Source organism: Musa acuminata, chromosome BXJ3-9 (assembly GCF_036884655.1).
Source record: "Musa acuminata AAA Group cultivar baxijiao chromosome BXJ3-9, Cavendish_Baxijiao_AAA, whole genome shotgun sequence".
Lineage (NCBI taxonomy): Eukaryota > Viridiplantae > Streptophyta > Magnoliopsida > Zingiberales > Musaceae > Musa > Musa acuminata.
Genome location: NC_088357.1, coordinates 43,502,733 through 43,574,521, shown reverse-complemented (window position 1 = coordinate 43,574,521; position 71,789 = coordinate 43,502,733). Strand labels below are relative to the sequence as shown.

The following is a 71,789-nucleotide window of genomic DNA, read 5'->3' as shown; positions in this document are numbered from 1 at the left end:
TTATCTCATGTAATTATTAAATAAATAACTAAATATAATTATCATATTTTTAATTTTCGTTAGTAGATTCAACATAACACTTAGACATTTCATATTCCAAAGTCATTGTGACATAATAGAGATGAAATATATCGTAAATTTTGATGAACCGAACCGAGCTTACGATCTTTAATTTTCGTTCGATTTATAAGAGATTATCTCTGTAAGCCAAAATCAATTTTTTCGACCCAAGCAACATCTAATCGAACCAAATCAAATAAAATCTTCGTCACGAAATCTCGATTCATATAATATATATATATATATATATATATATATATATATATATATATATATATATATATATATATATCCTCGAAAATCAGTAATTTACATACACATTCCTCTAAATATTAGTTTAGAATATAGGAATATATATATAGGTATTTTATAATTTTATATATTTTAAGAGGGACAAAAATAGTTATTTTTGAAATACAAGGATAGATTTGTAAAAACACTACACTATAAATTGGCGCCCCGCTCGAAGCCTCGAACTCCGCGGCCTCTGCCTCTCCTCGTCCCCATGTTTCTCCCTGCCTTGCATCGACAAATTGGTCTCCCCCAGTCGCGAGTCTCCTCTTCGGGTCGATCTCTCACCAACAGGTCGACATTTGTAGGAATTATTTCCTCAGATTTCGATCCCTCGGTCCCTAATTTTGCCTTTTGCTAGGTATCTCATCGTTGCTCTGTTTGTTGGATTGATCGGTTGGTTCGGTCTGCAGTCGAATTTGTTTGGGATACCATATTATCATCTTCTTGGTAGTATTGAATTTTTAGGGGTTTAATCTTTACTTTTATGTTCTAATTTTTCATCTATCGAAGATGGTGCTGGTTCGGATTATTAGGTCTTTATTTCCTGGCTTATCGAATTCGCTTTATGCCTCAGTTTATTGTTTGATGCCAGTTTTAGGAGACTTTTCTTTTTGATCTCCATGCTTTTTTGTAGATAACTACACCTGCAATGATAAGCTGGGATGATTACTTCTTTTGGGCAAATCTCGATCTTTAGATCGGAAACTTGCATCACTCTGCTTCTTCATGTTTTGTTTATGATTTCTTCTCTGGTCTGCGTTGGAGTTTTTTAAGTCTGTAATAGTATGTTTTATTTGTAGGTTATGTGCTCAACCATAATAAGAGTCCTTTTAGTTAAATGAGGTACCAAGTTGCAGATCACTTGTCGGTTATAATTACGTTTCCTTAATCCTCGCATTCTATGCCTGTATTGATGTGTTGGTACATAGTTGATCAAGTACAAGGATTCACACATTTGTCAACCTTTGACTATTTCATTATGATAAAAGATTATTCTTTTGTTTATTTATTTGCACCAACAGTGTAACAACTGATGAGCCATGAGTTGGTATTTATCAGTTAAATGAGATATCCTTTGGATTGGGAATCATTGTGAGCATGAAAATTTTGTGCTTATGTGTTACAACCATACTTACCAGGACCACACCACCTTTCTTGGAAATTTGATTGTGGTTTGCTTTCCAGTCCACAATATCATCGATATCGGGATCCAAACTCATGTATCGTAATCTTCAGTTGTATATATCTTCCAAGAGGTTGTTAGCAGTTACCTACTTGGAGATGCGTAGTTTTATCTAATACATTTCAAGGGTGCTTATGTACTTGCTATTTTTTCACTTCAGCTGTATCTTGCTGATGGATGATCTCCCCCAATGTTATTTAGGTGTGATCCTTGTCATCTGGCTTTTCATCTGGGTTTAGTTAAGTTCTAGATTTAGCCTTCCCGATTCAACTATTTTGGACTGTCTCACTAAAACTCCTGAATTTTAATGCTCCAAGACCAACATGAAAGAGTCATACTCCCTGTGGGGCAGTAGAATGTAGTACTTAATTTGCAGGATTTACTCAAATTTCTCAAGATGAGAATGATCATGGCTCAGGTTTGAGTATGTGATAGAGACAGAGTAGGAAAGAGAGGCGAAGAGAAAGAAAAAGAAATGTGAGATAAGAGATTAAAGACGAAAGAAAGAGAGGAATCATATTAGAGAGAAAGAGAGGAGTCAGATTTGAGATTAAAGAAAGAGACTAGAAAAGAGAAGATGCAATTCTTTTTCATTCAAATATGAAGTATTTGATCCATTGACAATGATTCCCAAAGTAATCTCCTAGGGAATTAGTATGCTTTTTAGAAATCCAAAATGTGATTTCTAGAATACCTAAATAGTAAATAAGTGCACTTAATACAAAAGGAGTTCCTAGAAAGACCAAAAGATTTTTTTATTTTCACACAGCTCTTAGAATTTCTAGGTCAATTAATTGATGACTTTTTGTTGATTTTTTTACTTAGAATAAACTTTTCCTAAATTCTTTATAAAACTAGGTGGTTCTCTATCAATATGTCTTTATTACACACACACACACACACACACACACATATATGTATATATATATATGTGTGTGTATATATATATATGTATATGTATACATATATGTATATATATGTATATATATATATATATATGTATTTATGTATATGTGTGTATATATATACATATGTATATATACATATATGTAGTTGTCAGCTACACGCATGCCAGCTACCCCTTGCAAGATCTGAATAGGATTGAAAGTCCATGAATGTCGAATGGTCCCATAAGCACTTTCGCCCACCCCTGAATAAGCAGTAAGGCGTGGGTGTGTTGGAACCACTTTGTCGAGAGAATCCATTTCGCTTGTTGTTTCAGTGCATAAACAAGCCCAATCACCTTTTAGAGTTGAGTTTTAGTTTCCTACCAGCCAATCTTTGCTTGAGCTTGGCTTTCAATTATAGCACTCCCATAGATCACAGTTCAGATTCAATTTGACTGATCTATTTGTCAGCTGTCTTTTTTAAATATCATTTCATCCCGATATTTACCTTCCGAGCATGTCTTAGGCCAGTCCTCTCTTCTATGTTCTAGATGCTTTCTTCGTACTTTTCAGACCCAAAGGTGCTATCGTGCTTTTTTTTGTTCATTAACAAAATATTTGACACATTGATAATGGTTGTCCTTTACCCCTCTTTCTTACCATTTCTTTGAATCCAAGATGGCGGTTCATATAGTTTTGGAGGCTTAATCATCTGATTGAGATCCATGCTGGTGTAGAACAAGATTATAATTGTATTACAATACTTGAACTCTTAATTTTGATGTCCAGCAACAAATTTTTTTACTATTATAATTGATGGACTCGATCTAGTGAGACAGATATTGTTGCTAAATCAATTATTATATTTGATCTATCAGATTTTTTCAATCTAGCCAAGAACACGATTGACAATTTAAAATTTGATCAGATCATTCATAGAGGAATGACTAGTTTTTTTTTTTTTTTTTTCCAAATTTGATCCTTGAACGGAAAGCATTTCAAGATTTTAATGCATTATAAAAGCTAATTGAGAAAGCATTGAGCTACTGTGTAGGTTCATATGCAGAACAGGAACTTAAAATAATATTTCTTTAATTTATTTGAACTCTTGTGAAACATTTTAGTTTTTTATTAAAGGAGTCATTTTTTTCTTTTTTTAAAGTGCTTCTTTTATTGCAAATATATGCCATATCAACGTTTACTGATGTTGCATCATATTCATTGGCTATGGGATAATTTCGAAGGGATACCTTGCAGCATACAAGTAGGTTCTTTTCAAAGGGATACCTTGCAACATACAAGTGTCCTTTACATGTTATTTGATCTGTTTCACCAAAGGGGAAAAAAAAAATCTACCTTCTGCAGATGAATTAATTGCATTTATCATTTTAGTAATAGCTTACCAAGAAACATGGTCATCGGTTTTTCCCATATTTATTATAGTAATCTTTTCTTTTATATCTGAAACTATAGTGAATCATGTCCTGCGTGATAACATGATCATGTGAGCTTTTTGACGAATTCCCAAACCTGTTTATTGACACTGTAGTAATAATATCACCACCAACAATTCCACTCACCGAAAACAATGTGTCTAGCAGTCGCAGACCACATTAGTGAAGTTCCTTCCCAGATGTTCAAAAGGAGTGAACTAACCATTTATTGTATGTATCTCAATAAATTATTGTCACCAATCTCCACTATAATTAAAATTCTGCAAAAAGGCTGCATCCTACATAATCCTATACTTTTGGTTCCATCCGTAGATACCGTAGGCTGCTGTTGTTTGGCGGGCTGGAATTTCTGAAGTTGAATTCTGATTTTCCTTTATATCATTGTTTTTTTCATGTTGTTGACATGGCTCTAGTATTTTGTATTTTCATGGTCCATCATAGGCTGTTTCTGTGGAATCACAGTGCACAATCGTTCAAACTTAGCTGGCTGCTCCCCAAGGGAAGTTAGCTGTACTGGAGAAGCAAAAGGAAGACACCCTGCCTGACATATTTGCCATCAGCTCTCTTGGAGAGTTGCACAGTGAACTCATTTTCCTTGTAGTCATAAGAAAGCATGAAATCCAACAATTTGTAGCCATTATTTTCCATCATATAGATATTTGTACAACTCGACCATGTTGGAGAAGCGATAGGTAGCTGCATGATACATATTCATCCTGTTGCATGTGCATTACAAGGTTGCAGATACACATGATAGCATTGTGCGCCTCCTTGTACATCATTAGAATATGTCTACAGTCTGCCCATTTAATACACATGAATGCCATTCATATATGCAGTGATATGCCTATATTTAAATACAAGTATTTGCATAAATCTGTATTGCTGAAACCTCATTTATGCATTTGTTTATTGGGTAATGCTCATTTTAAGTCCGGGTTATTCTTTTCCAGAGGCTATAATTAAGTGGCAGAGGAGTCTGAGGTGCCATGCAGGGAAGAGTTTAACCTTGCTACGTTTGTCCAGAAGTACAAGAAGCTCCGGAATAATGAGTTTAATCTTCCCACTTTTCTCTAGAAGTACAAGAAGCTCCACTGGCACTTGTTTGTCTTGCTGCGAAGATATCTGATTTCCAAATTCAACTTGTTAAAAATAAAAATGTTGTCATTCACAATTCACATACAATACCACCTTATATGGTTTTGCCTACTTTTTCCTATTCTTTCTCTACGAAGGTGTTGAAGTCCATCATCAGTGTCTGCACAGTTCATTACCTCACTGTGTCAAATTATGATTCATCCTACAATCAAGTAGGAAGTAGGGTGTACTAAGCAACTTTGGTGGCAACATATGTGTATATGTTTTGTTTGATTCATATTGTTGGTCCGAAAAGTGGGGGACATTTGTATTCAGTGGACCTGATGATGCATCATGTAGTCTTCATCACTTCACATGCCCCTACATTCGATTGATTTCCATATGATCTGACTACAAGCATTGAACCCATGAATGGTGTTTACAGCTGAAGGGCAGAAGAATGAGCTACCATAGAGGCATGAAGTGCTTGAAAATATTACTTTCATGAAGTTCCTGGAACGGTTTGTCTGAAAACTTTGAATTCCTTTAAAGCAGTACCGTAGAAATCATTTGATATCAACTCTTCTTTTTCCTACTGATTTCAGGGACTCTGGAATGTGTTTCAGAGATGGAATTTTCTCCTCCGCGTCCCCTTCTACAGGTGTCATTCTTGAACTCTGGTTTCTTACATCCAGCATCTCATATGCATTTCGTTGCCTCAACTACAAATGGGACGGTTAAAGCTGTGATTCAACAGTCGGTGTAAGCAGGCCCGCACAAGACGAGACAAAATAATGGAAGAGGAAAAAGAGTGATTGCCGACGCGTCTCTGACACGCTTATGCTGGAAAATGCATGTACTGCAACGCGTTTGACAGGTTGGAGGTACTTCCTGCCACCCGAGACATCAAACCACACCGTTCTGCATCTTTAATATTGCAACACATTTAATTATTTCATTATGCAGATGAAAATGGCAAATGAATAGTACATTTCCACCACCATTGCAATCTCCACCATCATATGTCCCCTTTGGGCTACTCAAACAAAGGAAGAATACCAGACTCTTCCACCTTAACCGGGAAGAGAAACATTTATCTTCTACCAACACAACTACAGGTAACAACGACAACAACACAGCTCATTTTGAGTCCACCAGTTTTGCAGTCTGCAGCTAATTCAGCCCCAGCACTCTGGAGTCAGGGCATGATCTCTCTTAGGATCCATGCAGTAATTGTACACCATGTAGTTGCTCTGCGCCCATTGCATGGCTGCATACTGCTGGGGGCTGAGCCCGGAGCCGGACTGTGACGACGGTGCCTGGCGGCAGCTTGACGGAGCATACGCCGAGCACCCTCGAATGATGAACCTGGTGAACCTTGCGACGAACGGCTGGTACCGGTAGTCGACCCTGTACTTGCCTCTGTCCGTGGCCCAAGATGATGCATCCCAGATGGTTCCATACATCCACATTGGCCGCATCGGAAATGTGTTTTCGCTCTTCCTCGGATACCGCCGTATAGGTATGTCGTCCACAAAGAATCTGCAGGCACAAATGGCTATCATCTTCTACAGTCCACGCTCCAAAGAGAGCATCGTTCACAAGGCCACACACTCTACCAAGTTTAGCTGTTTCAGACCCTGCCACTACTTTTGCTCTTGCCTAGTTACATGGGATGTTGTACATGTAGATACCTTTTGGTGTCTGGTTGACAAAACAGCCATCAAATCAGTCATTGTTCTTGATAGGTAGCATTTTATATTTCATATTTCCTTCTTGGCAGATTAGGTTTGGTAACATACTCCTACCCTTTTATAATAACACCGTGGTGAGGCCCAGTCTTAGCATTCAATGGCAAATACTATTTACTACTGTACAAGAAGATAAGAAGTGAACTTCTCTTTCGTTTATCATTGGGTTCTTAAATTTAGGTGAACTAATCTTTATATTCCCAGACTTGCAGTTGGGAAAGACAAGTTTTCACATGTCCAACAAGATCAGGAGGAGGGCAAGAGTTCAAGCCAAAATGAATCAAAAGGAGTCCCAGTTGACACAGGTGATTTACTTACATGATCTCGTCTGGGTTCCACAGGATGGCATAGTTGTGGAAATCGGCAGTCGGGTCAAACCAAAGGTGGAACTTCATCTCCCTCCCAACATATCTACTATCGCCGCTGCCCCTGATGTACACATTGGTCTGCAATCTGTATGGCTTTCCTGGAGTATTCCCCATGAACTCAATGTCCACCTCATCATGGAACCCAGGATGTACCTGGTTATTAGAAAGCTGCAGTCCAACGATTTCAGCAACAGCATTGTCAAACAAACGACGCAAGGTAACATTTTAATGTTGTAATATAATTTTGTCCAGGCTCAATCCTCCTCACATAGAAAGCAGTGATCACTCCTGCAGTGTATCCAGCTTGGAGCTTGATGGATGCCGCAAAATACCCACTTCGATAAGGGCGATTCGACTTGAATCCGCTTCCTGTCACCAGTACAATATGAGCAGGATTAGCATGACGAGATAGAGATGGAGTTCCTGGAGGTAGAGTGAGGAAACCTGAGTTCCTATCGAGCCAAATGGTCGCTGAGGACTGGTCTCCGGAGACTGTTTGATGCTGAGGCCCCCAGAGGTTGCTGTACCCATGGTAGAAGCCAGGCAAAGGCTTGAACCTGTGGCTCGGGTAGTATCCAGGAGAAGGCTGACCACTGCTCCAATGCAGCATGGAGATCAGGATGGAGGAGAGGAGGAGAAGGAGGAGAGCCATGGAGAGAGCCTATGCCCTCAGTGACACACTGCAGTCAAATGCTTGGATCTTGGAAATATATGGCAATGCAGTTGGTATGAAGTGGAAGAAGATTTAATGGCTCCTATCACCACAAGGCTCCTAAGAGATGGATATACTGATAGGGAACTCTAGAAGGAGACAAGGACTTGAAGGATTGGGTGGAAATGATGTGGAAGGAAGGAATGGTGAGATCCAGAAGCCCCAAGGGAAGGTTGGTGAAGAGGAAGTTCTGTGGTTCTCCTACCTCCTCACCATCACTATTTTTCACTTGCCTTGAAGCAAGGGAAAGGGGGTGGAGGAGTGGGGAGGGCTGGGCATGGGTGGATGGCTGCCTGTGTGTAGGGCAAAGGGAAGCTCAGAGCAAGTGTATTCTGTGGATTATAAGATAACTCGACATGGATACAGACCAATAACTAATGTAAGACTTGCTTGACCTATCAGATGGCTGCTCATCACCCACATCTTTGCTTTTGACCCCTCCTACATTGGGCCATGAGAAAGTAGATCCAGGCATCTAACTCATTATATCTAGCTGTAAGTATGTTGTTAGAACTTGACAGCAGGCCACCAAAAGGTCCAAAGCATTCAATAATAATGGCATGGGAACTGGATTGCTGCATTTAGGGCAGCAATCTTACAGGCAAGCCTGCAAGGAACAGATTGGCCAACTTTTTGATGAGTGAAATGATTATTGTGCCTTGTGTTACTGTTTCATATAAGGAACTATGCAGAATTCACCTGTGATGAATTCTAAAATTGACACTTTTATGGGGTTCAACTCTAATGAATTCCTGTGTGGGGTTCTCAACTGTAGCTTACATCAACAGATATTTGTTTCCTGACCCCCCAAAAAAATCCTAATATTGTGACTATTGATAAGTTCCAATTATAACCAAAGATTTAATCATCCAAATAACTTTAAAATGCCAAATTATTCTATAATTGATCATTGGATTTAAAGTAATTTCCTAATTATTCTTTCATATTCACATTTATGCTCACCTAAATTTGATTTTTTTTTTCTGTCTTTTGGTGAAGGGTATGATGTGGTGGGCTTAGGATTCGATTTCAAAACCTTGCTATCTACTTACTAACATTAAATGCTGGACCCTCTTATCTCATTAAATGATATCATCTAATTTTTGCCTATGGATGAAAAGAAATGTAATTCTTAATATACAACCAATAGGACTGAATTCCACATACCTAAATAGTGGGGAAGGACAATGAGAATGTGCCAGTCACTTGCCAAGTTCCAATAATAAACCCTTATCCAAAGGAAACTAATACTTCCAACCCTCCTCATGCTAAATTTTTTTTTTATCCCCAATCCAATATATATATTTTTACAGAGGAAATGAAATTAAGTGCACCATATTATTAGCCAAAATTTCCTATATCAATAAAACTTTTTACATTTTTATTTTGTAATTACTTTTTCAAAAATAAGTTGCTCTTGTAAAACATCAACATACAACAAAACCGGAGCAAAGATAAAACCAGAATTTTAAATATTAGTTCGACGTAAATTTTAGTGTTCTATCATATCGATATGGTACTAGCTCCGATTTTATTCAATAGTAATAAATAAATCGATACTTGATTGGACCATAATGGATCGATGTCATTTACGTCCAAAGAATTTGAAGAGAAATAACTTATATTTTTACTTCTAAGAAAATTGTACATTTGTCTCACCTTACAAACTATCAAGTAACCTCTAGTAAAGAAATTGGAAACCAAAAAACTACAATAAAAAATGTATTAATATTCTTTTCTTATATTTATTTACCAACAAGGAGATGACACTATATGTATCATGACCATATAAAGTTAATCTAATCACCTAAAGGCCAAAGAAGTCATGACACTTGGATGGCCTCTTTTGCCGACAACGTGTTGTGTTGCTTGTTAGTGTGTGCAAAGGTTACCCGTGAACAGAGTTATTCCCACAGATCTGAGCACCACCTCAAGGGCATGAGGGTGGACCAAATGCAACTCCCACCCCATCGTCTCATATACATCAGTCTCACATGCAATCATTCTATGTGTATGGTTTGGGTAGGAAAACCAAATTGATATTGTTCATGATTAACCAAGACTAAGTAGTGCACTATGATTGATGTCCTTTGTCGAACCGCTTAATGATTGAAAGGTGTTGATAGAGCTTGATAAATCGATAACCCGATCCGAATTCGATCAAGATTTTAAATAGATATCCTTCATGGGAATCTAATTATAAGTTTATCGGGTGAGACTTTATGTTTGATTGAATATCTAAATATATATTTTTAATAATAAGTTTTAATTAGGATTAAGATCATCTTAGTTTATTGGTTGATCAGGCTCTAGTCTACCCTAAATATGATTGTCCCAATTGAACTCATTCTCATTTCTCACTTCTATTTAACATAAAAGTATCCATCTATCTACATCTAGGGATGATGATGTCTTTGCCTTTATTGATCTCAAATTCCTGAAATTGTTGAATATATAATTTGTATGATGAAAAATATTGAATAAGAAAAGGTTATGATTGAGGTCTTAAATATCCAAAGTTGAAACTCTCAGTTCTTTGTTCCTCTTCTCCTCAAGTGCCTCTTCAAATAATTTAAAAGGACAAGATCATACTAATCATGTGGATAATACAGTGCTCTTCTTCATTCAATAAGGAGGTGGGCTTGCTTTTGATGAGCCCTATGCCAATGTTGTGACTTGGGAGGAGGGAGACAACTCCTCATGTCCCCATTTAATAGTCTTCACTGCCGACACATCTTTTATATCATAAAAAACTATGTACTCAAAAATAAAAATCATATATATATATAAAGAGAGAGAAAAAAAAAAGATCAACATATGTGAAAAGTAATTCTTCTTTTTGTGATTATTTTTCACAACACTGTATGTGCACATCGTGTTAACATTATATTTATTCTTCTGTGCAGTGCAATTTTAGATGGGAAAATAAGAGAGATTTATATCAATTGGATTCTATATTTTCACTTTTAGCTCTATCTTTTTCACTCTATTCCTAATCCATAAAACAAGGAACATTTTCTTGATGGTCTTTTTTAAATAATTGATTATTATCACATGCAAGGAAAGCAATAATATATATATATATATATATATATATATATATATATATATCTTTTTATTAATAAATTATTAATATTTTATTAAAAAATAAACCATCATAAATAGTAGAGAGAGAGAGAGAGAGGACCACATTGATTTAAAGAAGTGAAGAATAACTTATAGTTCACGGTGTATTTGAGTTATCATGGTCCCCCTTCTCATCGGAATGATTAATTATAAATTACCTTTAGTTATATTTAGCATTTTAGTCTCTATATTTTAAAAAAATTATATTAGCATTTATATAGTAATGAAAGTGATTTACATTTAGATCTATTTATCGTAAAGTCATCGATTTTACCAATGAAAATACGAAAATAAAAGACAACAAGATAATTTTAATGTTTCAATTTAGTGATGATGGATGATAGCATCACCAAAGCTTACTTTGTATTTGTGTCCCAAAAACAGAACAACGTCACTCGGTATTTTAATGGTTCTTTCATCGCTTGACAACTACGTCAATATTGATGCAAATACAAAGTGGCCCCCCATCGGTGTCATCATTTGTCACTTCTGACATCGTCCGTCACTATCAATTGAAATGTTAAAATTATTTTTTATCATTTATTTTCATGTTTTGGTTGATAAAACTGACGATGCTATGGTAAATAGATTTAAAAATTTTACTTTCAAAATTATTGAATATTAATATAATTTTTTAAAGTATAGGGATCAAAATACTAAATGTAACTAATTATATGGAATAATATGTAAATAGCCCGATTTGAATCTAACATAGTATATATATATTTATATATGTATATATATATATACATATATACATATATATACATATATATGTATATATGTATATATGTATATATGTATGTATGTATGTGTATATATATATATATATATATATATATATATATATATATATATATATATATATATCATGAATATGACATACAATTGTAAATTATAGAAAAATGAAAACAAAATTCAAGTTGTTACAAGTTTGTTCATGCACAAGCAAGAATGGAGAGATGTTGCAAGTCCACATGCACCTTTATTCAACATGAACTATGTATGCAAAGTCCACCTTCATCCAAAGCCCACTCAATATTGTCTTCCTCTCATGCTTTCATAATGTAAATTTTAGATATCTCAAATATCATGGATCATGAAGGTAGGCACTCTTAATTGCATAAATAATCTATCATGATCCAAACTTTAATACCATGTTAGCCAATCACCCTCTCTCTCTCTCTCTCTCTCTCTCTCTCTCTCTCTCTCTTCTAAGAGTGACAACTTTAGTTTTTGTCACAAAAACTTCTACTGAATCAGTTTGAAGTTGTTGCCTGACATGACAAGAACAGGTTGGTAGCTCAGGATTCCTCGACGCTCTTCCGGAGAGGAAGGCATGCATGAGTTTGTAAGAAGGTTAGTGAGGTTGAGGGTGATCTCAGCCACTCTGTAGACATGCTATAAATCTCCATAGATATATAATCATGAGCTCAGAATCGTAGCTCTCAGTTGAACAAGTGAAGAAAATTGGTGGTGATTAGGTTTGGAGAGAAGACATATAAAATCATGGTTTAGTCCTTATCGAAAGTGGGAGAAGACTTGAATCTCTTCTAAAAGATTAATGGATCTATCATAATTAACTAATGGGATCGTAATGGATTAATTCAAATCAAAGATGTCGTCTTCCACATATGGGATTTCAAAATTTTGTCTATATTTTGGTCCCAAAAATTGAGATATTATAATTTGTTGTTATTATTATATATGCCAACTTTTTTCTTTAAATTACAGTATTATCAGAATGATGCTATTTTGATTTCCATGACCAAATGTTGTTTATACTCTACTATTTAAATTTCCTTTTTGGTCCAAAATAATTGAGACATTACAATTTGTTGTTTTTATTATATATGTTCATTTCTTTCTTTAAATTACAATATTATTCTTATTTGTTTTTTTTGATATATACACATCTCAAAAGTTTATATTAAATATCATATGAGTTATTAAAATTAGCTAAGAATACTGAATAATATTTATAATTCCAAGAATAGTTTAATATATTTTGCAGCAATATCATACCTTATATTGTAGGTTCGAATCCTTTATAATCTTAATATATTTTGTATCAATATCATACCTTATATATTGTTTAGGATCAGTCAAGATCTCTAAGGATATGGGAAAATGTGTTAGAAGAAACGTTATACTCGAAATCCCACAATCAGATATTTTAGTAAATACCTGATAGATAATATAAAATATAAAGATAAATATTTTAATAAATACTCGATAAACATGTAATAAGGGATTCAAAATAATCCATTTTTCATTAGTGCCCACATGATATTACTTTAGAAAAATACAATGAATCTGCTTTAGACTATTCATAAGAGATCATAGAAAAACTGATCCATTGCGGATGTACACACAAGGGTGACGTACGATTTATATAAATTTAATTTAATTATTTATTCTTTATAAAATAAATAAATATATTTTTAAATATTATTATTGGATTCAAAGAAGATCAATATATATTATTATTTTTTTAAGAGATTATTTTCATGATTCAAAATTTTAATGGTGCCATAAATAACGCACCATCAATGCCATTAATTTTGTACTCTAACCCGACCCCCTTATGCGGGTCTCGTGGGCCCCGCTTAATAGGCATGTGAAAGAGTGCAGCAAGTGAGGTAGGATTTTTTGGTACGCGTAATCGGGCTCAACTGTGGATCCACCGTTTCAAACCGGCTTAACGTGCCGATGCTGCTGCCCAAATCTGGGGTTCCCCGTTGACTGCGTCCGGAGAAGACGGCGACGAGGACGACGATGACGAAGACATAATCCTGCGCACACCACAAGAACGAGAGGAGAAGGAAGAAGGGGTTCGTGTCTCCCTTCCCCTTGATCGATCGCTCGAACGAACGAGCGAGGGCGCTCCTCCTCGCGCGCCCAGATCTGCAAAGATCCAAGGTGAAGATCCCCGCCTCCGATCCTTTATTGATCGTTACCTCGATCCTTGTTTCAAATCCTTGATAAGATCGCTGAGTCGTGGACTTGTAAGGAAATGCGATCTTGGTCTCCTCTTCTTTTGATTGCTTCCCTTGACGAGGCTAATTAGATAGGCTTGCTGTTTAGGGTATGATAGCTTAGCTTATTTGAAAGATCTCTACATATATGCTGACTAGCATTATGAATTCTGAGTTTTGCTTATTACTAGCAAAAGGGTTTGTCGTGTCATGGCCTTGCGGAATGCACTTGGGATGCTTGTATCACAATGGCTTTATTGTAGGTTCTAGATATTCTAATCACTGGTTTTAAAGCTCATACCACTCCTGTTATTTTGTGCTCAATCATTCAGCTGATATGGATTATGATCCTAAAAGCTGTTTGAAATTGTCTCGCCGTATGCTGAAGAGAGAAACTCTAACGTCTGTCAGAAATCTTGATAATTGTTGATATCAAGTATGTATCAGGGAAAATTTGGATTTGTTAATTTAGAATGTATATTTCTTTCTTATGGTTTGGTTTTGCTTATCTGTTCATTTTTTTTTTCTTGGACTCCAATTTCATAAATTTTGAAGAAACCTGCTTTGACTTACAAGATGCTGCATAACTTTTTTGCTGCAGTTGGATATGTCAGAACAATACAGATATCTTTCTAGGGACTGTTTAGTTTGTTTTAAGTTTTTTAGTGGGATGGGCAATGCATCATATTGGTTAGCGTCACAATCAAGGGTGGACTTGAGACTGTTCCTCTGCAGATATTATGTGTGGTGGATAAGGGCCACAACTTAACTCTGGACCCTGATCACAAATTTGCATTGTTTTTACACAACTGTCTGGTCAATAAAACTGGTTATTCACTTCATCTTTTTCACAATTGAATGGAGATTTTTCTTTAAAAAATCACAAGAAAATTCAGTGTTACTATGAAGTGACTTGAGAATTCAGTGTTACCTGCTCTTGATGAAGCAAGATTGTTCTAATAATTCAGGGTGTTGCTCAATGCTCATCACAGTTAAGATTTGACAATTCTGTTGGCATGGGAAATTTTAAGTGTTGTACACAAGTTTTACTTAGTATCCATTATGACTTGATATAAACAAGAAAAGGTCAAGATTCTTGCACAATTTGATGCTTCCAGTATTCGTGTAAGTGTGTGTGCAAATGCATTAATTGAAATTAAAAAAAGATGCAACCATGAAGTGCGAAATGATGTGACATAATTTACCTTGTATTTTAGAAACTCATTCCATTTATTATAGGAGTGGGAAAAAAAATGTTGTATCGGTAATATTGGCAGAACAAACTAAGTGACCAGATAGAAACATGCCATGTTATGCTTTTACATGCTTCTTCCCACATTGTCCTTTAATTGTTAAAGTACTTAGGTTGAAGAGTATTATGATCACATAGTACATGCACAAAAGAGAACCAAACATTGAAGCATGAGGCATTTGATTTTTTTTTTTGAGCAGGCTGAGCATGTGGTAGAGACTAGAGACACTAACAAAGCGTTAGCTGATAGATACAATGCCTTTATGGTAGAAAATTCTTGAAATTAGTTAGTTGTTATCAGCAATAAACACAGTATCTACAACTTTGCAGGCAGGATGAAGAAAGAGAGATAGCAGCATATAGAAATATTAGGGCTAAAGTCTCATATGAAGGCCTTGGGTTGGAATCATTTTTGAAGCAATATGGTGCACAAAGATGACCATGCAGATATTATATGCTGTTAGTCCAACCAAAGATTTAAATGCTGGTTAGACCAGCATGTAGTGATTGGCATATATCAGTCCGACCAAGTACCAATATCAAAACATATAGCTTGATAATAGGACACTATAATACATTTTGGGTTTTTTTTATTACTTGTATGTAATGATACCAGGCGTGATAAGTCAATTAACCACCTTGTATACATGCCTCATGCTGGTCCAATAGGTTACCAAAACTGATATTTAAATCTTTGGATCCAACTAGGAATTGTCATGTATACTATGGTGCAGGGATAACAGCGAGGATTTTGTATAAGATAATTTCTTTTCTTTTTGGACTTAGGATTATGTGTAGTTGCATCATCCTTTATTTGCTCAACTGTTAATTGTTTCACTTTTGCATGCCACTAATTTTATAAGAAATTTAAACATAATGATTATTGTACTATAATATCTACTTTCCAAGTCAATAACTTAGATTGTTTTTCAGATTATTCCTAAAAATGAACAACAATTTGCCATTTTCTAATGACTTCCTTTGTTACTGATCATATGTTAAATTTGTACATTTAACGAATTTTTTTTGTTTTTCTAGATTGCTATGGATGCCACCGATGTCAGTGAAAATTCAGATATTACTGCTTTTATATCTTTAGCAAGCTATGACCAGTGGTTTTCACTTTGTCCTTCTGGTTGGTGCCCACCATCCCGTTATAAGGTACATATATGATGGTGACTCGATTATGACCTATGAAGTCATTCCATTGGTACCATGGTGTGACCTGGTTGTAGCCTGCATTCGTTCTCATATCAATGCTTTGAGAATAATTTCTACTATAGTTAATAATTTTTTTGTACCTCAGGAATTTAATTTTACTTTTCATCCACTGCTGACCTTTTTCTTTTTAAATTCTTGTAGCATGCAGCAGAAATTGTTAACGAAAAGCTCTATGTAATTGGTGGAAGTCGTAATGGCCGATATCTATCAGATGTTCAGGTGATAAATTATCATTTGGAGTTATGATGATTATCAAGTAATAAGATTGGAGATAACGATATATGCTAAATTTTACAGGTTTTTGATTTTAGGACATTAAAATGGTCCACTTTAAGCCTCAAGGTAGACAATGATAGTTCTGAATTAGAAAAAATCAATTTGGAGAATGCATTTCCAGCAGTGGCAGATCATAGTTTGGTGAGTTTTTGGCAGTTGCGCAACAGAAAATATTTGTTGTATTTAAAACTTGACTTGTCGCTTATGATGTTGATCTTTTTACAAAAAATTCATATTCAGATGGTGTTGTCCTTATACACAGGTTAAGTGGGAAAAGGGACTTCTAGTTGTTGCGGGCCATACAAAGGAATTGTCAGATAATGTGACAGGTAGATTTTTCATGGCATACTAAGCTAACTATTTTCTTCTAGTTATGTGCTTTGTCTATTGCTTGTGCTTGCATAAGTTACTACAGAAATGCCATAATCGTTTGTCCAACAACAAATTCTTATAACCATGGTCTGCGAATTCACTCTGGTAAGTATCAGCCAGTATTTACTGGACCAAAATGCGGATCACTCCTTTCTGGTGGTCCAGGTTTGATATTGAGTTGTCGCCTGGTAGCCCTTGAACTGGGGTTAGCATTAGGATTTAGCCCATTACGGGGCTTGAACCAGGCTCCCAGCCTGGTTTTGACCCTTTTTTCACTAGAGGTAACCCTAACCCTCCCCCCTGCACCCTTCTCTCTCTCTCTCTCTCGCATGCTCGTGCTTGCCTCCTTTGTGCCACCTGCCATCATTGGCCTTTTGCTCACACTGCTGACCACTGTTGACCTGTCAGCCCATGCTTGGTATGCCTCTTCTTCCTCTTCCTTCTGCTTCTCTCCCCTTTTGATACCATAGTACATATTGGCATAGTTGATATAATATATATGAACTAACTTGTAATAGAAGCTGTTATTGGAGATCACTACAGGCATATTTGGTTCTTACTTCTAAATCTTTGGCTTTCATGATAGTGCCATTGAATGATCAATGAGTTTTTTTACTTGTAAATCTTAATAAGACTTATCTTCTTGATCTTGGTTTTGGGATGTGCTAATCAGCCAGTTAGTTTTATGTTACTTTAGTAAAGTGGGGCAATAACGATGTAGAATGAGACTCTTTTAAATGTTTATCGTGTATAAGAGTGCCTTGTAATATTTGAAAGAGTATGGTCCTGTCATACCTAAACTTTTGATACTTGGGGATTTCTAATAACCATTCATAGACGATTTTAACTATAAATAGTTCACCTCAGGTTCATGGCAGCTGGAGTGTGACCATTGGATAGAAAGTTATCATTCAACACTATGGAATGTCAAGCAACATGCTGCTTACACTTTACACGAGATCAAATCAAATAATATTAATCCAAAAGTTTAGATGTCACATGATAACATAAATTTCAAGCAATTAATCGAGTACTTTTTAATCATTAGGAAACTTGGCATAATATGAAAAGCCAAAATATTATAAATTGGTGGCTTTTCATGACTGTTCACTGTGTCACAGTTACATTACTCCTGACCTCCCCATATACCATTACCGATTATTAGCATATCTATTTAAAGTTTTATAACTTGTATTATATGCAATATCACAGATTGTAACTCATGTGCGACATGTTAGCTGGTAGTCCTATGTTTCTTATATTATAGCTATACTCTTAGGTTTGAATTTTGTTTGCTAAAAAATTGCCACTCTATATCTAATTGTCATTTATTGAATTGCAGTTTGGTCGATTGATCTAGATACAAACAACTGTTCCCTAGTACAGAGCAATGGTAAAATTCCGGTAAAATTTGATCTCTGATTCCTGGTTCTGTTAACATCTCTTATTTTTTTCTCTTAGGATGTCAAATGTATTGTTTGTGTGCAAAGACTAGGAGTAGATATGTCTGTCAATTTTATGTACGAGTGAAAAATTTTTCTGGAAAATTGCTGAGAGCTTTGAGATATATGTCCGCTTCTTAACAGATAGCTCGAGGAGGGCAATCTGCAACTTTGGTTGGCTCCAAACTGTTTCTGTTTGGTGGAGAAGACAGGAAGAGGCATCTCCTAAATGACCTCCATATTCTTGATTTGACTACTATGACATGGGATGAAATTGAAATCAAGTATGCTTTTCAATTTTATATTAATTGGAGAAATCTGTGCAAAGGACTATGTCATTCCATTTTCTTATGCAGGAACACGTCTCCAGCACCGAGGTTTGATCATACAGCTGCAGTTTATGGAGACCAATATCTTCTGATCTTTGGTGGTTCATCTCATTCAACCTGTTTCAATGATCTGCATTTACTTGACTTGTTGACCGTATGTATCCTTTTGTTAGCTTTGGTTCAACTCAGTTATAGGTTCATCACAAAATAGAGTTTGGTTGTGTTGTGTATAATATATGTGAATGGTCTAATCAACATTTGCACTGCCGATAATGTCTGTTTATGGATAATTGATATGGCTTAAGGAACCTGTAAAGTTGAACACGGACATAGGATACCAATACGGATGATTCAAATACACTGTTACATCAAATCTTGAAAAAAGTAAATGTTGCTACAAGGAAATTGACAGTAAAGAATATTGTAACATATAATATTATATTTGACAAAGTTTCATAATATTTATAGAACAAGCTAATTGTTCATCACGGTTCATAAAATATTTACTATATCGCACCTGACCTATGTATCATAAGGAATATTGTTCAAGCAATATAGTATGCCAATAATATAAAGAAGATACTAAGCATTTACGAAGTTGAAGGAAAAGCATTCTATTCATTTAACTAGCCATTAATGCTTAATGCATGCAACATATTCATGTTTATTATAGTCATTTGTGCATATCTATGATTAGAAAACCACTATTAAAGTAAAAGAATCCCAACAGGTATCTGATAAGTATTCCCTAGTCATGCTGAATTTTTTAACTATTCAAAAATTACATATTAAGAGGAAGTCTCAACATGTATCATAGAAGTGTACATGTACATCATAATCCAACATATATCCAGTACGGACCTAGCAAAGAAATTGAAGGATTGATGCTTCATGATAAGTAACTGTAATCTGTAGGCAAAATAGAGTCTGGAATTTTACTTCATTTTCTTCAGGATCTTCTATGCAAAGTTTAATGTAAGAAAGAAAAAAGACATGTGGAACCTCTGAACCAATCCATATTAAAAATGTTGATGTTTTGTTCTTATTTACATTGCTCCATGTCAATTAGTTGGTTTGCATTGCAGATGGAGTGGTCACAGCCACAGACTCAGGGTGCATATGTGACTCCTAGAGGTGGTCATGCTAGCACCATAGTAGATGAGAATTGGTATATAGTTGGTGGTGGAGATAATATGAGTGGTGACTGAACTTCTACTGATTTTCTTTTAATGCTTCTAGATATTGGAAATTAGTCTTCTTGATTGCTTATATAGTTAAAATCTGAAGTCTAGGATTTTGTTTACAGGTGCCACTGAAACCATTGTTTTGAACATATCAAAGTTTGTGTGGTCCATGGCCACAAGTGTTGGCAATCGTGAGCCCCTTGCTAGTGAGGTTATCATCTAGAACCTGATATTTTCTCTAGCTTTTGATCAGTTTTAGTTATTCTTGCAATGTATAATTGAACTAAGTCTGCATATCTAGTGCTTTTTGAAGGATTAACATATTCTTTTATTTATTATCTACATACTTGACTTCTCTAATTTGACACATTTGACCCTGCTTTGCATATGCTTATTATAAATATACATATCTAAATTTCCCTAGTTCTTTTTGCTAATGACATTTTCCTTTCTAGCCCCATGCTTGATCAATATTCCATAAGACCTGTGAATTTTGTAGCTTGCTCAGAGTGAGGCCCATGATGATGCAAGAATCGTGTCACTCAGACTGGCATATGCAGCTTACTCTACACTGTATTGATCACTTCTTCAAAGAGAATCATTTTAATAGTTTGCTTGCCACTTTGGAAGGCAGTACCCTAAACTAATCTCTTATTCTTTTTTTGTGACATATCCCAACATGGATTGATGTCTTGCAGGAAATTGTCTTAAGATCTCTACCAAAAGCACACTCATTCCAGTTTGACTCTCTTAAGAAATATGAGGGTCTTACACGTTACATTTGTTTATGAATCAGCCAAATAAGATAGGAAATTTTTTGGAAGGTATTGGGGGTTCGAAACATTATGCTTTTTAATTTGTTTTAGATTTTAGTTTTAATCATTTGAGATGATTTATTACGAAATTAATTATAAATGAGTTATACAATTCACATTTCGTAAGAATAGTAAAAATTTGCTTCTTATGAAATTAATTAATTTTAATTGTTTAAAATTTGTTTCGAACCTTTGTGAACATACTTCGAACATTTAGACAAGTATTAAAATTAGATGATAAAAAAGTGTGTGAAAATATTTTTACTTGTTTAAAAATATGTTTCAAACATTTGAATTTCAGATAAGTTTTAAACTATAATACATGCCAAAATGGCTGTCTCTTTTATATTTATAATTTTTTTTATTTTTCTGCATGTTTGTTTTTTATTTTTTAAATTGTTTTCTATCTGAGACCGTTCTCTATCATATTGCTACTCGTCAATCAAAAGAGAATAATGTCAAATTTGAAATGCTAATATAGTAGTGTTGTTATGTAGGAAAGCCTAATTAGTGTTTTTGGTTCAGCCACTACCCACGTAGGCTCTAGGCAGCAATCCAACTATTAAATCCTTTGAAAAAAATATATCATCTAAGTTAATTCATAATACAGACAGGTTTACCAATAAAATAAAATATTATAATTTAAGCATGATGAAATTTTAAGATTGAATAAAACATATGCCAATTGAACTGTGTAGCACAGCAGTTTAGTGTCAGAAATATTGTGGAACATAACCAGTAATGATGATTATTGTTTTTCACAATTGCACTTGCTGCAAATGTTCAAGCAATAGTTATGCTTGTTCTCACTATTGCAATCTATCTCTGCTGTGATTTCCAGCAACAATAGTAAAAGTTCCAATGATTGACTGGTACAATAGACTCAGATTGCTTTTATTTGGTGACAAACAGGGGAAAATTACAATAAGCAAATATGGAAAAAAATTAACATTTTCATTTTTAATTAGTTTCAATGAAAAAAATAGCATTCTCATATTCACTTATATATATATATATATATATATATATATATATATATATATATATATATATATATATATAGGGGTGATCTCCCCCATGCCATGTTCATACACCCTTTCTCTTCCAAGACAAAAAATTGGTGCTCAATTTACCTGAGGTGATTGTGAGTCATGATACAATAATAACGTGACATATATGGGTGAGAGCTGTATGTTATTGAATAAGACATGTGTTTTTGTGATTAAATAGAAATCTTGGTTTTGATTACTGAATTTGGCTGTTGATGTCCCAAGCAAGATGCCAAGGGTGATTCCTATATGAGATGTCTATCATACCATTATAAGCAATTGTTTTGTAGACACAGAATATTTAGACAAAGTTATGCAATTATGATTAATTGGATATCAATAAAACTGGATGCCTTCTAACTTTGTTCAACTTTCTTTTAACTTCATCTACATATATTTCAGATCATGTGGTATGGGTAAATTCATCTCATGTAGTTATGAGGGAAAAAAAAAAGAATGGCACTTAATTGCACCACTAGATTCTGATATCATGTTACTGGTTCTTGACAGGGTCTTACTCTTTGCTCAACAATGATAGATGGTGAGAAGCTCTTAATTGCCTTTGGTGGTTATAATGGGAAGTACAACAATGAGGTATGCAAGAAGAGTAAAATCTCATTTCAGGCTAAATTTCTGACAGCTATTTCGAATCCTAATATGTCAGGATAAGATAAATTGCACATCACTAGTGAAGAAAGACCAATATTTTCATTTGAAAATGTTTCCATTTAACAATTGCAGTGCACATCAGTATGGCTTTTATGTCATACATTGGGGCAAATTCTTCTGTTGCAACAAATTTTTTTGAATGTTGTACACATGTTATTTGCATCTCCATGTTCATTGTATGTTCGATTATATAAGGTATTTATGTTTTATTTACCAAATTATGCTCATGAACTGGGGTGAGGCAGCACACCAAATTCTTAGGCTTCTTTGTATTTTTATTGTATAACATGATTTCTTTTTTTTTTCTTGTGAATTCCTGTCATTTGTATATACTTAATGGACACCAAATTCTTAGGCTTCCTTTTATTTTTATTGTATAACATGATTTCTTTTTTTTTTCTTGTGAATTCCTGTCATTTGTATATACTTAATGGAGTTGTTTGTACTGATGTAAATTTTCAATTTTCTTTTAGGTGTTTGTTCTAAAAATTAAGCCTAAAGAGCCAATACGACCACGTCTTCTTCAATCACCTGCTGCAGCAGCTGCTGCAGCTTCTGTAACTGCAGCTTATGCCATAATCGCTGCAACCGATGAAAAAAACAATAGTAGTAAGAACATAGATGATTCAAACAGCAAGAGCAACCATGAGAGTGCCCAAAATGATACTGATAGTCTTAAAGCAGAAACGAAGATTTTAAAATCCAGGATAGTGGAAGTAAGAGATGAGAAGTCAAGGATACAGGCCAGAATTGATGAGTTGAATATTTCCCATACTGAATTATTAAAGGTAAATTTTCCGTCATGACAGTATTTACAATTTTGTAATTCTGAAACTTCTGCTTTTTCTGTTTCTCAAGGAACTTCAATCAGTTCAAAGTCAACTAGCTGCTGAAAGTGCAAGATGTCTAAAGTTAGAGGTATTTGATATTTTTGTTTCATCATCCATTTCATTCTTTGAGGATGGTCATAGCCATTTGGTACTAAGTATTTTGTGTTCTCTTTTTCTTTCTGGGTCATTGTAGACAAATATTGCTCAGATACAGAAAAGCCTGGTCTCATTTAGCTCATTAGAAAATGAGCTTGAGGTCCTACGTCATCAGAAATCTCAAATGGAACAGGAGACAGTTGATGCTCAGAAGCAGAGATCAGGGGGTGTCTGGCAATGGTTGTCTGGCACCACACAAAACTCTGAACAATAAAATGTAAGATTATTTTGCTGTTCCCCAGTGACAAAAAGATACTTGTTCTTCAGCTGTCAAAATTTTTGCTATTAATTAGTTTCTTCTGTCTGCCTGATGGGTGTTGTTTGTCATATAATATTGGTGAGCATTCTTATCAAATTGTTTGTAAGATACTAGTATTCTGAAATCTCTCAATTTGTCAGAGCAAATTGATACCCCAGTATGTTTAATATAGTTGATGAGAAAGCATACATTCTTTGTATTATATATAACTGAGAAGTACGGGGTCCATTATATCATTAGTCTAGGAGTGTTCTTCTGCTATACAAGGGTAGACGCCAATCAATCATCCCTTCAATATTCTTTTGATGATGTCACTCTTACGAAGATGGTATGATTAAATGAGATCCATCCTCTTTGCCACCTAATATAGCATGACCACAGGGCTCACCAAGTTGGGACTGCACACCTATCCTATAACAATCAGGAAAATGAGCAGTCTTCATAATATGATCATTGTGGTGATCCTCATTGTCAATTTTAAGGGTATAATGATTGCTTGTCAGGTTTTGATGCCATAGGCAATGTTCCAAGGTGACCATTAAGGCATTTGTTTGCTAATTTATTGCTGCTTTGGCTTGTGTTATAAAAAAAGGCCTTGCTCTTAGGCGAGTCTGTCGGGACATGTTCTCATTTTATCATGCCATGGTTCAGAAAACTATCACCCCATACCATCATTTCAGACTTTATGATCAACTGAGCCATTGAAATGAGTCATAACTCATGGCATTTCAATCAATGGAGCATGACATCTATTAGTATTTCTTAGACTTGTACAATCTTGTTAACTCCTATATGATTTTTGTAGGTAATAAATCAAAGATTGACAGTAAGCATCTTCTATTGTTTTTTTTTTTTTTCCGTTCTACGGTTGAACTTCAGTTCTAGTTAACACATCTACTTGTTTTGCTTTCATCTCTAAGTGTCTAAGTTTATGTTGACTTCATAGGTGCTACTTAATTGAAGTTCTAGAAATATCGGCACTGATATTGGTTAGAAACACAAGCATTTATGGAAGTTCATATTTCCATGTTAGGTGAACAATTTTGGTAGGCTTTGTATAGGATTACAATTTTTCTTCACCCCTTGGCTATATTTTCGTCTGCTCTATGATCTCATACACTTATTTCCGAAAAATATTTTTAGCTTACATGTATACAGGTATATTCTCTATTGTTCCACATGCATATTATAATCTGGGAAAGCACTGATTCATTCAATACCAGTAACTGCCGTCTTTTTCAGAACATTATTGTTAATGTAATTCTTCATCGCCCCAAATATTTGTAGGTTGTAGATAGAAAAGGGTTATATTATCCCCTGGAAAGATGCTATGACTTCTGCAAGGAGGAACAATTATTTCATGCCAACCGCTTTGTCAAGACTTTTCCAGCAGCTGAATACAGGATGCTGTATACTACATCCAAACTCCTTGTAACGCAGAGCCCTATGAGATCTCGAATTGTCACTTGAATTGTTTATCAGTGACACTAAATGAAAGAATTTTCCAGCTTCAAAATGTTTCGTTCGCTTATTATGACATTGTTCTGAAGGCAAGGTTAACTCTGGCAGTAAAATAATAATGTTTTTCTCAGCATAGATTAGCTTGGATGGAATCTATGACAAGACGATACCAAATGCGAGAATTATGCATTTAGTCATCGAATGGTAATGGAAAAGGGAGCCAATGCTGTCTATTTGTTGTGTAATCTTCGTGTTACATTCATAAATAAAGATTTTTATGAGATAGTGTTATGCTAAGATGAAGTTGATATTTTATTATTGTTGGAAATTTGGAGTCGACTCTCAGTTTTACGATTAAGTCCACTTCTTGTTTCTTTCTTGCATGGGCTTCAACCCAACCCGTTACCCGTTTTGGACATGGATCCAATCCGTTAGCAGGCCTACCCGAGTCCGTATCAAAGGACGAGATCCATCCAAGAGTTCAGATCCGACCCGAACGAAGCAACCCCGCACGATCGATATAAGCAGTAGGAGATAAGACGCGAGCCAGAGCGAAGACAGAGAGGAATAGAAGGTAACGCAATGGCTTCAACCTTATCATGGGGCTCGGCCTGCTGCCCGCGGCCGCATCGAGTCGGCGGAGGCGCGCGAAACGAGGGGCCGAGGAATCCCATCGAGGCCGGGAGGGTGATGCCGATACTCGCTCAGAAGAAAGCCAAGAAGATTCGCAAGGCATGCAACCGAACGGTCCTCTTCTTCCTTCGAGTTCGTTTGTTGTTGATGTTGATCGTGTAATTTCTGCGTAGATCATCCTCAAGGAGGACGTCACGGAGCTGGGGAAGAAGGGGGATCTCCTTGACGTGAAAGCCGGGTACTACCGCAACTTCCTGCTACCCACGGGCAGGGCTCAGCTCGTCACCCCTCTCTTGCTCAAGTGCGTTCCCTTTGGCTTCTTCTCCACCTCTCTCTCTCCGTTTAGTTCATCCATAAATTATGTTATTTTGAGTTTTTTTGTTGAATGAAGTCCTGTGGCTATAAAATGCGTTCTAGTCTTGTGATCATTGTTGTCCGTACTTGAGGAAATGTTGAAATTTAGCGCCTAGGACACCATTGTTGGCCTTTTTTTCGTAAAATTCTATAAAGAAATGATGGCATATAGAAGTTAGATTGTGGAAACAGTAATGTCGCAAAAAGAGAATATTTTCGATTAGCTATTGAAACAGTCGTCAATCTGACTATTGTGATTAAATAAGAGAGATAATTTCGTGTTTGAGGGACAATGTTTGAGTTCTTTGCTTTTCTAATGAAAGCATTAGAGACTACATTATAACTAACTAATGTTAAATTTGGCCTTTTCCCCTTTAGGCTGAAGACCCTTAATTTGTGAAGTTTAGATTTTGCTACGGATGGTAGCATGGTTTTGTCAATAAGATGTCTCCTGTTGTGTAGTCCATTTGGACACGAATTTGTCAGCTGCTCACTGGGATTGTCTCTTTAGTTATTGATTTTTCTCCTTGTGATCCAGTTAGCCCACTGACTCAACATCTAACTCAATCTAAGATTGCCCTTCATGACATGGCTCATAGTGTCGAGGCCCAAGTTATTGGAAGAGGGCCATTTGGCCATATATTATTGATTCTTCAATTCTTATCTCCGAGTGTAGATCATAAAATGCAGTATAAGAATTGTTATAATTAATCACTCAAAAGATACATGGCTCTGTGACTGCTCTGTTGTTCAAAGCAAGTAGCACAAAGTTTTGGGCTGGAAAATCACATCATTCAACAAGCACATATTGCATTCATTTTGTTACATGTTCAAAAAGAAATGTGTTCAAATGTTAAACAAGTTTTGCAAAGCGAAGCCTACACTGAGATGGCAAAATTACTCTAAGCATCATGTTTTCAAGTTCCTAAGTGAAAAAAGAAAGAACTCATCCTCTTTATTATTATTTTTAAACTTCCTTGCATATTGCATAAGGCCAAGTCCATCAGTTTCTTAAAACGATCACCAATCAATTTTTCCAGGAGCCATTTATCTTGTTTTAGCCTCATTAGTCTTGCATCTTTCTTTGTATATTTGATTAATAGAGGGGAACATGAACCGCAACACTCTGTAGCTAAATAGCTATAAAATCATTAGAACCATATGAAAAAATTCGTTCTGTAGTAGCAATTAGTTTTAGTTGTAGAAATTTTGTATAGCATTTTTAATACACCCATGCACTCTGGATTGACAGATACATTAAGCTGAACATGATAAAATTAGAAATTAATGAAATTGTTCAGTTGGTAGCTTCCTCAAAGCTTGTTACAGGTTATCTCTCCATTTAAACAATAGGGATGTTAGGCTTTATTCAAACCTAATCAAAAGATGAAAGAGAACCAAGTTTGACCTTCCAGCATAACGTGGTGGCAAATTTACTCGTAAGTTGAAGCATTTATAGATTTTCTATGTCCTAAGTTACTGCAAACTTTCCATTTGTTTGTAGAATGATTATTCATCTCACAATATGCCTCTAGAAAGAGGTTCTTGGAGTTGAAGATGTTTATTATGCACTCTATCATGTGTTTAAAATCCATAAGATTGTCATTTCTAAAGAGTGCATTTATTTTGGGCTAGTCTCTGACCTATTTTAAACTAGTTTCTGAACTAGGTCTAGTGCAATTCACCAAATTATTTGTGATATGTAAGATGGTTGCCACCAATATGAATTTGCAAGGCAGCAACTTTTTGACAAAACTTGCTTAGGTTTCCTTGTCTTCTGGATGCATTCAGGACATGAACCGTTATTTCATTGCTTTCAGCTAGTTTGGAATTATTTACTAGAATCACTTCTCTAAGAATTTGTTAAGATCTTGTGAGTTGAGATGTTGATTTACAAGCTAATTATTCTTCTCAGTTGATATTTCACCATGCTTGCATTTGGAACTAGATGTATCTACCTTATCTTTTTTTTCTCTATCTAGGGAAATGCGGATCGAGGAGGAGAGAATTGAGGCTGAGAAACAGCGGGTGAGATGTTATTCTGCACTCATTGTGTAGCTCTATTCACATCGAGTGAACTCCAGCCTGTTTGGTGAATTCCTTGCACCAATGTACTTTTTCAAGTGTCGGATTTCATTTTATCGCTTGATCCATTGACGACTTCAAACGACCAGTGATCTTACTGACAGGTGAATGTTGGTTCTGGAAGTATGCAGGTCATGTTAGTTCATAGAGAATCATAGTAAAATCATATTTGTTAGAATCACTCTTAGACTAGAAGCTTCGTACCTATGCTGATTACTTTGTCCACTATTTTGGGCCATCTTCTATTACAGCTATTTAGACTAGGGCTGTGTAATCCTTTGATTTTTCTTTGTGGTATTAGCAAATATAAAAACGAAAGACATATCTATTGCACGAGACTCTCTCTAAAGCAAGGTCCGGGAAGGATCAATGTGTGCAGTTTTACCTTTAAATAATTAAAGAGATTATTTTTTATAACTCAAACCCTGGTTGTTGTAAAATAACAACATTACCATTGTACCAGGTCTGCCCTTATTGTTTCTGTTATTAGCAACGTTCTAAAACATTTACTTGGCTACGCATCATACAGGAGAACTATAGTCAAGATGTAAACTACAGCAGCTGCAAGATGAGTATTTAGGTTCATAATCATATTCATAGACATTTTAAAATTTTAGACTTATGGTTGTGGGATGACTTCAGCTAATTTTCAGTTACTGTTGCCATTACAAGTCACTCCTTTCTACAATTTTCACTTAGGTGGTTGCATTTTTCAGAGCACTAAAAATTATCGGCAATTCTTACGGTTTTCATGTTTATTGATGTTCAGTTATATTTTTTCAGAGCCATAAGCTTCTTGTTTGCTTTTCATGTTTAGTTATGCAGGTGTTGTCGTTTGTTCCATCTTGTTTCTGGAAGGTTTTGCTTGCTTCCCCTTTTGTTTCTCTTAGTATCATTGTTTAGTCTTCAAGTTTTCGTAACATGTGAAGTAAATATGTTGAAAGTTGCTTTGTGTTTCGTATATTGGTTTATTAACCAGGTGAAAGAAGAAGCACAACAGCTTGCGCTGATTTTCCAGACGGTTGGAGCTTTCAAGGTGAAACGCAAAGGTGGAAAAGGAAAACAAATATTTGGAACGTGAGTTGTACTACTATAATCCAACACCAATAATTTCAGGCATTATAAGATTTTGTCTGCATTTTGACATCATCAATTGTTTTTGCTAGTGTTACTGCCCAAGACCTTGTGGACATCATAAAGGCACAACTAAACCGGTATGTCTAAATTAAAAAATAATTGCAGTGGAAACTGGCATATATTATTTAATACTCTTTCATATTGGATTATTTCGTATTTATTTCATCAGGGATGTTGACAAAAGAATCGTCACTCTTCCTGAGATCCGTGAGACGGGGGAATACATAGCTGAGCTCAAGCTTCATCCGGAAGTCTCCGCCGTAGTGAGATTGAATGTTTATGCAAATTAGCACATTCAATCTCACCGGAGACAGGGAGGAAAGCCCATCCTTGAAAGAGTAAGTAAATTTTTATCAGATCAATGATACTTTTGTTTTCAGACATCAGACTTAATAAACCAACTGAAGTTAGAAGGCTACCGAGTTCTCCTTCAGATTATTTTTCAGCTCACAGCTTAAATATCCTCCACATGAAACCCATTGCTTATGATGTATATTACAGTGAAGTTGCAGAAGAACAGATGGGGGTTCACATGGAAGTGACCTGTATCAAATTCAGATTATTCAATCCGAGCCACATTTTGTTGAGCAGTAATGTTTTCAACAGATTTCCTGCATTTTCTGTAAGGCTGCAAACTGATACCTGACCAGTGGAAGGATGATCATGTGATTTATGCTTAAATTGCATCTTCATGTTATGGCTGCATTTTATTTTAGGTATCCGAAAGCGCTGACCATAATGGTGGACGTGGAGACCATGTCACGGTTTGCGAGGGGGAAGCTCAAATCGTAGACGTCGGAATTGCACCTGACAGCGAACCGCACGAGTTTTGGGATCAGGTATTGGTTTGACCGGATGGTCAACGTACTATATTTAATATTTTTTTATTCAAAAATAAGATATAATTATATGTATTATACTAAGAATTTAAAATATATGAATAATATTATAAAAATATGGTGACGGAAGAAGACATGGTATTCAAGATTGAAACAGTTTAACGGTGAATTAAACCAAGGTTTGCTAAATCGGTTATTTATTGGTTCTTGGGTTGTTCACTTTCATGTGTACATATGATGTCAAACAAGGCGAGGAGAGAAGAAGAGAGCGGTAAAAAGAAATAAAATATGAAAGAATAAATGAGAATTTTTTTCTCTCTAAAGAGATAACTATGAATTAATAATTTCAAATGTAAAAGTTTAATAAGATTTTAATAAAAATCTAGATAATGAGGTGAAATACAATCATAAACAATCCCAAATAGACTCTTACCCATTAGAAACAATTAACCGTAGAGTTATAAGCAAATTGGGCATGAGGTAACATGAGATCTCTGTTTTGACCTTTTTGCGGTAAAGCATCATAGTAGATTACGCAAGGTTCTATTAACAACCTCAATTTCTTCATATAAGTATTACTATATAATAGGCCAGTGCCAAATTTTCTCCATTAACTTTTCAAAAAATAACTAAGAAATTTAGTATCTCTATTTGATACGATAGATTTAGGACTTCCATAAAGTTTGGTCACTTCATTCAAATAAATGTTAGCAATATAAAAAAGACTAATCATGAAATGTGTTATTGGTAGACTAATCATAAAATCTATACTAATGTCTTCCCATAGAGTAAAGGATTATATGCACCAAGATCCTAAATTTGCCATTTTGAAGTTTAGTATATTTTACATCTTTTCACATAATATGTAACATCTCGGTATATTATTGACCAAAAATATTTTATTTTAATGAGAAATTCTATTTTATCTCTCAAAAATGATCTCATAATCCATTAAAGTACGATTCTTTGATAATATGCTCTCTTAGAGAATATTTAGAAATACAAAGTTGAGTTCGACAAAAGAGAAAATCATCTCTAACATAATCTTCATGATGACTATTCATGCATAATTTTTATATTTATTTAAAATCTTCGTCATTAGAATAAGTATTTCTCATTTCATCAAATTCTTTTAGTTGAGCTCACGTAGTATTAAGAAGCGCTAATCATCAATTGAGTCCATTTGTAACCTTATTACACATTCCATCCTTAGTAAAAATATCACCCATCTTGCATGTTGTTTATTGATATTTGCTTGATAATTTATATCTTTAAAAGCTTCAAATTTAAGACAAATTCTCTTTCGATCAAATAAGTTGAATAGTTTAATAATAGCATAAAATTTAATATTATAGGTTGAATAGTTCTTTCTTATATTATCATGCTTTTCACCAAAGAATACAAGTGGATATCTTTCTCGGCTAAATACTCCACCAATGCCCACGTGAGAGACATCACAATCAACTTTAAATATTTAAAAAAAATCTGATAATATAAAAATAAGAGCAATGGATAATTTTACCTTTAATAGTTCAAAACTGTTATTTATCTTATATGTTCATTGAAATACTTTTTTTCTTTATACAATCAGTTAGAGAAGCTACCATAGTGTAAAAATTCTGAACAAATCAACGATAAAATGATACTAACCCGTGAAAACTCTATAGAGATGTTCATGTTGACCAAGTCTAGATAGCATTAATCTTCTCAAAATCCACTTGGATACAGTAGGGGTTATGATTAAGCATAGAAAAGCTAAGTTAGTTGTCATGAAAGAACACTTCTTAATATTTATATATCTTTTTTGCCTTGAATATTGATAGAATAGTTCTCAAATATTTAATATGATCAAATTTTTTATGACTATAAATAAGAATATTATCAAAGTAAACAACAACAAACTTCCTACTTCCTGGTCTAAGAAAATAGAATTTGATTTATTAGTCGTATGAAGGTGCTCGGAGTATTTGGAAGTCCAAATAGTATAACTAGTCATTCATATAAACCTTTTTGAGTCTTGAAAATAGTTTTTCATTCATCTCCTGGTTTAATACGGATTTAGTGATAACCTCGAAGATCAATTTTAGAGAAAATTTGAGCACTAGTAAGCATATCAAAAAAATCCTCGACATGTGGAAAAGAAAATATATACTTGATGGTAATCCGATTAATAGTAACGACTATCGATGCACATCTACTACGTTCTATCCTTCTTTGGAGTCAATAGAGCTAGAATGATACGTAGTCAATATAACTTTTGTATAGTAGATCCATAACTTGTCTATTCAACTTCTTATGTTATTTTGGATTTATCTGAGAATAAGATTTGTTTAGCAAAATTGCTCTTAGAATTAGATTGATTCAATATTGAATGTCTCGAAGAGGAGGCAAGCCGCTAGGAAGTTCTTTAGAGTAGATGTCTATGAATTCCTTCCAAATAGCTTCTACTTCACCATGAATTTTTATAGGCTATATACATTCTTTAGTAGCTAATATAAATATAACTCGATTTTTTTTAGTTTCTCTTAAAACTTATTTAGAGTAAAGAAGTTATTTTCCTACTTTTGGGTTAAAGGTTTAGGAGCAAGCTCTTCTTTATATGACAAAAGCACAATTCTAACTTCATTGAATTTAAAAATATAGGTATTCTTTCTACTATCATGGATAGCATGCCTATCGTATTGCTGTGGTCTTCTCAATACTGTATCGATTAGTTACTCGTACCCTATTATCTTCTCAATTCATGACTTCGAATCCATCACTTTCGTAACCATAGCTTAGATTTTAGAGTGGTAGGTTTCTTGACGTTCAAGCATAGTAAGCTATTCAACTTGTCTCCTTAGTTTTTCAATGTATGCATCCCTTTTATCGATTGCATCATTCTTTCATAATGTCGTCCGCTACCCTTTCTAATTGCCATAAGAAGAAAATACTCTTAACAGCGTTGCAAAACTCTAATACCAAATGATGGAAACAAAAAAACAACTTCCTCATTTTCAAAGAGAACTATGAGGTTTCAAAAATAAGAATTTCCATTAATCTTTCTTCTTTTCCTGTCGATCTAAAGTACATTCAATCCTTCAATCATATGCACAAATTATAATAATGCATATTCAATCCTTCAATCATCTGCACAAATTATAATACATATTAATTTTTCTTCTTTTCATAAATTATAATACATATTCAATCCTTCAATCATCTGCACAAATAATGCATATTCAATCCTTCAATCATCTACACAAATTATAATACATATTAAATTCATAATGCATTGTACTTTGATGGTTTTAAATTTGTATAATTATCTTAAGATATAAATTATTTTGTTAAAATTTAGTTAGATTAAACTTGAAATTTATTATATTGAAACTTGAAGCATTTGAAATACCAACTCATACCTATTCGATCGTAGATTGCCACAAGTTGGATAATTGACAATGCAAACCTTGAATTGGGCCAATCGAGGTATAATTGATGATGCAAACGTTTACAATCGACAATGCAAACCTTGAATCGAACCGTTTGGTCCGGACCACTTGTTGATGAGCATTTCACCATTTGAAATAAGAATTAATCGAAGTGAAAATTGTGGCGGTTCCAACCTGTGGATGAGAAGCACTACGAACACAGATTCAAATGCCTTTCGAGTCATCAGCCTATCTCACACTCATTTGGTTCAACAACAGCATCTATCAACAGTCCGATAAACTATTTCATTTCAAAAATGCAATGAGATAAACACAATGGTAAATTTGCTAATGCTACAAACAGAAATCGAACACAGAAACACAAAGTTTCAGATCATTTTTTGCAGGAATTGCATGGATTGCAAATAGATCCTGACACTTACGACAGCTAGAAATCAGAGTTTGTCATGCAGTGCATTTGTCCCTACATATGAGGCTGTTCCCCCCTTTGAGTTCCAAAAATATGTTTCTGCAGTCAAACAGTAATATTACAGCGTACATAAACCTAAATTACTTGCCGTAAATACACATACCAACTTTGTAGCTAATAGTAAGAACCAGTGCCGAGAGGAAGAAAGGATAGCAGCCACCTCGAAGCAAGAATGATACGGTCCAGTCCTGAATTTTCCTAAATGGTTGAAAACCTGAAGATTTTTTCCTACCTAGATTTTCTGCGATGCTGTATGAAAGGAGAAGATCCCCGTTTCCATTCTTTTGCAAGGAGCAGTGTCCTGTGCTGCTTGTAGCTGATAAGCCATGTACATCGACCATGCCGACTGTGACATGAGTACTTTCTAAACTAGCAGGATATTCTGCAGCAAATGCTGGGGGTGCAGATATTGAGCCCAGCATGTTCACCAGATGACTTGTGATTGTTCTCTTGCCATTGATGTTCTGTTTGATATCTGTACCGAAAGAAGGCCAAGTTTACATTTTGACATTATCTTTTATCAAAAGCTTGCTGCAGAGCCAGCATTGAATAAGAAATTAGGTTTTGAGTATTGACTTGAGTAGTTCGAGTGGCACTTGCAGTCGCTAGTAACACTCAAAACTAAACCCCACATATTACGAAGAATTATTAGAAAAGAACACAGTGAGACAAGAAAATTTTGGAACTTTTAGCAATCAGGAGGAAACCAGATGCTGAACCGGGCCAACCTTGGGCAACTAAAGTTTAGCCAATAATTTTTCTGGTTTAGTTAACCATCAGGTATTTCCTCCTAAAGATGGTAGGTTGCCCAGCAGAAAAACATCCGTACCTGGCGCAACAGGAATGTTCTCGTACTCGTTGACGAACTGATTATCAGTTAGAGGTAAAGCTGGCAATAAATTACCCCCAACATTAGTGTACAGCAGCTCCGGAATTGCCATATTTGTGGTACCATCACCACCATCAACCTGTTATCAAATAGCACAAATTAATCTCCACTTCTACATTAATCGGCTTGTAAATTACTTGTCTATAAACCAACTTCTAAGAGACAAATGCGTACCTCTGAGATAAACTGGCTCGAAGCAGATGAATCTTTATGTTCCAAGATTTCAAAGGAACTGAAAATATCATTCTCTAAGCCATCATCCAATGCATCAAAGTATGCCATTACCTCAGCATCAAAATTAGAACTGTGAGGACCTGCAATGGACGAATATAGAAGTTCATTCTGATATACGGAATTATCATGTCCATTTGCCAGAAATTCACTAGATGCATCATGGAAAACCATGTCTTGGGCATCTTGATATGATGCATAATCACCAGATAGAGTATTCAGAGGATCAGTTGCTTGCAGATTGAAGTTATCCACCACTGGTTCAGCGCTTTGAATTATGGCGTCAAAGAACTCATCATCTTCAAGTCCATAATGTACTCTATTTACAAAACTTGCATGGCATTCCAACAAAGGACAACTGACAAATCCTTCACCAACGGGGTAACTGATGTTCACAGAATCATCCTCAAGGTCGTTAAGCTGCACAAATTCTTCAAGTTGTACAGGATAACTATAAGCAATATCATTCAAGATAATTTGCTCTCCAGAACCACCCGTGAGGGTTTGACTACTCTGTAAATTAGGTTCATAGATACAATCTAACACCTTGTCTGTCAAATTTTGATCATTACGTATCTCTTCTGGGAAAACATCAAGGATATGGATAGGATCTACTGGGTGGCTATCACTACCCTGTCCATCAGTATCCTCCAGACAGAGGGCAGCTCTCCCATTTTGGTGACCCATATGTTTGCTCTGAACTCCATAGATATACATAGAATTAAAATCACGAAAAATGATAAAAAAAGATAAAGCAGATTCACAATCATGAGTGTCCCCATTAGAATAGATAAACAAACAAATTTATATTTATACTGTAAAGGGAATGAAGGTAACAAAATAATTAAATGTTCAAACATATAATGACCCAACAGATACAGACCATAGGCTGCAAAATCAGAATTGGGATTGGCCAATAACAATAAGATTGGCATCAACCGAAGAGATTGGTAATCCAATTTAAAGTTTTTTTTTCTTTCCAAACATGACATGCTCATAGGAAGTTCCCAATCTAAGAACATTTTCTAAAGCACCACGATCCACAATTTACAATTGCCTTATGAACTACAAACCATCTTTATAATCACCTTAAATTCTTCTGAAAATTAAAAAGAAAGGCAGGAGACAAACAATAATTAAATGCAAATTTAGAGAACATCCGTACTCATATTCAGAATATTTCTAATAATTAGAAGAAAAGGGAAGCCATACAAGATTTTAAATTGTTCTCCTTGCAAACTCTGAGACTCTCAGTGTACAACTGTATCAGCAGGCAGGAGCTATTTGGCTGCAAACCATTACAAATACTTCTGCACTGGTAAAAACCTAACTCTAATTATGCAACTCACCATTAAAGGCAGCATTGGCATATTATACTTCACTCGACACATGTTCTTGGTCGGTCAAACCATGAATATCACATATTAGCTTTTAGAGTTTAGATTGTCTACTCATTTAACACTTTGTGCTTGCAATTTATCCTTTCTGACATCTTCATAATGCTAACACTGTGATTTCGCTCCATGTTTAAGAATCTTATGAAAGCTTTACCAGCACAAATGACTAAAGAACGAAATCAATTAAAGAAATGTCTACAAGGTAACACAACAAGCGTGCCAAAGAACATCATGATAGATATTCTTACCTGAAGAAGATCATTGATTTCCATGAACTCAGAATTAAGGGCCTCATTGATCTCAGCATCCCCGCCAAACGGAGTCACAGACAATCCATCAGCAGCCTTCTCATCCTCCTCCTCCCATTCCTCCTCGATAAATGGCGCACCGTATTGAGCCCCATTCCTAGGACCCGCACCGCTTTTCTGGAAGATCCTGCACACAACATACGCATCCTTCTCCATCCCCGATCCCAAGAAATCAGTTCCAACCAATTTCGCGTTATAACAGCACGAGGAATCAGAAAGGATCAACATCTACCTGTGGAATCCCAGAATGGGTGAGCTCGTCGTCCTCAAGGCGGTATTCGTGCATGACCCAGTTGGTCCTGGCGCCATGGGGGGCGCGGCCATCGTGGAACACGAGAGTCTTCTTCATGCCGACGACGCGGCCGCGGCGGTGGACGGGGCGGTCCTTGCCGGTGGTCTTCCAGTATCCCCGGGCGGTGGCGCGGTTGGTACAGGACCGGTTCGGGTACTTGCGGTCGACGGGGCAGAAGAAGTACCACTCCAGGTCGCGGCTCTGGAGGCGGGAGCGGCCGGGCAGCTCCCACGGCTCGCACTTGCACAGATCAACCTCAGCGATGACGTCAATGCGTAGGGGTCGGCCGCTGACCTTGCGCTTGAGGTAATAACCGACGAGTTCCTCATCGGTGGGGTGGAACCGAAACCCTGGCGCAAGGAGGGAGGCCGCAGGGGGCGGCGGCTGGGGAGTGGAACACGAGGCGGCGACGCCGTGCATCGATCGGAGATCGAAAGAGGAATCGGAGGTTAGAACGATCGGAACGAGGGATCCCTCGAAGAAGCATCAGCCTTCGGATCCTTGGAGAACGCGAGGGTTTGCGGGAGAAGCGGGGAAGAAGACAGCGCGAGGAATCGTGCGAAGGAAGCAAGGCAGTGGAGGATGCCGATCCCGTCCAAATAAATCCGTAACCGAAATGTGCTTCTACATCCTGACCGTTCATCTATGGGTTTGATCTCCATCTTTGGTCACGGGAGGTGGCATCGATCCCATTCAAAGAACGTGAGGCTTGGAAAGGATCCACATACGGGCGGACGGACCTTTCTTGGGATTTTGTGGGGCTGAGACGGTCGCTCAAAATTGGGGTTGAGGATTTGGTGTCTCAGTACAGTCCGGTTTCAGGTTGGTTCTCCGAGTGTCACCACTTAAAATTAACACGTACCCAAAATCTACAGTTGGATGAGGTCACTGGTGGGGCCACATGTTACGTTGAGTGAGAAATGCTTGAATCACACAGGTGGTGATGAGGATGGTGGTAATGATTTATTTTGATATGAATTAAGATGTCATAAAAAATAATTTAAATTATATAATATTTGTAGCAATATATTATAATTAAATTTCAAAAAAATATGAATATTTTTAGACTATGATATTCAATCACTAATGATGGATGAAAATGAATACTGATGATTGATTTATTTTAACATATAGTAATGTTTTTATAAAACGATCGATTAATATTTTAATGTTTTAATCGTAAAAATTTTACGACTGAATTTTTATAAGTCATTATTTGTATTCGAAAATGAGATTCACAAGAAATTATTAGATGGGTTCTCACATAATTGATGAATAAAAAAAAATGATATATTTTATGTCATATAATTAATGTTATCTAACAAGTTATTATTTATTGTCATCAAATTATCAGTGGGTTCATAAAAGTTTATCCCTTTAAACCTTAAATGATGATTTTGAGGGTACATATAACTCTTAAATAAGAGGCATTAATTTCTCTACTTCCTAAATGTGCTAATCAATTTCCACATAACAATATTTTTAGGTCATGGAATAAAATTATTTCCAAAGGTGGATGAACACTGAGTCTTGTGAATAAAATTATATCATACTAATAGACTTCTAAAGATGGATGAAAACAAGTTTAGTGAATTATACTTCTCTTGTAATTGAACCAAGACATGAAGTTAGTTTAGAATTTTGATATTTGACAAGAATGTCTTAAAATTAGATTCCACCAAAAATAATGAGCATAAGTGAATCACATGATATTACTGAAAAATGTGAGCTATGACATTTTGATTTTTTTTTTTTCAACAAAAGCATGGTAGGAGCAATATAATTAATTTTGGTATGGAGGAAGATGAACTAACAAAGATTTTGATGATTGATATCAAAATCCGAGATTCAATACTATTTTCACATAAATGTGAATGATTTTGTACCATGATAGCATGATTTCCATAAACCATATGATGCTCATAATATACTTTGGAATATAAATTAAAATTAAAAATGAGCTTAATCGGATATTTTGGTTGTAATGAATTCCATACAAGATGAAATTGTTTTTGAATTATGGGATTGAATTTCATATAAGATGGGCATTCTTTTACAACAAATTTGATCTATTCGCGAAGGAAAAGAAGTTTGTGTGTCATAGAATTTATTTCAGACATCATGTAAAATCGATGAAGATTTTGATAATTTATAACAAAACCTTTAAATTAAATATCATATAAATAAAAAATAGTTCTAGAACATGGCATTAAATCACTTTTAGAGGTGGATGAGCATAAAAACCATTATTAGTAGAGCTCTCATGAATGTTGGCAAGCCATAAAGTTGTACAAAAAGAAATACTAGGTATGTTATCTAATAAAAATATTTATATTTGATGATAAATTCTTCAAATTGAATTCCATCATCACCACTTATCATTATAAAAATAATAGAAATATTACTATATTGAATTTGTAAGGATATATAAAGAATTCTATTTATGCATTTCCCCCCTCCAAACTTAAAAATAGCTTGTATATTCCTCTAAATATTTAAATATAGCATATACATACATACATACATACATACATACATACATACATACATACATACATACATACATATATATTAATTTGCTTGAAAAAATAAAAATGTTTGATATCCAAAACACCCTTATCACTTTCATAAACTATTTATCTTCTTATTTTCTAAAGTTAAATTTAAATGGATAAGTACCAAAATACTTAATTTTGGAGAAATATAATTATGATTGTCAATGAGAGTAGAGAGTTTGTTAGGGAAGATTAATTATAAAGATGTTTGCAAGTTTTAATTTCTGTGCATATACATATATTAAACTTATATACACTAATGTTAATAATAATGACAATAGTAATGTAGTGAACAGCTAAAGAAGACACCAAAAAAGAACAAAAAGACAATTAAAGAAGAGAAAGGATGCATGAGACAAATATCTTTACAATTATTCATCACAAAAAGGAATCATATCTCCTGATTCCATCATATCAAAGAAGGTTTTTTGGATTTGCATCAGGGTATCAATTGAAAGAGACTATTCTACCAAAGCTCCATCCATACTGTTGGCTTTACACAATTGCATCAATCTGGCATTGCCCAGAACTTACTTCCATTAATCCCTGCACATCATGCAAGTCTCAAAATATCACTTGTTACTTTAGACTAACTCTATGCCAGCTTGCATATGTACTTCACAGAGAGAGAGAGAGAGAGAGAGAGAGAGAGAGAGAGTTGCACTTGCAGTCATCCAATTTCTATGGTGGTGATGTTAAATGCTAAGAGAAGTGTGATAAAGGTCAAGAACCTGCAAGATTATTTATTAGTGATATAGGAGAGAAGGTCAGACTGCATTGTTCAGACACTCTGAAATCATGTCAATGGAGGTTGGCCCACTGCACATTATGATCAACATTGTACCTTTTGTTAGGTCCACCTGTGTGAGTGGTGGTGTTACCAGTGATCAGCTTCAATGGCTAATACAACTTGCCTTTTAGCATTTCCTGTTCCCTTTTCATCCAAGCTCAGTCACATATCTCAATGGTAATCCTTCTGCCAGTGTGGAAGAATGATCAGGAACAAGACATATGAAAAGAATCCATGCATGCTGTTCCTGAATGCCTGTAAAGTTAACAGGTTTTCCCATAATATGTATTCTTAATCTTAGTTACAGCAAGAAGGATGGAAGGAAACAGATGAATGGTCAGAAAGCTGACCAAAATCTGCACCAACCTTTAAACTGCTTTGTTCCATGGATAAGCATTGTCATGCACAGAGTTACATTTATTGCAAGTAACCCTAAACGATCTGAATGCCTGTTCATCACTAGTTTGTCCTAGCATCTACTCAGCTGTTATTTCTGATACTTCCTGTATGTTGAAAGATGGCAACAGCATGAACTCGGCAGAACACTACTTAATTTCTTCTGTTCTTAAATTTGGGTACAACTATCTTCTAATCTGAGGGATTCCTATTGCTAGTTATGTAGAAGAGAACAATAACCTCACTGTAGGAAGACAAACAAAAATGGAGATGACTATTAGCATTGACAATACACCAATAGAAACAAAGGGAAGCTTTACCTGAAAATAAGGATATTTACATTGCATAAATACAAATACATAATATTTCCATTTTTGCTATCAAAAAGAAAAGAAGGAAAGGAGCCAATGGTTGATAGTACAATCTTCAAAAAAAAAATCAAATGCAACTAAATGTATTAACTTGAAAGAGCTGCAAATAAGATTTCAAGAAACTGCTGTGGAACTTATGCAAGATGATGTGAACAACAGAGAAATATTACCTCCTGAAAGCAATATATATCTCTATAATGTTCTTGTTCCTGTCCATCAAGAATAGAAGAAAGAACAAGACATCTAATGAACGAAGATGAAATGAGAAATCAATAGAGTGGGCATCTATATTCATCAAAAGACAAAGAAATCATGTGGTAGATGAAAAGCCTACTCCTTTAACAGCATATTAAGCTTCAAAAACATTCAAGAAAAAGAGACTAGAAAGGAAGACTTCTTTTGTGACCTGAAAATATGAAACATTTAGAGGAAAAATGCACGAAAAACTTACCTTAAAGATTGAGAAAAGAGCGCGGAAGCCGCGTGTTTGCTGATGCAGCATCATCAAGATTCTCATTAATCACAACAACTGGCTTGTCCATGTGAATCTTGATGATGCCACACCCGAAAGCACCGACTGATCTCCATGCAAAAAGAAGAGGAAGTTGGTATTTTTTACGATGGCTTAATGCTGAAGGGAGAAGAAAGCCATCCAAAGATGCTGATCACAGGCATGAAATAGAAACAACAAGAAGACACAAGTCATCGCAACAAGTACTGCCAAGATCCATTCCATGCATAGCCCCTCCCTCTGAGCAAGAGAGATACCAGCTGTCGGAGCTTGGAGACAGGTGAAGAGAGATCATAAGCCAGAAGCACACACACACACAGAGAGAGAGAGAGAGAGAGAGAGAGAGAGAGAGAGAGAGAGAGAGAGTACTGGTCATCATATCTAAGGGAAAGATTGCAGCAATCTGTCAAGAGATTATGATCTTTGAAGCTGTTCCGACATCTAAAGAGCTTCAGATAACAAGAACATGGATTACGGCAGTGGTCGGAGTGAGATCTAACTTCCCACTAGAGGATCATAAGCGGCTCAGAAGGAGAGAAGGATGGAGGAGTATGCTGAGAAGGGTTAGGCCTGAGGTGTTCGCATATATATATACACAATTCCATTGTTGCAGAGATCTCTCGCACTTTATGTCACCATTCAATCGATTACATCTATCAATTGTGATCCAATCTAAATCGTACGATCGACTGATATCGTTCCAGACGTGATTGACCAGAAGCTTGTGCACTGTACAATCTACATATCAATAATAGAACACAGTCATTAATTATTTGATTTCCAATCTTATATTCAAAAGTCAAATCCTTTTCGCCTTCAAATACTTAATTCTAACTTGCATAACATATTTCATGTATGAAATTGAATTATGTCACTATCGTTGTTTATATATATGCTGTCCTCTTTTCACTGGTCAATTGTCCTTCATTGGATTAAAGTTTGGTACTCAGTTCGTCCATTATGGATTTCTTGATATAGTGGTGATAATAGTGATGCTGTTGCATAGGAACTCTATCAATAATTCTTGAAACAGTGATGTTTATACATCACTACATGGCACTGAGAGCAATTCTCTGTGAACAATAAACAAAAAGAAAGGAAAGGAAAGGCAAAGAATGGGGGGGATTGATGACAGTTCATCTAATCATCTCCCAAAATGAGAAGAAGAACAGTGAGTGAGGATTATTAGCATATCAACATCAGTGATCTGGAATTGAGGGCCCTTTTTGTTAGGTTGTTCTTGGGATGATATGTCAAGATGATGAGAGTTCCTCTCTAATTGGCTGCTGCTTAGCTGTTGAAATCCAGCTTTGTACAATCTTCATCCTCACAGCTGCTTTCCATGCATTTGCATGGCAGCCTCAGCATCAACTATGGGCCCTTTTCAACCCCAAACCATACTGTTCATGTTCCTTAGATGTTCTTCAATCATGGCCTCCATGCATGGTTGATAAGGTGTGCTGGTTGCAGTTGAAGAGCTGTTCATGCCCCCAAAGGGCAACAGGAGGAGGTACATCCTATGTCTTCATCAAGGACATATCGTCTGTGTTCCATTGATTTGACTGTTGGTCTTAGTGGCTTCTACCTCCACCATCAGATGCTTTTGTTGTGCTTCTGTCCTTGCAGGGCCAACTTCTCATCTTCCTTGTGGCTGGGAAAGACTAAACCCTAAGGTTTTACAGGGGCAACAAATTACTGTGACACCAACATGTCTTGAATCCAACCAAACATCCAGTTGTGTCAGGAAACACACTTTGGCATCAAATTCTCATTCATTTCTTACTGATCAAATGGTTATTATTCTTTGCTTGATTTTGTCATCAAACCTATGCAGTTCTTCACTTTCTTTTATCAAGTCACATTGTTGAGTCTTTAGCTGCATGGAAGGATACTATTCTGAAATCATTGTAATGGAAATGTTATTTTTGTTTTCAACAATCTATTCATGAACAACATGTTATGTTGAGTTGGCAAATTTATACTCTTAAATAAGAAAATTTCTGAGATGAAACACATTCAAATACTTATATTAAATGTGCTACAACTTGCAACATGCATGCATGCATGCTTTCCCCTGACTTCCACACCTCAATGTTTCCTGGTATTGTAGAGCTAAATTGGCAACAGAAAGAAGTAGAGCAGCACAGCCTTGATATGAAAACATAGTACATGCCATGGACAAAAATATAACCATTAAAGTTATTGTACAAGGAATCTATCTAAGATGTCTCCTTACCTAGATTTCAACCATTAGTGGAAGGAGAAATTACACACTTAGAGAAGATTTTTTATGGCATAGGCATGAAGATATAGTGGCATAGTAATCATTATAGTGACTCAATAATGATGTTGATTCTTTAGCTTAATCTAATTTGGCTGCCATGTCCTGTTCTACCTACCTACCTACCTATTCTTTGACCCTTACTATGGGTCTTCTTACCACTTATTATTCTTGGTAAGCACATGCCATGACTTTACTGGTCTATCATTTCAAACATTAGATTGGTGAAATAGAATAAGAGGCCTAATATGAGGCATATACTCATTGGGACAACTGCATGATGGTCCCAGGTAATTAAAGTCAGTTTGATTAGATTTAAGTTAGATTCTTGGCAAAGTTTATGCCCATTATCAATGATGTGACAACACTAAGGGTACTTTGGGATGGTTGGGTAATGGGAGTCAATGAAGTTTCTCCAATTAATTTTGCTCAAGAACTACTAACATAGCTAAAACAGGGTCATCATTATTCTTGTTGTTTGTGTATGAAGAACCTTTGAATTGAGATGAACAACTTGGGCATAGTATATTGACTCTATCAACCTTGATATGTATAGAATTTTGGCCAAGAATCCAATCCAATTTGATTTTTTTTTTTCTCTTATGAGAATATATGGAAGTGAGATCAAGAATTGAGTTTCATGTAAAATTAAAAGCTTAACCTAACTATGTGAGATCTTTAGGCAGAAGTGAGGCTTTGAACCTATCAGGTCAAACTAAATCTACAGAGTTCCAAACAAAAGACTAAATCTGGAAAACATGATCAACATCAACTTACATATTTTAAACACTTCAAAACTATAACAAATGGATGTTCTAAATTGAATGAGGATGATCAGATATCAAATCTGTTAGAAGAAGCTCTAAAGTTTCTCCAAAAGCTTCAGAATGGAACAATCATTTTATGTAATGGGGCCAATGAGAATGTTAATCACACCACTCTCTTCTAGTTAGATGAGGTAGGAACTTCCATAATCTAAAATCCACCCTTTTTCAGGAGTCTTAAGTCTCTCATAGACTATCAAAACATCACTGTTTTGATCTTCTTCCGCGATCTAATGTTGTCGTAATGGTTCCTTCGATGTCGATAATTGGTTTGTTGATCCTCTTTTTCTGCAACAAAACATGGTGTCTTCATCTATTATGACTGTTTCTTTATTGCTAGGCTTGCAAAAGATGCAAGGATTCTTCTTCCTTGATATCTGCATATATGCTGTTTATTTATGTCCATCAACTCATCAGATAGGTTGATGAGGTCTCTAACATCTATATCTTCTTCCATCCTTCACTTGAGTCTTCATCTAGAAATCTTTCCAATGCTAGTTTGTCATCTTCTCTGGCTTTGTTTCTTTGAATCTGTATTGGGAGAAGGCATAGCTGCTATATTTAGTTCAACTTACATGTGTTTAAGTAGATTATGCCATCTAAATATGAGGTGAAGCAGAATACAGATAATTAAACATTGTCAAATCTATCAATTTACTAAATCATATGACCACACACCACAAACAATGTCTGCTAAAACTTCAAATAGATCAGTAAGCTCATGCTATTTGATCAGGCAAATTGGTTGGTCTGATGTGAAGGTATTCTTTTTAGCTCTAATCTAATACATGATCACAACTCACTCAGGAATGTGATTGAAAATTTTTTTTCTGATATTTTTAATCATCTAGTTCATATATTACTGGTAAAAAATTTATAAAATAACAATAAAAATCACTTGTTCTTCAGTTGCAAGATGACAGGACCATACATGAGGCAAAAGAAGATGCCTTTCTTGCAGAAACTGTGTATAATATGTTTGGTTGGAAGAGAAATAGCAGAAATGTTGAGAGTTCAGACAACAAATAAAACCTGAGAAAATTTTGGTAGACTGCATCAGTGAAGCTGTCAATTTCTTCTTTCTCTCTTCTATCCATTCTTCTCTTAGCACATTCACATAGTTATCCTTCAAGGAGGACATGTAATCCATTCACTCAAATCATAGAAATCATGCACCACCATCATCATGTTCAGTTGCCTGGTAATCCAAAGCTTTTCTTGTCATGAACTTGTCACTGTCATTATGATAAAGGTATGCCCCAGGCACTTAGAAAGCACTAAGGAATCTTTTGGTGCAACAGATCTTGCCTTCCACCTGCTCGAGCAAATGCCCAAATAAAGAATAATATGTGATGCTTTTGCTGATGGGAGTCCGCGCCTTCCTCGAGGGCAACAACCTAGTACCATTAGTGTTCATCATTGACACAGCTCACCAGATCTTTTCCTGTGTTCTTTATGGATTATGGTGTCCTATGTTGCCCAACTTGCTCATGTCTTGGACCTGAGAACAGAAGAACAAGCATGTGGATTTGTTAGCATTACAAGGTGATGGATGTACTTGGCAGGCATTTGCTAGTGGAGCCTCCATGCCTGACCTCTCTGACATGTTCTTCTTGTTCATGTAACCTTTTCCCCTTTCCTTGTGAAGGTGTTGGATGTTGGAACAGAAGAACATGGATCTTTTTTTGTTGGCTTTTGCATGTTTCTTCTTGTTGTTTCAGGAATCACCCAATTCATTCACATGGATTTGCTGTGGCAGATTAAAGATGGACAAATTAATGAGCTAACAAATGAATAGTTTGATGAAAGAAATCAAATTTAAAGAAGAATTTCCCCACTAACTTAAGCACAAACTAATATTGTGCCAACAGTTATAAAATATATAATCATCATAGTAACAATTTATTTCTTGATGTCATGGTGTTATCAACACATGAAAATTAGATATGCATAGCCCATATAAGTTTTCATGCAACATAAAATGCATCCAAGCTCTACTGACAATTATGTAACAGAGACTGCACTTACATTAAGCTTCAATCAAAGCTTAATTTTGGAGTAAATGGAAAAATATAATGAAGCTTGGCCCACATATAAACTAGCATGGAAACACTACATTATTGTATATCATATAATTAATTCATTGTATAAAGAGACATAATAATTTTTCTTACTATCTATCATAATAGATATTTAATTGGGTCTCAATTTCACATATTCTAAGGATGAAACATATATTATATTTGTACACATAGGTTTAATTTCACACACTACAGTTGAAAATTAATCAACATAAATCAGTGTGGGTATTTTGGACCAAGTAAATCCAATCTACTGTATAAATATCCCTTTTCTTGTTTTGATTACTAAGTAATTGAATATATGTTTATAATTTAGCCCAAACATATAGGAGCAAACCAAGTTTTGGGTTCAAACCCAACCCATTTGATGTAAGACTATCATACACTGAATCCAAAATTGAACCCTCTTCATTTGTGTGAATCCAAAACATAATCCATTTGATATTTTTTCTATTAGTATTCCAATTATGCTATCCTATTTTATTTGTTTAAATGTATGTTGCATTATGGTGATGTTGTGATTTTTATTGCTTATAAATGAAAAAAAATAACACCAAGTAAAAAGAATTTAACAACACAAAAGTGAATCTTTTTTCTTTTTGGGTATTTTGGTCTTATGAGATTTTAAACTCCATTTTCTTGTTTAATTGCAATAGCATATGAGATATTTAAACAACAATAACTTGAGAACTTTTGAGTCTAACATTCGCAGTATCTTTCCTTCCTGAGAGATGTTTCTCTCTTTCAGCTACATGAATGAGAGTTGTGATCACACCAAATGAAGTCTTGTGTTTTCTTCTCCTATCTTTTGATTATTTGTGCTGAGAGCAAAGGCTTGATGAATGTATTGAGCTGTACTTTTAGCCATTGAGAACTCTTAGTGATGTTAGAAATGTGAGAGGATGATTTGCATGGTTTCACTATTTCAAATATAGGTTGATTAATGATGTTCATACCCCACTGGTTATAATACCTTATGCACCTCCTTACATATAATACATTCAACAAAAATATATTTGAAGTATGTGACATGATTTAATCCCTTAAGCATAATGCCTCTGTTCATGATAAAAAAATTTTGAAATACCCAAAATGATAGACTAGATAGAAGCATCCCCCTTTATGATGCATCTATCTTAAATTAAAAACTATTCAAATTATCTGACTCAAAATAGGTTAAAACATATTATTTTTACATGACGCAAAAAAAAATATCCAAGTCATATGATGTAATTCAAAATATCATATTATCATGATGTACTCGAGAGTAAAAGAGTATCCAAAATATATGATGTAATTAAAATATTATATGAAGTGTTCGATGTGGTGAACCAAATCAAAGTATTTCCTTTACCTATAATACATTCACTTACGGTAAAAAAAAATATGATATGATTGACTTGTAAAAGTATTTCTCTAGCCCATATTTTACTAAGATGAAAAAATTATTTAAAGTACCTAAGCAATCAATATTGCCCAAAGTGACACCATTATATATAATTATATTTTTATGAAAAAAATATCCTAAGTATCAAATATAACAAAAGCAACGATCTATATTTTATTTTGTTAAAGTTATTATTATTCAATCTCAAGCTTAGTGTAGCATAAAACTTCATTCATTGAACGTAGAGAGAGAGAGAGAGAGAGTGAGATTTTCAATCTCATGTTTTAAGCACACCAAAATACTTCGAAGTAAATATATCGTATCCACAAAGCTTCACTTGCTATCTTTCTTCTCAATCCACTCCAGCAGCATATCCTCCAACACCTTGTCATCCAAGTACTCCAACACGATCACTTCCCTTCCAGCGAACGACGAACTCGGGGGAAGATGCACATTGGTGATGGTGCCGAGTTCATACTTGGGGGTTGTCACTGACGGGGTCATGGATGTCTGTGTCTTACGTCCCCCACTGTCGCCTTGGCATTTAGCCTCGCCCGCCTTCTGTTTCCCTTCTTGCATGAGGAGAAGCTTGCGATGGAAGGTGGCTTTGAGCTACCATGGAGACATTTAAACATGGAGGGATAAATATAGGAGAGTATAAATCAACATATCAGCGACAGGTGACGGTGATGTGTTCGTGGATCAGTCAGGGCTGTGGAAAGGTCAACTACGTGATCTTGAGATTCAACCCCCCCCCCCCCCTTTGACCCGTGAAAAGGTCAACTACCTGATCTTGAGATTCAAGCCTCTTTGACTTGTGATACGATAATTATCTCTTACCAATTAAAATCCCTCTCTAATTCCTTCCTTTTTGACCTGTATTGATCTTGAGATTCAACTGTACTTCCGATACAATAATTATTCGCAACCAATCATAATTCGAAATCTCTCTTCCAAAATCACAAAGCTATAGCAAGGAGCAATATACAACTGTGTACTTCATGGGAGAACAAGCAACTATGATAAAGTCATACTGATGAATCTATAAAATAAATACTATGTCTTGTAACCTTAGTTGAACAAAAAAAAGGAAGGAGATCGTCTCGTATTACGCATGACGTGAGAACATTCTATTTATTATACTAAATATTTGATTTTATATATATATATATATATATATATATATATATATATATATATATATATAAAGATTGTCTCATACACGTATAAAGAAATTATTGTTAATAAGGATTTTAAGAACAATATTATAGTTATAGGTGTAAAAAAATTTAGAGACAAAATTATAGCTCTAAAAATTTGTGAAGTGCTTATGACCCTCGAGTTGAATTGAAAGATCATATAGAGAAAACATATAATGAATATAATTGAAGGAGATTTGAATGGTCAGAAAACATGTAATGAATATAAATGGTGTATATGTGTTTTAATTATGAGGAGAGAAATAAAGATGGTGTTATGATTTCGGATTTTATAACTTTGTATGATCTTATATTTATAAACATAGAGATGAATATTTAATTACTTATAAAGTGATCACAAATATAATCAAATAGTCTTTTTCTCGTTAGAAAGATAGATAAAGTTATTTATAAGTTGTAAGTTATATCTAGTGAAAATTTGACAAGTAAATATAAGTTTACGGTATTAGATATTTATTATAGAAAATAAAATTAGAAAAAGATAGTAGAATTTTTTTTTTACTAGGACTAAATGATAAACTTTAAAAGATAATAATATAGATATTCTTAAGAATAAGATGTTAGGGGAGGCTAGTTAAAATTTAGATGAGGATAATATTAATATTATTTGAACTATAATGGCTAATAAGATTAGGAGCTTAACAAAAGATATTCTTAATGAAACTAAAAGTAGATGTGTAATTTTAACATAGAGTTGGTGATGGTGTGAGAAAGTTTTTAAAAGAATTTTACTAAAAAATCATGTTTTAAAAATAAGTAAAATTATAAAAAGAAGAAAAAATTCAAAAGACAAAGAATCTAAAAAAGAGGTTAAAAAATAGTTAGAATATAAGATATAAAGCTTATGATAATTTTTATGATAAATTAGATATTAAAGATGGTGAGAAAGATGTATACATTGAATTATTTAGATTAGAAACAAATAAGAACTTAGGTAATATTAAATACATTAAAGATGAAGATCAAAGAATACTTATTAATGATAATGAAATTAAGAAAAGATAAAAAATATTTTTTTATAAATTATTTAATAAATATTCCACACAAGATTTATATTTAACGATAAATAGTAGTGATATATTTAATAAGTATATATTTATTCATTAAATTAGAGCTAATATAGTAAAAGATGCATTAAAGAAATCTAGAATAACTTAGTTAATTCTTGTTTAACAAAATCATGAGACTAGGAAGATATCTATGAAGAGATAGAGTGTTTTTAGGATCAATTTGTAAAATTAAGGGTGATATATAAAATTATTCAAATTATAGAGGAATTAAAAGAATGAGTCATACTAAAACTTTATGAAAAAATTATCAAAAGTAAGATAAGATTTGAAACAAATATCACTAAAAATTAATTTAATTTTATGTCTGAAAGATTAATTATAAAAAAATATTTATTTATTAAGATAATTAATAAAAAAAATAAAAGGAGAAAAAGAAAGATTTACATATAATTTTTATTGACTCAGAGAAAATCTATAATAGAGTTGCTAGAGATTTATTATGGTAGGTTTTAGAAAAGAAAGATATGACAACTAATTATATTAATATTATTAAAAATATATATGATAATATAGTTATTAGTATTAGAGTTATAGGGAATATTTCTAGTGAGTTTTCTATTACGATTATAGCAAGAATCCATATTAAATTGTTAGACCTCAATAATATATGTTATTTGTTGATGATATTATCTTAATCGATGAAAGTTTAAATAAAATTAATTATAAACTTAGCTATAAACATAAATCTTAAAAAATAAAAATTTTAGATTAAGTAAAATTAAATATATAAAATATAATTTTTAAAATTTTTAAAAATAAATAAAAAATATAATTAAATTTGATGGATAAAAAATCACTTTAAATAAATACTTTATGATCTTATATTAATTATTTAACAAAATAGAAAGATCGATGATGATATTATTAATAAAATAAAAAAATAGATTAAAATGATAAAAGACATCAAGAGTCTTATATAATCAACGAATACCAAAAAAATTATATTATCCAAATAAAACTATTAAAATGAATGTATTAAATTATTATAAAAGATAAAAAAAACTTTTATTTATAAATAACCAAATATCATTTTGATGAAAGATAAAATAAAAAAATTTATTTAAGATGATATGAACATACACAAAGAAATCTCCAAATACCATAATCAAAAGAAAATAAAATAATTAGTGTTAGTGAAACAAAAAAATATTAAAAAATAAAAAATATAAATATTTTTAATTTAATTAAACATATAACCTTTTATATATCTTAATGACAAAAAAAAGGCATAAAATCAACTCCCAATAATAAGGACAATACTTTATGATATTATTATTATTGCTATATATGTTCATTACCGCGTACAAAGAAACGGACCACCACCTCAGTCACATTACTCATTAGATTCACCAACGACTTGCTGGAACAACTCAAAAGTGTATGAACGTCCGTATGCTCTATTATGTCATCATCTCATTGTGGTGTTGTGTATTGACTCTCATAGAAAGAGTCAATCAGATTTTAGTGCCTCATCTCTGTTGCATGGATTTGCCGGTTCAACTGTGACAATTGTGCATAGGTGCCCTTGATAGCTCAGCGAGTCTGCAATCTCTGTCAAGAAAGTGGTCTAAAGTCTCACCACCAGAGGAGAAAAATGAAGAACCTACAAATGCACAAGCAAAGGAATGTTAAGCAAAATGCATCTTCATAAACCGGAACCAAAACCTATTTAATACTATGTAAATAGTGTGAGGCCAATTTTTATTTTCTGTCATAAAAGCTGAGAACAAAACAGCACCCAGATCCATCTCAGATCACCATGGCATAAAGAGAACCAATCTCACGTTCAAGTTTATGGCCAAAAATAAAATAAACAATAGTACATTAGAACCCATTCAAGAAAACCTGGTGTAGCACACAGAACCCAATTAATTCCTACTGCCCATGTAAAGTGAATCAAGCTGGGCGGCATATCTGAACTTGTAGCACATCATGACCCAAAAAATTCTAGGTAATTACTACAACTAGCTGAAAATGTGCCAAACAATCCCCACTATTCAACAATGAAGTCCTTGTGCAAAAGATATTTTAATAGGTTTGATTTAACTGGTATACTTAATTTTCTTATTACAGCTATCTTAAAAAAATTTCAATGAATGTGGGAGCCTTATGGCGCCATTATCTTTGGTGTAAACAAATAGTATGGCTCATTAAACAAAAACCCTTTGCATTACTAGTACTCGCGAAATATGCAACTCAACCGCTGAAGTTCAGAGCCACAGGAGGACATTGTTCGCAAATGAACTTTTGAAACGACCATTTCAAGGGTACAATAGCTATTTTGTGAACTAGTATGGATAAATAATGAGGGCTACCAAAAAGAAAGAAGGCCAAAAATCTGACAGCAACCCATCATGTTACCACTCCTTGAGAAAGGTGCTGCTTTAACTGCCACAGCATGGAGTCAAACTGAGTCAATGTATTCTTAAATGTACTACACGTTGAACTTCAAGAAGGTGACCACAATTTCAAAGGCAAGAAGAAAACATTTGAAAAAGCTGGCTTGTACTCTGCTTATAGGGTGTAGGTCAAAGAGCTCCACACTTTTAGGAACTTGCAACTTGGAACACAAAATTGTTAAGGCCCGTCACAATATTTAGCAAATATTAAAAAAAAACTAAGGTTAGCAGAAACAAAGAATGCCAAAGTGAAAGATTTATGCTTTATCTGTCAATAACAAGTCCTTGATGGTGGTGGTATTGACAAAAGTCCAATAATTTAATAAAAACTTCACTAAGAATTTGGAAGGATGAATATATGAAAGAAAAGATAATGATGCAGATATATCGTTGAAGATGAAAATAAAAATCTTGAATTAGAAATGGAAAAAAGTACTTTTCCTATTTCTGTTACAGTACATTCTCTTTCTTTCTTGTTGTCTCATATTATTTATTTTCTTCCATTTGTCTCATAAGTAACCACTCCATATATATATATATATACATATGTATATGTATATATATATATACATATACATATGTATATATATATATACATATACATATGTATATATATATATACATATACATATGTATATATATATATACATATACATATGTATATATATATATACATATACATATGTATATATATATATACATATACATATGTATATATATATATACATATACATATGTATATATATATATACATATACATATGTATATATATATATATACATATACATATGTATATATATATATACATATACATATGTATATATATATATATATATATATATTCTGTAACATGAATAAGTACAAGCTTATGTTTGAACTTTAGTAAACTATATCCCACAAACAACATACAATTAAGTTGTTTTACTATCATCAGTTGGACATATTTTAAACCCATGTTTGGCCCAAGACCAACTTAGATCTGATCAGTACTAGAGCAGACCCACAGTGAAATTGGTAAGGTCTGATCCAAATTCTTACAAGATCTGATCATGCATTCCAATTGCATCATTATCTTCAATCTCTTATTTATCCAGCCATCCCAATTGACTATCTAAATCATCTATTAGGCTACCCACTAACGGTCATAAAATGACCTGACCCACTAATTTTATAATTCATATCCAGATCAAGGTCCCATTGTTAAATTGCTCAAGAGAAGGTTACCTGTTCTTCGCATGCTTGGTGAATGACATAAAAGTGGCAGTCAAGCAACAAGGTAAACTATAAGGATTATGAATCTACACCACAACAACACTTAAGATCAGCCTTATTGGCAATGGAACATAGATCCACTGCAAAATATTGGCATTGGCTTAAACTTGTAGGCAGTGATTTAAAAAGTGCTAGGCGACAAAAGGCGCTAAGGTCCAAAAATGCCCGAAGCGCTAGGCGCTCGCTCGAGCGAAGCGAGGGGCTAAAATATAAAAATATATAATATAATTAATAAATATAATTATTTAAAATTTTAAATAAAAATATGCTATTAAATTAAGAAAATCTATTATTAATATATTAACGGTATTAAAAATTAATAATTTCAAATAAACCTAACAATATTAACAGTATACTGTTGTATACTATTAACAGTATACAGTATACTGTTAACAGTATACAGAAGGAGAAGGAAGAATGTAAGGGGGTGCTGACTGAGAAAAGAGGAAGCGGCAGCGGCAGCCGGAGCGGGAGTGAAGGAGGCAGCGGGAGCGGGAGCGGGAATGTAAGGGGGCAGCAGGAGTGGGAGTGTAAGGAGGCAGCGGGAGCGGGAGCGACGACAGCGGCAACGACGAGTAGCGGGAGCGGGAGCGACGAGCAGCGTCAGCGGTTGCGAGCAGCGACAGCGGCGAGTAGCGAGCGCGAGAGTGACAGCGGCAACGAGCAGGGTTAGCCGGTTAGGGTTGGGCAGTGACAATTGATATCAATTTTAATTGGTTCGATTGAACCAACTAACCACCGGAGACCGAACCAAACCTAAAATCTTAGTTCGGTCGCCTGGTTTAACACAGGCGCTCGCCCGAAGCGCCCAGCACCTGGGCTCGGGCAAGCGCCTAGGCGGCGCCTCTTTGAAGCGCGCCGCCTGGAAGTTTAGTGAGGCGCTCAGGCCTCGCCTCGCCTCGCCCGAGCGCCTAGGCGAGCGCCCAAGTGCCTTTTTAAATCACTGCTTATAGGTTCAACTAGATCATGACAAAGAACAGGGTCATCTATTGTCATTATACATTCTGCCTTTGGACAGCAGGAGGTGTTAGTCTCACATACAATTTAATAAAGAAAGTTCATCATCACGACCATCATAGATAATTTTCTCGAATGGTAGATCTGATAAGACATTGTCTTAATATCAAATCATGGACTTCATAAACAGCATTATTTTCTCAAGTTCCAGGATTTCCTACATGGGCAGATCAAGGAAATTCTTTACATGGCTGATTAATCTAACAGTCAGATTGTACATGAACAGCTAGATCTAACAAAGCATAAAAAAAAATAACGTTTCAACAAAATCTGACCTTGACATCAATGTTGCACATCTTTGCTAGGAACAGAATCATTTCTACTTGCCAGTGATAGAGCCTCCTGAATTACTTCTTCAGTTAGCGAACCAAAAGCCTTTTTCTTTAGTTCTTCAAGATGCTTAGCTGCTTCTTCAAGCTCATCTTTGGCATTTGAACCATGACTTCTCCATGCATCAACAACTCGTTGCTGGAACTCCAGAGCAAGGGTATAGCTGCATTTAGGATAACAAGATAGTATTCATGGTGTTATTTGCCAAAGAAGAAAATGAGATAAAATATATATAACTCTCAGAGATGCAAGAAATATTTTTTTTTTGGTAAAAGCGCATAGCTGTTAATGCTATTTGCCAAGTGTTGCCTCATTTTGTTCTCTATTCACTATAACCTTCTCATGCAAATAACAGAGATTTCGCAAGATGTGGGCTTGAGGAATAGCTCCTTTATAAAGAATTCTTGAAGAAGTGAAATTTGATCAATGTAAATTCAAGTTTCATACTGATGCATCTGAGTTATACATTCTCAAGGATCATAAACTATATAGCTAATATTGTTCCTTTCTACCACTTTTATACTTTGCAGTGACCTATTTGAGTTATTCCATATGAGCCAACACTGGTACAACAAGGCAACAAAAGAAAACACATCCTAACAAGCTTTAGAGGAATCAACCTTCGCAAAATTAGTGGATTTTGATGCTTGTGATTCCCCTTAAGCTAATCACATGTGTTACCTACTTAAAATCAAAGGTCAAAATGTCAACTACAAACACCTAAGAGAAACAAACACGGCCGATGATGGGCCAAGTACAGAAAATTTTAAAAGATGCATTGTCATGGCTTATCAATGGTCTAAGTATATGCTACGATAGAATAGCTGGAAAATTCTTATGTAAGTGATGCTATCATATGAGGTGCTAGAATATAATCCAAGTAAAATGCCCATATAAAAACAAAGAGACATGTTGTTTGATAGTCACACAAAAAATAATCATGCAAAAGAATGTTTACCAATGTAATATTACACTGCTTGCCTACAACTAATATAATATAGCATTAAGACATGAAAGCCCATAATTCAAAACCAACAAGATAGACTGGACTTTAGTGAAGTATGCTATGAAAAGGAATTAGTACCTTCCCATTGTTTTATATGCATTAGCAAGGCTCTGATATGTCTCAATAGAATCAGCATGATGGGGACCCAGTGATACATCCATGATATCCTTCGCGAGCGCAAACATCTGTGCAGCTGACTGTGGACGGTCCATCTCCATATAGGCTGCTCCCAAGTTATTATAGATGTATCCAACCCCGAAGTGCTTTGGCCCAAAGCTCTCCTTCATCCTCTCCACTGCACTTTCCAAATATGGAATACCCTGGGCAACCTTTCCGGTCAGAAGAAGCAACCACCCAATTTTAGCCAACACATTCCCCTCCACATGCTGCTCCTGTGGAATCTTCTCTACCATGGCAAGACTCCTCTTCAGTAAACATATAGCAGTCTCAAAGTCATTCATTGATTCATACAATGACGATATCTCCATGTATGCCTCAGCAACTTTTTCAGGGGAGACAGATTCCTTCTTCTCAAGAATACCACAAGAGATCTCTAAACAGCGCTTAGCATCAGGAAACTTGTTCTGGTTGCATAAGGCTTTTGCCATGGACACAAACACCAGTGCCCTCATCTCACTCTCACTGTCCGTCTGCTCAACCACCCCCTTGAGAGTATTGATAGCCTCATCATATTTCCCCAAAGCAATGTGTATGTTGGCTGCATCGATCTTGGCATTAAGAAGATCCGAACCACCCACACCCCAACTCTTCAGAATCTTCTGAGAGAGCTGATTCTGCTCCAGAGCCTTATCGTGCTCTTCCAATCCAGTATAGATAACCCCGAGAAGTCTCCGATCATGGGCCACCTCCACAGAATTCTGTCCCAGCTGTTCCTTGTGGATATCCAGCGCCTTCAAACAGAGTGGCAAAGCCTCCTTAAAGTTCAGAACGGCAGCATAAGCCTCTGCCAAATCCCGGTGGGCGGTGCCCAATTCTCGACTATCAGGCTCCAAGATCGAAACTTTAAGATCCAGGCACCTCCTGAGATTGACCAAAGCCTCCTCTCGCCTGCCCATTGCCGTCTTGGTGTTGGCGAGCTGCAGCTGGACAGCATGGCTCACCGGCCTGACGTCAAACTCACCATCGATACCCTCGCTCTCGAGGGTATTAAGAATCCTGTTGGCCCGGTTGAGGAACCCTAAGCTGTCGTTGAACCTCTTGAGGTTGTAACTCGCGGAGCCAACCAGATGGAGGGCCATGACCACGGAGATGGAGCTGCCCCCGTCCACGTCAAGGATCCTGAGTGCGCGGAGGCCAAAGGTGAGAACTTTCTCATGGTCCTCAGAACCGATGGAGTCGAGGTGGTGGCCGACCTTCAAGCAGGCGAGGCCGAGCCGCTTATCGCCGGGATCCAGGGAGGCCTCCAGGGCCCGGAAGCCGGAGAGGATGTCGTCGGTCGTGGACGCGGCCTCGAAGGTCTCCTCGAGGTCGGCCACGTCATTAGGCCTCCTCCGCCGGTGGGAGGGAAGGGGAACGGCGGCGTCGGGGACGGTCTGGAGGGCGCGGGAGGGGCATCTCTGGGAGGAGATCAGGCGCGGGGAGTGGGGGAGAGAGGGACTTCCATGGAGGAGTCTGGAGAGGTTCCGGGAAGAAGGCCTGCGCTTGGTGGCGAAGGCGGAGAAGACGAGGGCAGCGGCTCTTCTCATGGCGGAGACGTACTGAGAGCCGGCAAACCCTAGAGAAACCCTTCCCCTTGTTAATACGGTTTGAAGACGGTCGCGCATTCGATAACGCGCTAATTACATATTAACTCTATAATTAATTAAAAATTAAAAAATAAATATTAAAATTTCTAATTAAAAAAATAATTTTATAAAATTAAAAATATTGAAACAATAAAATTAAATATTTTATTTTTATAAATATAAAGATCTTAATATAATTTGTAATAATATAGAGATTGAAATACTAAAAACTAATTATAAAAAATAATCTATAATTAACCCTTCAATAATACTGAAGTTTAATATTTTTTTTCTTTTTATTTTAAATGATGAGTCATTCTAATTGAATCAGGAGCCCAATAATGAAAATTAACCTCAAATGGATTAGAAATTAGAGGAGTCATGTTCTTAATACGTATAATTATTGGAGGTACTATAAAAAGGTCCATATATCAATTGATAGGGGACCAATTAGTCTGTCTTAAGGTATTGTCCATATATCATTGGTGTAGCTCGTGGGCGTGGGTTTTGTCCTTTTGGAACTGTAGAGCTCCAAAAGATGTCTTTGAGAGTAAGAAGAGCTCCAAAAGACATCTCTAAGGGTAAGGGAGGCTTGGCTACCTTATGAGCGCTCGGCTCCCCCACTCATCAACCAACGTGGGACTAAGTTGACCCTATCAATCAATATTTTCAATCAAATTGATTTCAATGGTTGATGCATAATATTAATTAATCTCAAAGTTAAAGTCCACTTATGAGAATTTTCATAGAATTCTTTTTCTTGGAACTCATTGCATTTCAAGGCATACTCTGTTTCTTAGACATGGTGGGATCAATTTGTCATCGTCTCCATCTTCAATAGACAAAAATCAGCCAAGCAGTGTCTTAAAAACTACATTGCAGATTAACTATCTGATAATTCCTAAAAATTAACAGTCACATTACTAACTAAGAACAATCATACTGTGGTGATGCTTTTTAATTTAAAGGAATTCTTCTTTAATTCTTTGGGTTACACTATGTGGACAGAGCCTAAATTTATCTTACAAATGGGAATGGAACACACAAGTACCTGATGAGCTGTGAATCTGTAAAAGCTGTGGCCTTTATCTATGGAGAAAAGGCCTAAATCATTGGGCAGATAGTAACATCTCCAGGCTTTTGACAAGAGCTTTTGGAGTGCCAACTTCTTGTTCTTATTGTAACATTGGTAAAGGGAGATCGTAAAATAAAACTTGCTTTATTGCGTCCAATTAATGAAAATGCAATTGGAACAATCGAGGAAGATTAATCGCTTCATTTGGGAACTTAGAAAGGGTGGACTTTCGAATCATAAAAATGTGGTCAAAGGTGGATAATGATCATGTTGACGCTAATACTGTGGATAAGCACACACAAGCACGCTTCAATCATCAATCATAACAATCAAGTTGGCCAGATAAGATCTCTGAAATGGCATATGATCGATCGCCTCCCAAGCATGATTGAGGTTACTGTATGTGGACTCATTCCAATTGGCCACATGAGTCTCCTCTCATGGCAGGTAGGCCACATGCCAACAACATGAGACAAGCTTCGGAGGCTGGAATCCAATCCCCGTCTGTTGGATTCAATCATAAATTTCTTACCTCAATCCTGATTAAGGGAGAAGATTGAAACATGATCACTGGATTGAGATCTTGTTTATGAGGCCATTGTTCTTTCTCTGTTGTTCGTGGATGGTGAGTCATCTTCTTTGATTGCTTGAACTGCAGGTTGGATATCTGATTCAGGGAATCGTAGAGAGAGCAGGTGGCTTCTGCAGGTGACAGGTTAATGATCTTGAGATTCCATGGATTTTGAGCTTGTATTGAGCTTATGCATGATTGACGTCAGTTCTGTGCTGCTGAGATCCTATTTCTGAAGCTTTTCTATCATGGGATGCATGAAAGATCTGCCCTTCTGCATCTTCTGCTGAGCAGGCCTTCTTCCACCTCAAGATCTTGGCTAGATTAGGCCACCCTGCAATCTTTGCCGCGCAGGGATTGTTGTGCCCCGAGATCTTGGATAGATTCGGCAACCCAAATCCTGCAAGATGGCGTTGGCCCCGACCGTAAATGTGGTGTTGGGCTCCATGGCCTTCGGGATCTTCTGGGTCTTGGCCGTCTTCCCGGCCGTGCCATTCCTGCCGATTGGAAGAACCGCCGGCTCTCTCCTGGGCGCCATGCTCATGGTCATGTTCCGAGTGATATCCCCCGAGGAAGCCTACGCCGCAATCGACCTCCCCATTCTTGGCCTCCTCTTCGGCACCATGGTCGTCAGTGTCTTCCTCGAAAGAGCCGACATGTTCAAGCATTTGGGCAAATTGCTCTCGTGGAAGAGCAGAGGTGGGAAGGACCTGCTGGTCCGCATCTGTCTCATCTCGGCCATTTCCAGCGCTCTGTTCACCAACGACACTTGTTGTGTCGTCCTCACCGAGTTCATACTGAAGATCGCACGGCAGAACAATCTGCCGCCGCAGCCGTTCCTTCTGGCGCTTGCTTCCAGCGCAAACATTGGGTCTTCCACGACTCCGATCGGTAATCCCCAAAACTTAGTCATAGCTGTTAAGAGCAATATCTCGTTCGGGAAGTTCTTGTTGGGTATACTCCCTGCAATGTTTGTTGGCATATTCGTCAACGCTGGCATTCTTCTCATGTACTATTGGAAGTTGTTGTCGAATGAGAAGGATGTGGAAGTGGCCGCCGCAGCTGCAGCTGATGTGATTGCAGAAAAGGATGTCACCTTGCACCGCTTTCATCCTGCAACTATGTCGCACGTTACTTTGATGAGTTCTGAGGATTGGAGTTCGGCTGCTGATTCCATTGTTCTATGCTCATCGACTAATGGGGATCCCGGGCATGCTGAGACTTTAAGAAATAGAATAACTTGGAGCGAAGCTGACATGCACTCCGGATCGAGTGACAAAGTCGAGTCAACACTGGCACCAAATGCAGCAAAGGAGATAGCAGGTGATCATGGAGTTTTTACAAGGAAAGAGGAAGATCATTCTGCAAGAAAATATGCGAGGAGCGGTAGCTGGATGAAAGGGATGAAGGATGGGTTCTCCTACTTATCTGAGGAGAAGGAAGTTCCAATGGAGAGGTGGAAGGTACTTCTTTGGAATGGATGTGTGTATCTTGTGACAATTGGAATGCTGGTATCGCTCCTGATGGGGGTTAATATGTCTTGGTCCGCAATTACTGCTGCTCTTGCTCTTATTGTTCTTGATTTCAAGGATGCCCGGCCTTGTTTGGAGAAGGTAAACACTTTTGCAAAAATGAGTTTGCACTTCAACATGGTTTCTGTTCGATTGAAACCGAAATTGCTTTATCTATTTCCCATCTGGTGATGATTGTGATATGCAGATTTTGTCCTCAATTAACTTGTTTTCCATATGTTAATATTTGTGTATTTATACCAGGTTTCTTATTCTTTGCTGATATTCTTCTGTGGGATGTTCATCACTGTTGATGGCTTCAACAAAACCGGCATACCAAGTGCTTTGTGGGATTTCATGGAACCATATGCACGCATCGATAGTGCTGCTGGGACTGCTGTGCTTGCAGTTGTCATCCTTTTTCTCTCTAATGTTGCCTCCAATGTTCCAACTGGTAAGTCAGCTTCTCTTTTCAAAGATTTCAATGTTTGTTCTCCTTTATTAAGAACAAGTTTAGGAGCTCCAATTCGACAGTTTGTGGCCATTTCAAGAATTTTTAGTGTTTGCCTTCATGTAGTAAGCAATTACAAGTTTAGGAACTTCAATTTGAGAGCATATGACCAGTGCTGTGCAATTTATGAACTCCTTTTCTGCTGCATGCTAATGTTGCACGACAAATGCATTGTATCGCTTAGATTTCTATCTATAGACTGATCATATTTTGTGACAATTCATCCAAAAGCTACATTTCTTAATTAATATTGTGAGATTTTTTAGATAATGAGACTCTCGGTAAATTTGCAGGTTGCATTATGTGCCATGTTTCTGTCCTCTTTGTAGTTGACTTTGTATATTTTTGGAGATTCTGATAAAAATGTCAGCAGGCAGGAATCAGTACTTCTGCATTCACCAAAACTTTTGTTTTTATGCAATTTCTTTTCATCATCATTTAAATTGAAAAAGAAAATTGATGATCTTCCTTGTGTCCGTAAAATTTTCAATTGCTTGTCAACTAATCTATCTAATATTACTTGTCATCTCAGATTCAAGTTAGTTTCCTATGGATGTCTTCCGAGACAGGCACCGTTATCTTCTATCATCCTTGGCAAAAAGGATGATCAAGGAGAGGGAAAAAGAAAAATTGCAGATCATGCTAGATCAATAAGGAAGATCACACCCAATTGTTAAAATACAGTGACAAGAGCTGTCAACAACAAACATGTTGCAATAAAGTAACAATGATGGTATTAAGTCAGAAAGTCGAAAGGAAACAGGGTGAGAAGTGAAAACAGGATCATGGAAAAATTGACTGTGGATGCTCAAGTGAATGTTTAGAAAAGGCTTGGATTAAAAATGTCAAACTGATCAATACATAAGGTAGTTAATAATGTCTTCAGAGATATAAGAAAATGAAACTCCGGAGGCCATCGAAGATTAGCCAGGATTGGTTGGATAAAGGAATATTAACAGTAATATAAGGAAACAAAATTACAAATTGTTGAAATATACTAATTTGAGTCAGAAGGATCTATTACGAGCCTTCAAATGTATCTAGTAGTAAATAAATAAATATTCATAGAGGCACACATTATGGGTTCAGCAAAACTCAAGATTCTGTGTGTGGTCCTGTTTGGAGCAACATGTCGGATAGGAGACGAGATTCTGCATGTTTCTTTCTTTTCTCTAGTTTTCTTAGGTTTCTATGTCTATCAAACGTTATGGTGCCAAAGGGCTACTGTATATTTAAATTTAAAACCTAATTTATCGGTCTGGAGTAGATCATCACTCAGTGTTTTAAGGCCTCCTGACGGTTTCTGCATCGTTTCTGCTCATTGCAGTGCTGATGGTTTTTGTTCCATTTAAGTCTGCTTAAATCATATAACGACTTCGACAAGTTAGTTATGGGTGATAATAATTTTCTCATAACACATCAGTATTTAGGTTATGTAAAGCACATAAGCAAATTAGGAGACCAGTCTTTGTTACTTCAGCAGGAAATAGGATCTTAAATGATAATGTATAAATAGGAGAGGAGCCTATTATTCAAGAATATGTTAAAATCGATGAATTCATTTTTTCAGCTCATTTTACATGGATGGGTTAGTCTTTTACCCTTTAGTTCTTCGGCATGATTTGGTTACTGTTAATAGGACCAAGGCCTTCATTATTTTTCTGGGTTTCAGTATTCCTTTACCATACTCAATACCCAATTCCCTTGCTAATCTGGTGCCAATTAGCATAACCTGCACTCTAGCATCTAAATCGATAGTTCTGAACACATTTACTGCTCAATTTACAAATGCAAATTATGCCAATTATAAAAAAGAAGCAAATGTCCTGTTGCTTTCGAATATCACAGCTGATGGTCGAAGTAGCCAATCATGCCCCTCAGGTCTCTCAGTTTCTTAAGGATTAGCATTAATGAAACTTCAAGAGACAATTCTGGTTGGCTTCTGGAAAACTTATGGCCAAGAAGACATAGGGGTTGTGCGGATACCAGATTTCTAGTAAATTTGAAGAATCAAATACATAATTTCCCACTAATAGCTTCTAAAGTTTGGTAACAATTTTGAATACTTAGCACTAGCAAACATAGTGTTACAGAGAGATTTCTCAGACGAGCTCAATCTAGTGTGTCATGTCTTGCCGACTGAGTATATGTTTTTGATATGGATATGTTCATCTGCCAAAATGTGTAGCACAAAAAAGAAAAAATTATAAAATGAGAAGCCTGTTCATCAGATATGGTCATCATATTTTAGTTCAACATTCTAATAATTTTGTTGCATTTATTTATATTACAATTTATGGCTTAGATCTTGATATTTCATCTGAAATACGTGTGCATATGCTTATCTACTCGCTGATGATGATTGCCGTCAAATATATATGACACATATTTGAAGACTAATTATTTGCTCTATATTCCACAATATATTAAAATTCTACATTTCTCATAGTTATAGGACTGTTCTTGTAAAGGAATTGCCTTAATAGTTAAACATTATACTTTTATGAGCATAGGTTGTGGGTGGAACATCATATTTTGTTAATCATCATAAAATTGATTAGGGTTGCCTGATTTCTCAAATTGCATGAGTTAATTTCAGAAAATCCATGAATTGATTATTTCTTTAAAAATGAGATCCATTTACTTCTTTCATGGATGATGGTATCAGAATGATGGCCTAAATAGCTGTTGCAATAACTTCAAAGATTACCATTTTGTACATTCAGGAAGATATCTTTTTGTTCAGAAACAGATGGCCTTCAAATGTATTATCAACCTGCAGAAATAAATTGCACATGACTTTTTAATTTAAAGAACATGAACACAACTCAAATACGAAATATAAAACCATAAGTCTGAACAATCCCTGAACTTTTCAAGAACATAAAAAACTATCGGATTCCTTATCTGGAGCCCTTTTTATTCTGTCACTATATGCTTTCATATGGTTCTCCATGCCTGGATATGATTGCCAGTAAACCATAGTCTGCAACCTAATATACTCTGCTTGCTTTAGTTCTCCTCCTTGGAGCTCGGGTGGCCGCATCTGCTGCAGAAATTTCTCCTGCTGAGGAGACCAAGGCATGGCTCCTATTAGCATGGGTGAGCACGGTTGCCGGGAACCTGTCACTTCTGGGATCAGCTGCAAATTTGATAGTATGTGAACAGGCTCGCCGATCTCAATCGTTTGGATACAATCTCTCTTTTCTGACTCATCTGCGATTCGGATTCCCCACGACGATAATTATCACAGCAATTGGGCTGCTGCTTGTTAGAAATTATTGAGTGAACAAGATGAAGAGGCATAGATTGCTTGTATCATAGATGAAGAGTGGATGTATTGTAGATTGCTTTTATTGGTGTATCAAGAACTATTCTTTCCGAATGCGCTTCTGAAGCAAGAAAATTTATGTTCTGTGTGAGTAAGGAGCCTAATTAAATCGAATGATTGTACAATGTTTTCTGTATCCAACTGTTCTTAGCATTGGCAATCAAATTATGAATAAAAGGAATATTGGCAAGATACATGTTGCAGGGCATGGTGGATGAACATGCAGCATTGCACTGGAAATCCAGATTGAGTGTATCTGTGAGCTTTTTGTTTGAAATCGATCTAGGTATTACCCAACTCTTCACACAAATCCAAACTCAACTATTGCTTACAATCTCCGGCTGACAAATTCAAGAACATACACCACATCATCAATGAAAGAAGATGCCATTTAGTAGAAGATCATATCGATGAGACTTGTCTACAAATGCAGAAACCATGAGCTTAATCAAGCAAACATGCAATACATGAACACAACTGCAACGCATAGGAGGATGATATTATTTGCTTGACCTGTGGACAGACAACTCCGTAAGCAGCAAGAACAGCTTAAGAAGACAGGTCATGGAGAAGCTCGGAATGCCAAAGGTTCAAGTTGCCCTGCGGGTGGCCACACCACTACCCATGTTAGATCTCCGTCGGCCGCCCGCCGTGAGCTGGTGGCCGACGTACGTGCTTGTGATCACATAGTGAGGATGCTGATGCACAGGAAGGAATGGTGTGTAGGTCTGTTGTAGCAGGAGATAGTGCTTTAGGTGGTGGTGAGAAGAGCAGGTTGGCCATGAGAGTGAGGGCTCCTTTATAGTGAAGGGAAAAGCTATGGGAGTGAAATGGACTTGGGGATGGCATCTTCTTAGGATATGCGCCACCACCACCTCCTCCCCTTGTCTTAATCTCAGTCCTTTTGTTTCTTGGCATCTAAGCATATACTTGTGACTCACTGACTTCTGATGCTTTCTTTCTTGCCAACAAGAAAGAGAAATCACACTTTGAGCTGGAAACACGGCAAGCTCACGTGTTCATGTTCCTGCTTTCTATCAAAGTATCAAGTTTGATGGAGAGACAGATCCGATCCATGCACTTCTTCTTCTTCTTCTTCTTCTGATCAGATTATATAGGAACAGTCCATTGATGGTGTACTCAACAGATGTAGGTAGGTTGAGATGATGAGAGAGATCCATGTCGATAGTAATATAAGCTGTCTTTGGTGAATGATTTGGACAAAGCTTCGGAAGCGGGCTTCAGCTGCTAGACTTCAGGGAAGAAGGGATTGTGATCGAAAGGGCCTCGACAACACCTCCTCCTCTTCTTCTTCTTCTTTGTCTCTCGACACCAACAGATTGCTATTGCTGACTGACCTCCTTTTTTTGCTACTTAGACACCTCTTAAATGCTGCTTTAGGGATGCCTTTAGATGAGAGTCCATTGTTTGTTCTATAGGATGAGGTGCACCCCGAGTTCTAATTTCAAGAGGCAACGAGATTGTAAGGGGAGGAAATCCTAAGGCTTTTTGGACTTTTGATTAGGGTCGACTGATGGGAAGTCACAATCCCTTTAGGATTAGAACTGACTCCATTCGTGGCTGCCTTAATTCAAGTCTCACATAGATTAGGATTTGGGTTGATGTGGCACTGAATAGAAGCTGACTTGGGCTGGTCAAATTATACTTGGAAACTGACTGGCTGAACTCAAACCCGTTGAGTTGGACGGGTTAGGTGAGCTTAGGAGCTTGTTCGGGACTCCAATTAAGTATACCGTGAATTAATGCTTTTGAAATTTTTGATCCATAAAATGTGTTTAACTAAAAATGATAAGTAAGTAAATATGTAAGTAATGATAAGGAAAAGTAAGAAAATGATGCAAATCGATTTATTGCGGTTTGATCGTCCCGACCTATATCCACTCCCGATTCTACTTCCTTCAAGGTCATCGACTTTCACTACTGATCTTATTTTCAATGGACGAATATTAACTATCCTTGTTACAACTCTTATCCTTTTCACAGTTTATAAGAACCATTACACTTCTCTTTTCCTTTTAACAGGCTTAGGAGAGAACATTTACACCTCTCTTTTACACAAGACCTCACACCTCCTTAGTATAACCTCTATACTAAAGGAGAAAGAGACTCAAACACTTTTCAAGAGAGTTTACAATACTTTTATGCTCAAGAATTTTTACTCCATCAAGCAAGCATGAGTGAGGTATTTATAGACCCCAAATGTCTTAAAAAATAGAGCCAAAATTTTAAATCCTCAAGTTTTTAGGGTACTAGCGATACAATCACCGACGTCTTGTCACGGACAAATTTCTAAACAAGGTGTTTGATGTAATGCTTATGTATGTCCGTGTCTTTTGGTATATTCATACCTTGTACAGCATGTAAAGGGGCGACCGAAGGCTTAATAGTCCAATTTTAGTTGGGTTGGTGGCCTCTTTAGGCTTGTAAATAAAGGTTGTGTCATGTAGACACGTGCAAGAGATTCTCGGTCTGTAATGCACCATTTTACCCTTTGTTGTGCCACTGTTCAGAGCTTGTAAAGTCTGTTTGTAATTTGCATTATCTATGAAGTATTTTTCGGAGATGTTTGCTTGTGAATCCCGATTGAGGCGTTCTCTCTAACCCGTTCTCTCTTTTGGTTGTCCTGAGGGACAATGGGAGGCTTCGGGGAGGCTGACCTTTGCGGACGGACACGCATGGGTGCCGCACGACTTAGGCAAAATCAGCTAAGTCCGTGATAGATGGTATAAGAGCGGGACAAGCACTCATAGAAACACTTAGCATGCAAACGTGGGGGACCTAGCGGGACTACGTTGAGGGCAGTCAGCACACACGCGATTGTTTGGGGGAAAACGGGCATGGAGATGTAGGGAAAAGGAGTCGCTCAGAGGAGCGGGCATCTGACATTGGCATTCAGAGGAATGGCCAACCCTTCGCGCAAGAGGCACCACGAGAACAGGCAAGCTTGGAAGAATGTGGAGCGCACAAAGGTTAGGATGGCTGAGTTTGAGCTACGGCTCAACGTTGACAACTATACTTGATGGTGCTTAAGCCAAGCGAGGCGCTTGGTAAAGGATGAGACCATGCAAGGTGGAATGAGTTGCTCAACGACCAAAAGAGTTATGCAAAGCTCACAGAGGTGAGGGGAATTGCTAACTCGAAGAATTTGGTACTCATGCATGGGGTTGTATGCGGATGATGGAATGTTCGTGGCCATCCCAAGGCGACCGAAACTCGGCGCCATGGAGCATTGAAACTTTCTCTTTGGCATGTGAAGGATACGTCCGTAGGAGGCTGAAGTGTGCAACGAGTTCAGCATGTTGCTAGGCCTTGAGGGGTGCAGCGGGGACTGTATTGACGGGGAGTCGCAATCTAGCAAGTGCGTTTGCAGGAGGCAGAACAATGCACAGTTTGTTCAGCAGATCGGAGTAGTCCAAGGGGATGGTGGTCTCCGAAATGAAGAGAGATGTTGCTCCAACGGGATAGTTATCCAGGAGGGAAAAGTCCCGGCTCTCCAGAGGGAGAATCATGTGGGATGGACCTCACATGTTGAGGAGGAGTACCTCAACAAACAACAACTCCACGAAGCTCGATGGACTGAGCAAGCGGCGAGGAGTCGTCGCATGATCTCGCTTGAGAGAATGCATTGGTGGATGCATTGCGAGATCAAGTGGGGGAGCGACCCAAAGCAACTTAAATGAAGGCACACTTGGAGTCGATGTGGAGATCGGACTCAAGGGAGGGCTGACCCGTGGAATGGTGGGCGCGAGGGCCACCATCGACTCAATGCAAAAATGAGGAGCGGAGCAACTTGGGTGTAACTTGGCGAAGTACCCAAGCCGCATGAAGGGAGCCAGCATAGAAGTTGGAACATGGAGCAAAGGCACAGTGCTTTCCTTAGACAGAGGTCAAGGACATGAACTCTTGTAGAGGCAAGAGTAGGATCATGTTGTTCCATGGGTCCTTCATTCTAACGGAGCGGACTCATCTTGCATGGTGCCAAAGACGAAGGGAGCTTCTAGGCACATGCACCTTATCTCGGAGGAGCATTTGATGGAGGAACTAAGGTGACTTAATTTGCGGAGGCGAAGTTAGGTTCAGAAGGCCTTAGCACGGGGCAAGAGGACGCAGAGGCAGGTACTCTTGAAGAATATGCCACAGTGTTGTCATTCAAGTTGCCATGAAGGAAGCGATACGCAGCGGAGATTATGCTGGTAGGGGCAGAGGCCCAGGATCCAGACAATGGTGCACAAATTATAGTGAAGTCGGTGGACTTCGGGAGCTACTAGGCGACGGACTGTCCTAGAGCGGTGCTTCATCTAGGTGTAACCCAAGAGTGGGTGGATGAAAATCGATTGTCAAAGGAGCGAACAAAATCGAAGGTGGAGGAGTCCCTGCGATGTATTGGCAAAGGCCACACACATGGAGGGTTCACAATTCGAGTTTATTCCACAAGGATCAGAATGCAATGGAGATGTCACCAGGAGGCGACATGGTGCAGCGGATCGTGGTGGAACAGTTCGTGGGAATGCGATACACACGACTCAGTCCCGGGAGGGACTAGATCATATGGAGGTATGATCGGGAGCTATTGGAAGCTCCACTTCGGTGAACAACACGATGGCAAGAAGGACTATGGATTCAAGGAGTGAAGGCCATGGTACTACAGAGGTGGGTCTTCCGTGCGTGCATCGAATTTTGCATCGGATGAAAACCTTGGTCATCAGCATATGGGGGTTGGGTTCCACCAAGGGAAAAGTTCGAATGCAAGTACCAGTGAGTTCCATAGGGGGGACTTGATCATGCAGAGGTATGATCGAAGCAACTAGAGAGTTGGACTACTCCAGAGCTCATATTCGCTTAAGGGAGCCCGACAAGTCAGAGGACAAGGTCGAGTAAGCGAACGTTGCTACCAAGGAAGCTAAGGAGAACAGAATCGGTGCAAACCCTACAAAGCGATGGCAGAGGCCATGCATGGGAGTTGCAGTCTGTTTTTCCATCGACCAAACAGACTGCTTGGAGAACACAGAGGTGTTGAAGCACGGGGTCGAAAGGGACGAGGAAGCGACGACGAGTCCAGAGGGACTTAGCTGCCCAAAGTCAAGCAATCAGTTAGAATGGAGGTGAACTCGGAGGAGTGTCACAGAGGCATATCTATTGATTGTGAAGAAAAGGGATGTAGATGCAAGGCGACGGATAGTAGTACCATGGGCATGGCAACGCTATGGTACCGCAGAGGCGGGACTTCCGTGAAGGTCATTGATCCCTTGCTCTCATGGAGGGAGAGCGCTTGGTCGTGAAAGGGGCCCAGGAGGTGGAGCATGCAGAGGCAATCTCCAAGTACTGAGACAAGGCTGAAGGGCAGAGGCCGAGGAACTTCGTAAGACCGGTGTCAATGAGCTTCTCATCAAGATAGCCGAAAGTGAAGGACTTCGGGTCATGCAAAAGTGCATAACCAAGGAACGAAGCAGGCAGTACGTGGTACTGTACCTTTGCTACTCAGTGGAATAGGCGATAGGGTTGATGGAGAAGACGGTACAATCCCAGAGGCGACCAAACCTATGAGAGAATTACTCCAAGTTGGGGTGAAAACTTCCTGCATTCCAGAAGTTCGATGGCATTGAGAAGGTGAATCACAGTAGCTAACTCAACGTAAGGAGTGCAAACACTTCAAGTGCTTCAGAAGTGTGAGCAAAGAGCAGGCGAAGACCAGTAACCAGCTCGATGCATGGAGTACAACCTCGAGGAGGCGGGCGAAGTCAAGTAACCTTTGCCTTCTCAACTCTCAAGAGAATAGGCGAAACCGAGTACCCAAATTCTCTTATCTATCCAGCAGAGGAGTTCTGCACAAGTTCAAAGACCCTTCGAAGATAATGAAAGACAATAGTTGTCAAATCCTCACCAACGGTGATCAGTGCTACTGAGAGTAGATTGTCCACTTCATTTCCCAACGAAATGCCAATCGAAAGCGGAAGTGATGCGAACCTACTTGGATATGACAACTAAGTGAAAGAAGAGTGAATGAGCAAATTTTGTGGAGGAAGGACCCAAAACTTCAGAAGTTTACGAGATGATGCTCATTAAAGCTCCAACAAGCATCCACCCAGTTCAAGCAGCATAAGGCATTTGAGAGACTAGCGCAGTAAGGATAGTCTTTTCCTTCATCTGGGAGGATCCGCAGGAATCAACAAGGATCAACACAACTCAACCAACCCCACACCAGAGTCAGAGTCATTGGTGAGTTTAGCAGCATGGCGGATCAAAG

General features: G+C 36.5%; 6 protein-coding genes across 9 annotated transcripts; 3 read left to right on the top strand and 3 right to left on the bottom strand.

Moving 5' to 3' along the window:
- Positions 1-5,883: 5,883 nt before the first annotated feature.
- On the bottom strand, positions 5,884-8,340 carry LOC103998777 (probable xyloglucan endotransglucosylase/hydrolase protein 32). The gene is made up of 4 exons (XM_009420358.3): positions 7,519-8,340; positions 7,343-7,443; positions 7,025-7,242; positions 5,884-6,497 (listed from the first exon to the last, which is right to left on the bottom strand). The coding sequence occupies exons 1-4, from the start codon at positions 7,724-7,726 to the stop codon at positions 6,134-6,136; spliced, it is 891 nt and encodes a 296-aa protein (XP_009418633.1). The 5' UTR covers positions 7,727-8,340; the 3' UTR covers positions 5,884-6,133.
- Positions 8,341-13,587: 5,247 nt separating this feature from the next.
- Positions 13,588-25,533, top strand: LOC135649695 (acyl-CoA-binding domain-containing protein 4-like). Its single transcript, XM_065168359.1, has 15 exons — positions 13,588-13,834; positions 16,181-16,303; positions 16,505-16,582; positions 16,661-16,780; positions 16,902-16,968; positions 18,354-18,415; positions 18,598-18,737; positions 18,810-18,936; positions 19,868-19,982; positions 20,089-20,177; positions 22,341-22,424; positions 22,973-23,287; positions 23,358-23,417; positions 23,523-23,702; positions 25,032-25,533. Exons 2-14 carry the CDS (start codon positions 16,187-16,189, stop codon positions 23,697-23,699), a joined length of 1,551 nt encoding a protein of 516 aa, XP_065024431.1. The 5' UTR covers positions 13,588-13,834; positions 16,181-16,186; the 3' UTR covers positions 23,700-23,702; positions 25,032-25,533.
- A 211-nt stretch (positions 25,534-25,744) lies between these two features.
- On the top strand, positions 25,745-30,111 carry LOC103998775 (large ribosomal subunit protein bL9c). The gene is made up of 7 exons (XM_065168361.1): positions 25,745-25,937; positions 26,012-26,139; positions 28,175-28,220; positions 29,257-29,354; positions 29,444-29,491; positions 29,584-29,752; positions 29,916-30,111. The coding sequence occupies exons 1-6, from the start codon at positions 25,788-25,790 to the stop codon at positions 29,702-29,704; spliced, it is 591 nt and encodes a 196-aa protein (XP_065024433.1). The 5' UTR covers positions 25,745-25,787; the 3' UTR covers positions 29,705-29,752; positions 29,916-30,111.
- A 3,928-nt stretch (positions 30,112-34,039) lies between these two features.
- Positions 34,040-37,805, bottom strand: LOC135649689 (NAC domain-containing protein 78-like). Of its 4 annotated transcripts, none has more exons than XM_065168334.1 (6): positions 37,211-37,805; positions 36,919-37,128; positions 35,480-35,969; positions 35,217-35,356; positions 34,983-35,121; positions 34,040-34,628 (listed from the first exon to the last, which is right to left on the bottom strand). In XM_065168334.1, the coding sequence occupies exons 1-6, from the start codon at positions 37,688-37,690 to the stop codon at positions 34,234-34,236; spliced, it is 1,854 nt and encodes a 617-aa protein (XP_065024406.1). In that variant the 5' UTR covers positions 37,691-37,805; the 3' UTR covers positions 34,040-34,233. The 4 variants fall into 4 exon arrangements, with proteins under 4 accessions (XP_065024406.1, XP_065024407.1, XP_065024404.1 ...); XM_065168335.1 differs by having other exon boundaries at positions 36,919-37,125; positions 37,211-37,802; XM_065168332.1 differs by having other exon boundaries at positions 35,217-35,969; positions 37,211-37,804.
- A 14,199-nt stretch (positions 37,806-52,004) lies between these two features.
- LOC135648337 (protein KINESIN LIGHT CHAIN-RELATED 2-like) lies at positions 52,005-58,551 on the bottom strand. The gene is made up of 3 exons (XM_065165947.1): positions 56,859-58,551; positions 55,720-55,937; positions 52,005-52,359 (listed from the first exon to the last, which is right to left on the bottom strand). Exons 1-2 carry the CDS (start codon positions 58,484-58,486, stop codon positions 55,727-55,729), a joined length of 1,839 nt encoding a protein of 612 aa, XP_065022019.1. The 5' UTR covers positions 58,487-58,551; the 3' UTR covers positions 52,005-52,359; positions 55,720-55,726.
- A 1,420-nt stretch (positions 58,552-59,971) lies between these two features.
- Positions 59,972-65,718, top strand: LOC135584975 (silicon efflux transporter LSI2-like). The gene is made up of 3 exons (XM_065168870.1): positions 59,972-61,784; positions 61,947-62,136; positions 65,210-65,718. The coding sequence occupies exons 1-3, from the start codon at positions 60,579-60,581 to the stop codon at positions 65,476-65,478; spliced, it is 1,665 nt and encodes a 554-aa protein (XP_065024942.1). The 5' UTR covers positions 59,972-60,578; the 3' UTR covers positions 65,479-65,718.
- The last annotated feature ends 6,071 nt before the right edge of the window (positions 65,719-71,789 follow it).

Bases quoted from the DNA above. Each gene is read 5' to 3' on its own strand.
- LOC103998777 (XM_009420358.3), bottom strand. From the start codon at position 7,726: ATGGCTCTCCTCCTTCTCCTCCTCTCCTCCATCCTGATCTCCATGCTG. The intron at 7,243-7,342 runs GTGAGGAGGATT...GTTGGACTGCAG, and splicing joins GAGTGATCACTGCTTTCTAT to CTTTCTAATAACCAGGTACA. The intron at 6,498-7,024 runs GTAAGTAAATCA...TTGTGCCTGCAG, and splicing joins TGGAACCCAGACGAGATCAT to ATTCTTTGTGGACGACATAC.
- LOC135649695 (XM_065168359.1), top strand. From the start codon at position 16,187: ATGGATGCCACCGATGTCAGTGAAAATTCAGATATTACTGCTTTTATA. The intron at 16,304-16,504 runs GTACATATATGA...AAATTCTTGTAG, and splicing joins GCCCACCATCCCGTTATAAG to CATGCAGCAGAAATTGTTAA. The intron at 20,178-22,340 runs GTTATCATCTAG...GGTTCTTGACAG, and splicing joins GTGAGCCCCTTGCTAGTGAG to GGTCTTACTCTTTGCTCAAC.
- LOC103998775 (XM_065168361.1), top strand. From the start codon at position 25,788: ATGGCTTCAACCTTATCATGGGGCTCGGCCTGCTGCCCGCGGCCGCAT. The intron at 25,938-26,011 runs GCATGCAACCGA...ATTTCTGCGTAG, and splicing joins AAGCCAAGAAGATTCGCAAG to ATCATCCTCAAGGAGGACGT. The intron at 29,492-29,583 runs GTATGTCTAAAT...TTATTTCATCAG, and splicing joins ATAAAGGCACAACTAAACCG to GGATGTTGACAAAAGAATCG.
- LOC135649689 (XM_065168332.1), bottom strand. From the start codon at position 37,690: ATGCACGGCGTCGCCGCCTCGTGTTCCACTCCCCAGCCGCCGCCCCCT. The intron at 35,970-36,918 runs GTAAGAATATCT...TATGGAGTTCAG, and splicing joins AAATCAATGATCTTCTTCAG to AGCAAACATATGGGTCACCA. The intron at 34,629-34,982 runs GTACGGATGTTT...CTTTCGGTACAG, and splicing joins GAACATTCCTGTTGCGCCAG to ATATCAAACAGAACATCAAT.
- LOC135648337 (XM_065165947.1), bottom strand. From the start codon at position 58,486: ATGAGAAGAGCCGCTGCCCTCGTCTTCTCCGCCTTCGCCACCAAGCGC. The intron at 55,938-56,858 runs GTACTAATTCCT...TCCTAAATGCAG, and splicing joins GCATATAAAACAATGGGAAG to CTATACCCTTGCTCTGGAGT.
- LOC135584975 (XM_065168870.1), top strand. From the start codon at position 60,579: ATGGCGTTGGCCCCGACCGTAAATGTGGTGTTGGGCTCCATGGCCTTC. The intron at 61,785-61,946 runs GTAAACACTTTT...TATTTATACCAG, and splicing joins CCCGGCCTTGTTTGGAGAAG to GTTTCTTATTCTTTGCTGAT. The intron at 62,137-65,209 runs GTAAGTCAGCTT...TGCTTGCTTTAG, and splicing joins TGCCTCCAATGTTCCAACTG to TTCTCCTCCTTGGAGCTCGG.